The sequence below is a fragment of the Rutidosis leptorrhynchoides genome, chromosome 4 (genome assembly GCF_046630445.1).
Source record: "Rutidosis leptorrhynchoides isolate AG116_Rl617_1_P2 chromosome 4, CSIRO_AGI_Rlap_v1, whole genome shotgun sequence".
In the NCBI taxonomy this organism is placed as follows: domain Eukaryota; kingdom Viridiplantae; phylum Streptophyta; class Magnoliopsida; order Asterales; family Asteraceae; genus Rutidosis; species Rutidosis leptorrhynchoides.
In genome coordinates this window covers 278983950-279056038 of record NC_092336.1, presented here as the reverse complement: position 1 = coordinate 279056038, position 72089 = coordinate 278983950, and positions in this window count along the sequence as shown.

The following is a 72089-nucleotide window of genomic DNA, read 5'->3' as shown; positions in this document are numbered from 1 at the left end:
TGTGTTAAAACATATTCTTGTACTCGAATAAATATATATATTATTATTAGTGATATAATTTTTATATTAATAATTTATATATATTTCATTATTTAATTAAATGTATTCATTTTATATATTTAAAATAAATAAAAGTATTAATATGGTTAAGTTATGTAAATATATATTTATATATATATCATTTGTTTGTTGAAACTAGTAATTGTAATAATTCTAAAATAATATTTGTAATGGTAAAATGATAATATTGATATTACTTAATATTACTAATAAAAATAATAACATTAATAATTTTATTAATGATAAATATAATAATATTAATAATAACGACAGTGATATTAGTAATAAACTTAATAATTCATTTAAATTATAATTTAATCATTTCCGAAATAAAATTTGTATCTATAATCTTTATATTTATAATTCTAGTAATAATAATAATAAAATAATAAAAATGATAATTTTAATCGTTTTCATAATAATATCGGTATTCCTAATCTTTTATATATATATATACTTCTATGCATCGTGTTAATATTTTTATAACCTTTTATATCCATATGGTCATCTTAATATATTTATGGTCATAATCATAACATAGTAAATTTCATTTTTATACAAATATCATTATATTATTATTAAGGTTACGATTTATAATAATATTAACAACAATATTAATAGCAACAATAATAATAATGATGATAATAATGACAATAATGATAATGATAATGATAATAATAATAATAATAATAATAATAATAATAATAATAATAATAATAATAATAATAATAATAATAATAATAATAATAATAATAATAATAATAATAATAATAATAATAATAAGACTACCTTACTAACAAAGGGTTAAAAAAAAATAGCTGCCCTTGCACAGGCTCGAACCCACGACCTCTCGCTTACCCGACAATAGTCCAAACCATCGAACCATTTTAATTTTTCTGAATATATTAGATTTTAATTTCATTTAAAACGTTTTCTGTTTTACCCTTCATCTTCAATTCCATCGACCAGAAACCAAGCATAATAACAATTTAATTGTTTGGATTAGAAAGTGTAAAAGAAACAGAAATGATTGGAATGTGGTTGGCCTGATTTATTTAAACAGAAAATAAGAAAAATAAGCTGTAGTGGTTTCGAAACTCAAGAACACAACTCAAACATCAAACTTGAAATTGAGACTGTTTTAGACAAAGATTTGTAAATGAAATAGGTAGTAAATTCCTCCTATAAACTTTCTCAAACATCAATTTAATCTGAAACATCGATACAGAATCAAATTTCACGAAGAACAAATAGTTTGACATTTTGAAATTATACTTTGACTTCAAAATTTGATCTTGTTAAAAAGAATTGGGATTTGAAACTTGGCAGAGAGTTTTCATATGGGATTTCTAACCGAATTTCATTAGCACATTTTGAAAAATCATTCAAAATCGAGTTTTAAAAAAAATGAAGCACGAACAGGGTAGGCTGTGTTCTTCATCCCTTTTATTTTTAAATTAAACAAAATTAAAGGATGTAAAAAGGTTCTTATAATCTAGTTGATAATGTTGATCGACTGGTATCCCATTAACACTCAATTTAATCTAGTTTTATAGCAATCAAGTAGTTAACAGGTATTAATCAGAGAAGAAAATAAAGAAGAAAAAATTAAAAAGTGGAAAAAGACTTCAAACTGAATTTGGATGGTTTCGTGATATTAAATTCGTGATTTGTACTGTTTTCAGAGACAGAAACAAAATTATAAACAGATTGATTGTAAACTAAAGCAGATTCGTACTAGTTCATGATTTTTATAAAATTTAATTACTATTAGTAATTAATATTAATATATTAATAATAATAATAATAATTATATTTATAATAATAAATAATAATGATACTAAAAATAATAAAAATGATAATAATAATATTATTAATGGTAATAATAATATTTTGTATTATTTTCTAATAATAATAATAATAATAACATTAATATAGCAAAATACATGTATTGATTCTTATAATATAATAATATTAATAATAAATTTTAATATTAATATTAATATTTATTTTGATGAAAGTAATAATAATATTTAATAATATTACTAATATTAATCATATAACTAAAATTATAACTATACTACTAGTTGTAATAATAATGATATTAACAAATCAAATGTAACAATTTCAGTATTATAATTTTAATAATCTTGATATTAATATCAATAACAATAATGAATGTAATTATAATCATATAATAATTATAATTAAACTTGTAATTACATTTAATATATTTATATTACAATTTATATCATATATTATCTGAATACATATATTGAATATTAAATATTTATATATTTTATAAATATTTCAATATAATAGTTATTAATAGAAATCTTTTATATCTATAACCATATAGATTTATAACAATATCATATATATATTTATATCTATTTATTTTAATAACAACTTAATTATTTTGTTTATTATTTTACATTTTTAATTCCAATTGATAAAAGAGTATTTTATTTATTCAAAAATATTACATATACTTATATTTATATTTAAATATATTTACATTTTTATTTACACACAATTGTTCGTGAATCGTCGGGAAAAGTCAAATGTTAAATGATTCTATATAAATAGTTCAAAAATTTTGAGACTCAACATTACAGACTTTGCTTATCGTGTCGAAATCATGTAAAGATTAAGTTTAAATTTGATCGAAAATTTTCGGGTTGTCACAGTACCTACCCGTTAAAGAAATTTCTTCCCGAAATTTGATTGGGAAGGTCATGGCTGACAATAAGTATGTTTTCATGACGCATACGAGCTGAAAATTAGAGTTTTATCATCAGCGAGTAATATGGATAAAACAATTTGCTTAAGTGAAGCGTATGAGTGAAGTTATCACAAAAGAGTGAAATGAGGACATTAAAGATTTGTCTTAACTTTTGACGTATTCAGGGTTGAATTTCCGAAATTCGGGGAATTTAAAGATAATCTTCAAATCTATATAAGATTTGATTCTTCGATAATTCAGGAAATTATGATCTTTCTAATTAAATGCGTAGATCTGCCTTGGTTTCTTTATAAGATTTTTCACTATAAATTAACTTCTTCCGTTCCATTACTTTTACCACTCCTATACTCAATTTCCAAATTCAAAAGATTGTGAAAATGCTTAATCCAATTCTGATCCTTGTCCTTACCTTGACTATCGCAACAATCATTCTCCTTTTCCAACTTCCACCGGAGGAATCTGTTTACTTCTACTTCGCCCTTGGGGTTATAGTATTTTTAATTCTCCCATATCTTTATGTTACGATAGACATTGATATCCATGGTTTGTAATTTATGTGTTGTTATCAGGCTTTATATTCTCCCTTATATTTTGGAGGTCCATGCTTTTATTTTCTCTTCCCGACTTTAAATAGAGTAACTAATGGTCCATAATTCGTAGGTAAGGAGTTTCGAATGAACATGGTTAATGTTCTAAGGAAGAAATTGAAATGGCATGATCTTGATTTATCAAATTACCAGAATATCCTGGAAAAATAGATTTATCAAGAAGATATGTTCTTAATATGTTTGAAGATTAGGTAGAATGTAAGAGTCGTGTAACATGGCACATGATGACGTTATGGTATGTGAATCATCACAATTCATTAGAAACTCAGCATGACTTACTGTAATATAATCACGTTGATCAAGTGTCATTATATTATACTAACTCATGCTTCAGTTCCCAACACTAATTCAATAACATTCATATTTTAAATTCGAATATTTTTTAGAATTTAGAAACTAAAACAGTTTCCTTTCTGATATAACATTGTTATTGCGAAGGGATAAATGATTTCAGATAAGAATAGTTATGAAAATATTTTCAGAAATATCGAGGATATTTATAATGAAAGATTCGATGATATCTTAGAATTTCTAATATCGAAAGAAGATTTGTCCGTAAAGGGTTAGAGTCAGGAGCAAGGTATTTGCTAAAGACTTCAACATATACTGAATCATTTAGATTCTTTGAAGGCAGATTCAGTCTTTATTCACAGCCTCCTTCATGGTTTGCTTAATCCATTTTCCAGTTCCAACTTTTCTGAGCTTTGCCAACACACTTATTCTTTATCTTTATACCTTCGACTGTTAAGGTCGTGTACAGTTTTTGCTGCTTCATTCAGCTTTTTTAGAATTCTGAGTATTGATTCGTAGACTGGGTGCTTTTCAGAATTTCAGAATGGAAGATCATAATTCTAAGAGATAAATGTTATATGTATACATATAACTGTTGATGTAGAAACGTTGCGAGATTCAAAATACTGATTGCTGATTCCCAGTAATTGGTATGGTAATTCTCGTTATAAGATGTGGATGAGTATATGATAAGGTTTCGATAAAGATAATGATTTTTCGAAAAATTAAGGATCAACAAAGTTGTCTGTAAGTTTACTGCTAATGTAGTGGGACATAAACGGTTCTCCGGTAATGATAATGAAGGGGCAAACGTATATATCAAAGTTATAATAAGACTTATTCGAATGAAAAATCAAAATTGATTTGCTGAAGCTGTGACAAAATTAACTACTTTGTAAAGGGATTGCAAAGTTATTTTCGGAAATAACAACGCCAAAGGAGCTAGCACATATACGTGTTTAAATGTTTACTCAGGTTCCGAGTGTTTTCAGGTGCATAACTATATGCATCAATATTTTCTTCCGTAGATGAAGTATGGTTGGTTCATCCTCTCGATTGAGGTGTTATCAAGAATCATGAAAGATTTGAACGCAGATTGGAATCGTCAAGATACAAATGAGGTTTAAGATGAAATCAAGTGGAAAACTTGAAGAAATGTTTAGTTTCATATGTTATAATCAATATTTTAATTCATTTTAATTGTCCAATGTTATTAGTCCACAGTTAGTAGTCCACAATTTGTAGTTCAATAATTCATATAATTTTTAATATATTATATTCGAATTAATTAATACGTGTCGTGACCCATTGTATACATGTCTCAGACTCGATCACAACTCAAGGTATATATATTATTTTAGAATCAACCTCAACCCTGTATAGCTAACTCGAGCATTACCACATATAGAGTGTCTATGGTTATTCCAAATAATATATATAGATGACGTCGATATGATATATCAAAACATTGTATACGTGTCCCGAGGATATTTAAAGTGCATAAAATAAATAACAGAAATTAAATGACGATAAATAAAATTGCGAGAATTAAAATTGCGATAAATAAATTACAATAAATAAATGTAATAAGGAATTAACAGTTAGCTAGGAACAGTTAGCTAGGATTTTGTTAGCGTGAATTCTTAACAGAATTTCTCATAGTTAATTTGTTTGTTTCTAACAAATTTTATTTTGTCCAATATTTTCTTCATTATACCACTTGTTGGATTCTGATAGGTCAAAATCCAAATATGAAATTGAAGGAAAATGGTTATTCTGTGGTGAACGAATACGTATATATGTGGATGTAAGTAGGATAGTAAATGACTATTGAATCAGATTGGAAGAATGTACAGTGTAACTTATTAATGTGAAATTTAAATATTCTTCGGGTATTACCTACGTGTTAAAATATTTTCACCATTAACAGTTTGTACAAAAGAAATTTTAATTACAATCTTTATGAAAATATACTTACATATATATTTTCTTCAGATGTAATCATGGATTTAATGAGTTAATATGATATTAAACTCATTCGTTTTACGGTTAGAACTAGAGTACATAATCTCTAAAATATTAGAGATTACATAATTATCATGTCGAACGAATATCATTGATGTAGAACGTCATGTAGAACGATGATAATCGATGTAGAACAAGATGTAGAACGAAGATCATACTCGAAGTACAGATGATGATATTGAGGCTTGAGATGTTGAGGCTTGTGTTATTGGTGGTACTGGTGCCGATGCTGGTGGTATTGTTGGTGTCGGTGATTTTGCTGAAGCTGGTAAGTTTTGCAGCATAGTCTCCAAAACTGTAACTCGAGCGCGAAGCTCGTTGACTTCTTTTATTACGCCTGAATCATTGGCAGTTGAAACAAGCGGATGAATAAGGTTTTGAATTGTAGATATTATGTAATCGTTGCTAGATATCCTGGCAATGAGGGTGAAAATGGTGTTTCGGACTGGTTCGCCGGTAAGTACTTCAGATTCTTTGCCAAGAGGTGAATTCGGTTGGTGGAAATGATCTCCTTCTTCGCATTTCCATTGATTAAGTCAACTACGAATCCATCCCCAATTCATTTAGAATTGATGATGACTGATCGGTTGATCCATTCCGGTTACACTGCTTTCGGAGCTCGAGTGGAAATCCATATCGGAATAGTTGTCGGAATCCAAGGAACTTAAACTAGTGGTGAGTTCCATTTCGTAAGATTGAATAAAGGATTTTTTGATATAAAATGATTCCCGGCTATCGGATAGTATTCTAATTATATAGAATATCCCTATATATAGAATAGAAGATTTCGTAGATTACGGAGAAATTTACGGAATATGTCAGGAAAAGTTTACAGTAACATATACGCTAAGATATGAATTTTGTCTATATACTACTCATGCAATCAATGCAGTAAGATGTGTCTAGAATAAGAATGATAAGCATGTAATTTCCTAAGGATGATAAGTAGGTAATTTTCGACACAAAATGATAAGCAAAACTTTTGACATGCGGACACGGTCGAAGTTCAGACTCACTAATGCATCTAAGCAACTATCAGTTAGACACACTAATGCAAGACCTGGTTCGCTAAGACCACCGCTCTGATACCATCTTTAACGACCCATCCTAATCCATCTGGACGAACACATTACATTTGGTTACATTGCGAGGTACTTGACCTCTATATGATACATTTTACAAACATTGCATTCGTTTTTAAAAAGACAAACTTTCATTACATCGAAAGTTGACGGCAGGCATACCATTTCATAATATATCCAACTTTAATTGAATTAATAATAATCTTGATAAACTCAACGACTTGAATGCAATGTCTTTTGAAATATGTCATGATTGACACCAAGTAATATCTCTAAAATGAGCAAATGCACAGCGGAAGATTTCTTTCAAACCTGAGAATAAACATCCTTTCAAGTGTCAACCAAAAGGTTGGTGAGTTCATTAGTTTATCAAAAATAATCATTTCCATTAATTTAATAGACCACAAGATTTTCATTTCTCATAAACATCATGCATCTGCATAAAAATCATTCATATGGATTGAACCCCTGGTAACCGACATTAACAAAATGCATCTAAAATATACCCAAAACAGAACCACTCATCTGTAGAGAAAAATTGAAGTACTAAAGTAGTTCAAATTCTATGACTGGGCGTGTCAAAGCCCATAGATCTATCTTTAGGATTCGCGTCAATTAGTGGCAATTATAATAAACATCAATTCTTAGGCTACCAAGTTCAACAAGGGCGATATCCGGTATAAAAATTCAACCATAGAATGTAGTTTCGATTACTTGTGTCTATTTCGTCAAACATTTATAAAAGTACATGTATTCTCAGTCCCAAAAATATATATATCGCAAAAGCATTTAAAAAGGGAGCAAATGAAACTCACAATACAATATTTTGTAGTAAAAATATTCATACGACGATACTGAACAATGCAGGGCTGGCCTCAGATTCACGAACCTATATTATTCATATATGTATTAAAAAATATTCTTGTACTCGAATAAATATATATATATATATTATTAGTGATATAATTTTTATATTAATAATTTATATATATTTCATTATTTAATTCAATGTATTCATTTTATATATTTAAAATAAATAAAAGTATTAATATGGTTAAGTTATGTAAATATATATATATATATATATATATATATATATATATATATATATATATATATATATATATATATATATATATATATATATATATATATATATATATATATATATCATTTGTTTGTTAAAACTAGTAATTGTAATAATACTAAAATAATATTTTTAATGGTAAAATGATAATATTGATATTACTTAATATTACTAATAAAAATAATTACGTTAATAATTCTATTAGTGATAAATATAATAATATTAATAATAACGACAGTGATATTAGTAATAAACTTAATAATTCATTTAAATTATAATTTAATCATTTTCGAAATAAAATTTGTATCTATAATCTTTATATTTATAATTCTAGTAATAATAATAATAAAATAATAAAAATGATAATTTTAATCGTTTTCATAATAATATCGATATTCCTAATCTTTTATATACATATACTTCTATGCATCGTGTTAATATTTTTATAACCTTTTATATCCAAATGGTCATCTTAGTATATTTATGGTCATAATCATAACATAGTAAATTTCATTTTTATACAAATATCATTATATTATTATTAAGGTTACGATTTATAATAATATTAACAAAAATATTAATAGCAACAATAATAATAATGATGATAATAATGATAATGATAATAATAAAAATAATAATAATAATAATAATAATATAATAATAATAATAATAATAATAATAATAATAATAATAATAATAATAATAATAATAATAATAATAATAATAATAATAATAATAATAATAATAATAATAATAATAATAATAATAATAAGACTACCTTACTAAGAAAGGGTTCCAAAAAAATAGCTGCCCTTGCACAGGCTCGAACCCACGACCTCCCGCTTACCCGATAACAGTCCAAACCATCAAACCATTTTAATTTTTCTGAATATATTAGATTTTAATTTCATTTAAAATGTTTTATCTTTTACCCTTCATCTTCAATTCCATCGACCAGAAACCAAGCATAATAACAATTTAATTGTTTGGATTAGAAAGTGTAAAAGAAACAGAAACGATTGAAATGTGGTTGGGCTGAATTATTTAAATAGAAAATAAGAAAAATAAGCTGTAGTGGTTTCGAAACTCAAGAACACAACTCAAACATCAAACTTGAAATTGAGACTGTTTTAGACAAAGATTTGTAAATGAAATAGGTAGTAAATTCCTCCTATAAACTTTCTCAAACATCAGTTTAATCCGAAACATCGATACAGAATCAAATTTCACGAAGAACAAATAGTTTGACTTTTTGAAATTATACTTTGACTTCAAAATTTGATCTTGATAAAAAGAATTGGGATTTGAAACTTGGCAGAGAGTTTTCATATGGGATTTCTAAAAGAATTGCATTAGCACATTTTGAAAAATCATTCAAAATCAAGTTTTAAAAAAAAATGAAGCACGAACAGGGTAGGCTGTGTTCTTCATCCCTTTTGTTTTAAATTAAACAAAATTAAAGGCTGTAAAAAGGTTCTTGTAATCTAGTTGTTAATGTTGATCGACTGGTATCCCATTAACACTCCATTTAATCTAGTTTTATAGCAATCAAGTAGTCGACAGGTATTAATCAGAGAAGAAAATAAAGAAGAAAAAAATTTAAAAGTGGAAAAAGACTTCAAACTGAATTTGGATGGTTTCGTGATATTAAATTCGTGATTTGTACTGTTTTCAGAGACAGAAACAAAATTATAAATAGATTGATTGTAACCTAAAGCAGATTCGTACTAGTTCATGATTTTTATATAATTGAATTACTATTAGTAATTAATATATTAATAATAATAATAATAATAATATTTATAATAATAAATACTAATGATACTAAAAATCATAACAATGATAATAATAATAATAATATTTTGTATTATGTTCTAGAAATAATAATAATAATAATAATAATAATAATAATAATAATAATAATAATAATAATAATAATAATAATAATAATAATAATAATAATAATAATAATAATAACATTAATATAGCAAAATACATGTAATGATTCTTATAATATAATAATATTCATAATAAATTTTAATATTAATATTAATATTTATTTTGATGAAAGTAATAATAATATTTAATAATATTACTAATATTAATCATATAACTAAAATTATAACTTTACTACTAGTTGTAATAATAATGATATTAACAAATCAAATTTAACAATTTCTGTATTATAATTTTTATAATCTTGATATTAATATTAATAAAAATAATGAATGTAATGATAATCATATAATAATTATAATTAAACTTGTAATTACATTTAATATATTTATATTACAATTTATATCATATATTATCTGAATACATCTATTGAATATTGATTATTTATATATTTTATAAATATTTCAATATAATTGTTATTAATAGAAATGATTTATATCTATAACCATATAGATTTATAATAATATCATATATCTATTTATATATATTTATTTTAATAACAACTTAATTATTTTGTTTATTATTTTACATTTTTAATTCCAATTGATAAAAGAGTATTTTATTTATTCAAAAATATTACATATACTTATATTTATATTTAAATATATTTATATTTTTATTTACACACAATTTTTCGTGAATCGTCGGGAAAAGTCAAAGGTTAAATGATTCCATATAAATAGTTCAAAAATTTTGAGACTCAACATTACAGACTTTGCTTATCGTGTCGAAATCATGTAAAGATTAAGTTTAAATTTGATCAAAAATTTCCGGATTGTCACACTTTAGTGGATCCCGTTCACCATCAAAAGTGGGAGGTTGAGCATCCTTGAAATTCTTGTAGTAGAAGTCTCATCTTCCCACATTATCTTCGTGAAGAACAACCTTAACTTGTTCCTTGACTAGATTGACTACTTGCTCGTCAATCGAATCTAGGAACATCTTCCTAACGTCCTCTAGAAAGGCTTTGTGACGCCTTTGCATAATGGCCTCAACCTTGGCCGTGAACTCGGAGTCCTCGCTCGTACCTCCGTTATCGGTATCGTGTCCGTTTCTCATCTTCATTCTATAAAATGAAATAGGTTAAACACGAAACAATCGTCGTACATCTTCACCGCCCTATCTTGCTCAACAATTGTCGTACATTGCTCGTTCGACACGATTTGAACCCGTAAAAATGTTAGCTAGTCATTGTTACGCGAGCACATCACATTAGCTTGCTAGTACAACGTCTATCTCGCTTGATGATTGCAAACACAACACAAAACAATTAGCGCAAGGTTAGTTCATGTAAACCTAGGCACTAACCAATCTCGGTCCGACCAGTCTCCTACAAGTCACGCATAAAATGCATACACCAATCTAGTCTAAGTCTAGGCACCTATCTCAAGTTACCTAAATCCCTTAGACCATGCTCTGAAACCACTTCTAACGACCCAACATAGATTACCGAAACTCAACACATATTTTTTTTAAAATAAACAGTAATCTGGCCTGAGGAAGACGCGCGGTGCGCGCAAGCTTGTGCGGCACGCATTAATGCGTAAAACTAGGTCAGTCAGAAATCCAAGGGCCAAGCATCTGTACTCCCCATTTGCGCTTTAGATTGCGCGGCACGCTCTAGTACATGAATGATGATGTTGGCCGATTTTCACATATAAAACCAAAACTTCAAAAACCAATTTCACACAACATTAATTCGATTACGACCAAATGTAGTTTACATAATTCCAAAGATTAGAGTTTACAAAAGGGCCATGATGACCCGTAATCACCAATATGTTTTCGACCCACGATTTTAATTGCCAAACAAAATACGAGCATGGTGTTTGGGGTTAAACTACCCAAAACCTAGGTCGAAATGCAAAATCCACCACTATCATAACCAAAGTGGGAAATCTCTAATCCAAACGAATACCCTTTCCTTTTTCCACGTCGGAGCCTAAAAAGGTAGACAACGAGAGGGTAAGCAAAACGCTTAGTGAATGCAATAATTATACACATACATATATAACCTACTTACTTTCAATCACATACACAATTACCTCATGCACACTAGCAATTTAATATAGCATACCATCGCAAAGTATAACGCTAAATCTTCAAGGTCACAAGCTAGTACAATTAATAGCATATATAACTCAAAATATAATATGCTACATTACAACACATAACCATGGTTAACCAATAGTACAAGGATGGTACTCGAATTCCCCATCAGTGTTCATAACAACCATTAGAGTACTTAACACGTCGTATACTAAACCCACATGTGGCATCTTAAAACGTCAATACTTCACCTAGGGGGGCTTCTTAAGACGTCGATACTTCACCAGCGATAGTCCTTGGAGTGGCATCTTAACACGTCGATACTTCACTCCGGGTGGCGTCTTAACACATGGACACTTCAGCCTTCATAATTCCCGAAGTGGTGTCTTAGCACGTCGACACTTCACTCTTCATGTGAAGCGTGGTGTCTTAACACATCGACACTTCACATTCCGAGCTACACAAATAAATACATTATATACCTAAGCATATAATTATTCCACTCACCTTAATCCAAAACGAAGGTAAGCATATAAACTCTTCACCCATCAATGAGATCACCTATTACATTAATATAAAATCAACACTTATCCGAATAGGGCTTCCGACCCGCCCAAAAGGGACACCTAGTGCAAATGTTCATCATTTGCACTTACAACTCCAAACATAGGCCCAAATCACCAATTATCACTAAGTTAGTGACCATGGCATTTAATCATCCAACTACACACCACTAAGTTATTTAAAAACTCATTTGACCCATTTTAAAGTCAACACACCCATTTGGGTCACCCTAACCCAAATAACACCCATTTACAAAATCAACAAGGTGTGCTAGTGATTTGCAACCATTAAAGACCCATAAACACCATTTATCACTTGAAACCCTAGTTTAGTCATTCTTGAGTCCTCATGACTCAATCTTACCCCAAAACCCCCAAACCACTAACAAATGTGTTTTATGTTCATTACTAACCCCAAACCCTAACCCTTATCACTATTTAATTAAGGAAAGTGAGATTAGAACTTACCACCACAATCACAACGTAGCTAGTGACTAGACAAACAACTTTAAAACTCGAGCTTAAACCCGAAATGAGCTTCTTCCTCCTTTGATTGAGCTTTCTCACACTAAAACCTCCTCTCTCTCTCTAGGATTAAAGTAGAAGTAAAGATGGTAGATGAAAATGAAGTAATGGCACCCACCAAAATGATCTTGGGGCCTTAAACTTGTCCCCACATGTGAAAATACCAATTTGCCCCTTTAAAATATCTAAAAAAGGCGAGGTGAGCTGTCAGCTTGATCTGCACGCCGCACAGCCAGACGCGCGCCGCGCACTTCATCAGTCCTGAATTTTCAGCCATTTAAAATATATTTACAATATATACAAATCGATTTCGGGTCTTACAACTCTCCCCCACTTAATTCGGATTGCGTCCTCGTAATCCAAGCGCATGACAAGCTGGGAGATACACCAAAACAAACTCTTCGGACTCCCACGTAAACTCGGAACCCTTTCGATGATGGCATTGGACTTTAAAAGTCCTTACCTCCTTGTTACGCAACATTTTAACCTTCTCATCAAGAATGGCAATCGGTTCCTCGACATATTCTAACTCGTTGTTCAAGGAAATCTCATCCAACAGCACCCACGTCGAGTCATCCACAAGACACTTACGGAGATGGGAAACATGAAATGTGTTATGAATTCCCGCAAGCTCTTCGGGTAACTCTATTCTATAAGCAACTTCACCAATACGAGCTAAAATTTTGAAAGTCCCAATAAACCGAGGAGCTAACTTTCCTCGTTTCGGAAACCGAATAATACATTTCCATGGCAAAACCTTAAGCATTCGAGGAGCTAACTTTACCGCTACTTACGGTCATGAGTGGATGATGTCTAGGTTACCATTAATGAAAATAAGGTTTTGGATTAAACGAAAGGTTATTGACTTATAGTCCAATTGAAAGTTCCTGACCCCCGGTTACATCTGGTTATCCCTTGGCTTACTTGATAGCACCGAGGTTTGGGCAAAGTTGTATAACATCTATGTGATGACCTGGGAATTTCCGACTAAATTTAAACTCAATCTTAATATGTTTCCGACACGATAAACAAAGTCTGTTAAGTTGAGTCTTAAAATTTCGAACTACTTTCATATATTAATTTACCATGTGACTATTTCCGACGTTTCACGAACAGCTATTTGTAAATAGATAAATATATATTTGAATATGTATACATATATATAAATATTAAAATTTAAATGTAATTTGATGTAATATACGATTTAATTGATTGAAATAAATATGTAAGATAAAATAAGATATAATAAAATTTTATTATTTAAAATGAATCTATATATACATATATATATATATATATATATATATATATATATATATATATATATATATATATATATATATATATATATATATATATATATAAGTATATATGGAACACAATTATTAAATAATTTTAAAACTCGTCTGTCACCTCGTTTGATATTAAATAAGTTAAAATACGAAATAAATAAGCGAATAATTATATATAAATAATTGTAGATTAATATATATATAAATATATATATAAATATATAAATATATATATATATATATATATATATATATATATATATATATATATATATATATATATATATATATATATATATATATATATATATTGTATTGTGTATTATATTATATATAAGTTCTATACACAGTTATTATATGTATATTGTAATTTATAAATATTGTATGTAAAAATTTATAATTTCTATTTTTTTTATGAAAATATTTATAAACTATTATATAGTTATTATATGGATATTATTATTATTATTATTATTATTATTATTATTATTATTATTATTAATTAATAATTATTATTAATATTAATATTAATATATTATATTATATTATATTATATATAAAAGAAATAGATATTGATTATTGATAATAGATACCAGATAATACATTTGATTTTTTTACATCACTGTCTCCTTTCTTTTTCTTCTTTTTCTGTTATACTCGTGATCCTCCATCCCTGTTTGCTACAATAAATCATTCAATTATTATCATCAATTTTATCTATATATTCCCATTCATTGCCGTGATTGAAGAAGGGGAGAGAAGTCAACATAAAGTTAAATGAAGAACAACAGGTTCATTTTTTTTTATATTTTTATTCTCTCAAACCCATTTAACCTCCAATCTGATTCGGAACAATTTGAAGAAAAGTAAAATTTCAGATACATTGCAATTCATCTTGTGAACGTGTGTGTGAAATCTCAGGTCTCAATTTTCTAAATCGTTATCGAATTATTGAGTCAAAGTTTGTAATATAAAAAGTCAAATATTTTTCTTCGATCGAATTAGAATTATCTGTTGAGATTCAAACCAAATTAATGATCTCAGATGTTTCAGTGTGTGATTTATAAACTTTTTCATGTAGAAATTATGATCTAAAATGGCTTAGAATTAAAAATCAAATATGGAGTTTATTTTTATTTTTCCTTCGTCGCACACAGCAGCACTTAATTTATTTATTTAAATTTTTTTTTGATTTCTATTATCACACAAGTCGCTGTTATTTAAATTCATAAGTCTAAAAATCGAAATGGAATTTGGTTGTGATGTTGGTTTGTATCTCGCTCATTTTTAATTATTATGAGGAAGAAGATGTAGACCTGTCATGTTAATAGGTTAATTATGTATGGATATCGAAGTATAACAGAAAAACATAATTGGTGTAATGGGTAAGGGGTGTTGTGGGTTGATGAGCGAGAGGTCCTAGGATCGAACCTAGTCGGCTACACAAATTTTTTTGAAATATAAATAGAAGCTGTTGGGCTGATGTTGCATTTTTTCTTTCATTGGGCCGAGACTTGTTTAATTTAAGGTTGGGCCGTAGTAATGTAATTGGGCCATAAATGAACCAAACGGAGGGGAATTGCTGTTGGATCAAAAGCAGATTACGGAATTACATAGATTAAGTTAGGAATAAAAGAAGAAAAGCTGAGACAGTTAGGTGGTTTGGTATGTTGTTGGGTGTTTGAGAGGTCTTGGGTTCGAGTCCCGTCCTAGGCACTTCTTTTTAACAAATCCTTTTGAAGGTAGTTTTCTATTTAATTATTAATATTATTATTATTATTATCATTATTATTATTATTATTGTTATTATTATTATGTATTAGTATTGTTGTTACTATTATCAACATTATTATTATTAAGTATTAGGAATATTATTGTTATTATTATTATTATCATTAGTATTAGTATTAGTATTAGTATTAGTATTAGTATTAGTATTAGTATAAGTATATATAATTGTTATTATTTTTAGTATTATTATCATTTTTAGGATTATGATTATCACTATTAATTAATGTTATTACTACAAGTATTATAATTATTAATACTATTATTACCACTAATATAGTATTATGATAAAATTTTCATTTTTTATGATTATAAATACAAATATTATTATTATTATTATTATTATCACTCACAGTTGTATTATTATTATCATGATTAAGATCATTATTATTATCATTATTATGAAATTATACAAGCTATCATTATTTTCATTAATATTAGTATTAGTAACACTTTTGTAACTATTAGTATTATTATTATTAATATTATCATTTTTAATAAGGTTATTATTATGATTATCAGTAAATCATTAATATCAATACTATCATTTTATACTGATAAATATTTTGTACATAAAATATACCTATTACATATACTATAATTGTTAATATTTCACATAACTATATAAATCAAATTTACTAATATTATTTATTTAAATTCGTACATATAACAAACTATTAAATTTTAATATAACATTAAACAAGTATGTATATAAATATAGATATATTAATATAACTATATAAATATTAATCATTTTGAATATATACACAAATTAAATATACATAATATATATAAATTAAGGATATAATAAATAAATTGGCTCAGTTACGATTATATGTTTTAATATATATATATATATATATATATATATATATATATATATATATATATATATATATATATATATATATATATATATATATATATATATATATATATATATATATATATATATATATATATATATAAATGATATAGGTTCGTGAATCCGAGGCCAACCCTGCATTGTTCAGTTGTTCAATATAGCCATATGTATTTTTACTACAAAATACATTAGGTGAGTTTCATTAATCCCTTTTTAAATGCTTTTGCAATATATATTTTTGGGACTGAGAATACATGCGCTGTTTTTATAACTGTTTTATCAAATAGACACAAGTAATCAAAATTACGTTCTATGGTTGGATTATTAAACTGAATATGCCCCTTTATAGTCTGGTAATCTAAGAATTAGGGAACAGAAACCCTAATTGACGCGAATCCTAAAGATAGATCTATCGGGCCCAACAAGCCCCATCCAAAGTACCGGATGCTTTAGTACTTCGAAATTTATATCATGTCCGAAGGAGGATCCCGGAAATGATGCGGATATTCTTATATGTATATTGTGAATATCGGTTACCAGGTGTTCAATCCATATGAATGATATTTTTGTCTCTATGCATGGGACGTATGTTTATGAGAAATGGAAATATGAAATCTTGTGGTCTATTAAAATTATAAAATGATTATTTATGTTAAACTAATGAACTCACCAACCTTTTGGTTGACACTTGAAGCATGTTTATTCTCAGGTACGAAAGAAATCTTTCGCTGTGCATTTGCTCATATTATAGATATTACTTGGAGTCATTCATGGCATATTTCAAAAGACGTTGCATTCTAGTCGTCAAGTTCATCAAGATTATTATTAAGTCAATTATAGTTGGATATATTATGAAATGGTATGCATGTCTATCAACTGTTAATGTAAATGAAAGTTTGTCTTTTAAAAATGAATGCAATGTTTGTAAAATGTATCATATAGAGGTCAAGTACCTCGCGATGTAATCAACTGTTGTGAATCATTTATAATCGATATGGACTTCGTCCGGATGGATTAGGACGGGTCCTTTCAGTTGGTATCCGAGCAGAGGTCTTAGCGAACCAGGTCTGCATTAGTGTGTCTACCTGATTAGTCATTAGGAGGCATTAGTGAGTCTGGACTTCGACCGTGTCTGCATGTCATAAGTTTTGCTTATCATTTCTAGTCGGAAATCATTTGCTTATCATCCTTAGTAAATTACCTGCTCATTATTCTTAGTCTAGACACATCTTATTGCATTGACTGCATGAAAAGTGTATAGACAAAATTCATATCTTAGCGTATCTGCTAATTCATATCTTATCGTATCTGTTATTGTTATCTTTGCCTGACAGCTTCCGTAGATTCCTCCGTAACTTATGAGATTTTAGTATTATATATGTATATGTAAAATTATGTGTTGCAGGATACTAATCTACATCCTATAATCTATTTCTTATCGAAAATCCTTCATCTGATCGTACGAGATGAATCCATCAACTAGATCGAGTCCCTCAGATTCCGACAGCTATTCCGATAGTTATCCCGACAGTTATTCAGAATGGATAGTCATCTAAGCTCCGAAAGCAACGACACCAGAATGAATTAACCAATCATCCATCCCCAATTCAACTGATGGATTCATAGTCGACTTAATCAATGGAGATGCGCAGAAGGCGATCCCATCCACTAACCGAATTCACCTTTTGGCGAAGAACCTGAAGCACTTACCGGCGAACCTGATCGTAACACCATTTCACCCTCATTTCCCGTATATCTCGCCACAACTATATCATAACTCAGATTCTAAACCTTATTCATCCGCTCGTTCTGACCGACAATCATCCCAGGGTAATCGAAGAAGTCAACGAGCTTCGCGCTCGAGTAATCAATTTGGAGAACATGGTGCAAAACTTACCAGCTTCAGTAACATCACCGACATCAACAGAACCATCAGTAACAACACCAGTACCATCAACAATCCATGCCTCGACATCTCATTCTGTACCTCGAATATAATTATTATTCTACGAATCGTTCTACATCATTTATCTTCGTTCTACATGGTGATTATGTAATCTCTAATATGTTAGAGATTATATATTCTTGTTCTAACGATAAATCAAATGAGTTTAATATCTTATTGACTCATTAAATCCATGATTACATCTGAAGAAAATATATATCTATATATGTTTTCAAAAAGATTGTAATTAAAAATTCTTTTGTACAAACTGTTAATGGTGAAAATATTTTAACGGGTAGGTAATACCCGAGAAATATTTAAGATTTCACATTAATAAGTTACATTGTACATTCTTCGAATCTGATTCAACGGTCGATTACCATCCTACCTACATCTATCGATATACGAATCCGTTCACCACAAAATAACCATTTTCATTCAAATTCAACTTCATATTTGGATTTTTACTTACCAGAATCCAACAAGTGGCATAATGAAGAAATAATGGACACAATAAAAATTGATTAGAAATAGACTAATTAACAATATGGAATTTTGTTAAGAAACCACGCTAACTGTTCTAGCTAACTGTTCCTAGCTAACTGATTACATTCTATTTATCGCATTTTATTTATCGCAATTTACATTCCCGCAATTTTATTTATTGTCATCTAATTTCTTTTATTTACTTTACGCACTTTATTTATCGTTATTTAATTCCTGTTATTTATTTTACGCACTTTAAATATCGGGACACGTATACAAGGTTTTAACATATCATATCGACGCATCTATATATATTATTTGGAATCACCATAGACACTCTATATGCAGTAATGATGGAGTTCTCTATACAGAGTTGAGGTTGATTCTATAATAATATATATAATTTGAGTTGTGATCGAGTCTGAGACGTATACGGGTCACGACACGTATTAATTAATTCGAATATTATATATTAAACTATATATGAATTATTGGACTGTCAACTGTGGACTATCAACTGATGACTACCAACCTTGGACAATTAAAATGAATTAAAATATTAATTATAATATATGAAACTAAACAATTCTTCAAGTTTGCCACTTGATCTCATCTTAAACCTCATCTATATCTTGATGATTACAATCTGCGTTCAAACCTTTCATGATTCTTGAAAACACCTCAATCGATAGGATGAATCAACCGCACTTCATCTACATAAGGAAATATTTATGCATATAGTTATGCACCTAAGGAACTCTCGGCAACTGAGTAAAAGTTTAACACGTAGCCGCGTCAGATCCTTTGGCATTTTTTTAGCAAAAATAACTTTGCGATCCCTTTTCAAAGTACCCAATTTTGTCACAGCTCCAGCAAGTCAACTTCGACTCTTCATTCGAAGTAGCCTTACTATAATCCTAATATATACAATTACCCTTTTGATAAAGGAGAATTCTTTTGTATTCTATCTTATTACCAGCAGACATACCAGCAACCTCGTTACTTCTTGGCTTAAATCTCTCTGACAAATTATTATATTTATTCATTGAAACCCTATCATATACTCATCCGCATCTTGTGACGAGAACTGCCATACCAATTACCGGGAATCAGCAATCAGTACTTTGAAAACTCACAGCATATCTACATTAACAGTTATATGTATGACATTTATCTCTTAGAATTATGATCTCTCCTTCTGGAATTCTGAAAAGCACTCAGTCACAAATCAATACTCCGAATGTTGAAAAAGCTGAATGAAACAGCAGAAACCATAGACAACCGTAAACGACCATAATCATCGAAAGTTTGATGATAAAGAATAGTATGTTGGAAAAGCTCAGAAAAGTTAGAACTGGAAAACGGATTGAGCTAACCATAAAGGAAACCAAGGAGAAATACAAGTAACATACCCTAAATTCATAGAACCCAGATAAATCTAGATCCGTTGAAATCTTTAAAGAATATCTTTCTCCGAAGTCATGTTAAAATCTTGCGGAAAATCTTTCTCCATCAACCATCGAACTTAGAAATTACAAAATATCATCATCAATATCTTCGATATTTCTGAGGATATTTTCATAAATATTCTAGTCCGAAATTATATACCTCTTCGTGCTTCCTGTGTATCATTATATTGGAAACATTCAATAGAAAATCTAGTACTGAAAAGCGGATTATGCGAAACTATGAAGGAAGCCGTGGACAAATCACAAAGAATAAGTTTGACTTCAAAGAATCCAAATGATTCTGTTTCTGATGAAATCTTTAGCGAATACCTTGCTTCCGAATCTAAAACCTTACGGATAAATCTTCTTCATCATCCATCGATATTAGAAATTCCAAGATATTATCGTATCTTTCATTATAAATATCCTCCATATTTCTGGAGATATTTTTATAACTATTCTTATCTGAAATCATTAATCTCTTCGTGCTATCAGTATTACATCATATAGAAACTGTTAGTTTCTATATTCTGTAAACTTTCGAGCTTAAAATATGAATGTTATTGAAGTAATGTATGGAACTGATGCATGAGTTAGTATAATATAATAACACTTGATCAACGTGATTATATTACAGTAAGTGATGCTGAGTTTCTAATGAGACGTGATGATTCACAGATCATAACATCATCACGTGCCATGTTACATAACTCTTTCATTTTGCGTAACTTCTGAACATATCAAAAATATATATTCTTGATAGTTCTATACTCAGTGATTCTGATAATTTGACAAATCAAATCGTGCTAATACCTTCTTTCTTATTTAGAACATGATGTTTATTCGAAATTCCATACTTACGAATTCTGGACCATTACTCGCGTTACTAGATGTCGGGAGAATAATAAAAAGGCAAAGAGATCCAAAATATAAGAGAAAATATAAAGCCCAATGACAACACCGAAATTACAAACCGTGGATATCAGTACGTATAGCAACATAAAGACACGGGAGGATTATAAATACAATAATCCCTAGAGCATAATAGAAATAAACAGATTCTTCAGGTGGGAGTTGGAAAAGAAGAACGATCATTGCGATAGTTAGAATAAGAACAAGGATCAGAACAGGGTTAAGCATTTTCATAAATCTTTTGAATTTGAGAATTTAGTATAGAAGTGGTGAAAATAAATGGAACGGAAAAGGTAAATTTATAAAGGTAATATCAGACGTAGTAATCGGGGCAGATCACCGTATTTAATTATAGAGATCTTAATTTCCTTACTTGCCGAAGAATCAAATCTTTTAGATTTCGAATATTTTCTTTAAATCCCTTGAATTCCGGAATTCAACCCTGACTCTGTCAAAAGTTAAGATGAATCTTTACTTTCCTATTTCACTCTTTAGAGATAGCTTCATTCGTGCTCTTCGAATAATCAAATTGTTTTATTCATATTACTCAATAATGATAAAACTCTATTTATCAACTCATATGCATCATGAAAACATTTTTATTGTTAGCCATGACCACCTCACTCAAATTTCGAGACGAAATTTCTTTAACGGGTAGGTACTGTGATGACCTGGGAATTTCTGACTAAATTTAAACTTAATCTTAATATGTTTCCGACACGATAAACAAAGTCTGTTAAGTTGAGTCTCAAAATTTCGAACTACTTTCATATATTAATTTACCCTGTGACTATTTCCGACGTTTCACGAACAGCTATTTGTAAATAGATAAATATATATTTGAATATGTATACATATATATAAATATTAAAATTTAAATGTAATTTGATGTAATATACGATTTAATTGATTGAAATAAATATGTAAGATAAAATAAGATATAATAAAATTTTATTATTTAAAATGAATCTATATATACATATATATATATAAAGTATATATGGAACACAATTATTAAATAATTTTAAAACTCATCTGTCACCTCGTTTGATATTAAATAAGTTAAAATATGAAATTAATAAGCGAATAATTATATATAAATAATTGTAGATTAATATATATATAATATATATATATATATATATATATATATATATATATATATATATATATATATATATATATATATATATATATATATATATTGTATTGTGTATTATATTATATATAAGTTCTATACACAATTATTATATGTATATTGTAATTTATAAATATTGTATGTAAAAATTTATAATTTCTATTTTTTTATGAAAATATTTATAAACTATTATATAGTTATTATATGGATATAATTATTATTATTTTATTATTATTATTATTATTATTATTAATTAATAATTAATATTAATATTAATATTAATATATTATATTATATTATATTATATATAATAGAAATAGATATTGATTATTGATAATAGATACCAGATAATACATTTGATTTTTTTACATCACTGTCTCCTTTCTTTTTCTTCTTTTTCTGTTATACTCGTGATCCTCCAACCCTGCTTGCTACAATAAATCATTCAATTATTATCATCAATTTTATCTATATATTGCCATTCATTGCCGTGATTGAAGAAGGGGAGAGAAGTCAACATAAAGTTAAATGAAGAACAACAGGTTCATTTTTTTTTTTATATTTTTATTCTCTCAAACCCATTTAACCTCCAATCTGATTCGGAACAATTTGAAGAAAAGTAAAATTTCAGATACCTTGCAATTCATCTTGTGAACGTGTGTGTGAAATCTCAGGTCTCAATTTTCTAAATCGTTATCGAATTATTGAGTCAAAGTTTGTAATATAAAAAGTCAAATATTTTTCTTCGATCGAATTAGAATTATCTATTGAGATTCAAACCAAATTAATGATCTCAGATGTTTCAATGTGTGATTTATAAACTTTTTCATGTAGAAATTATTATCTAAAATGGCTTAGAATTAAAAATCAAATATGGAGTTTATTTTTTTTCCTTCGTCGCACACAGCAGCACTTGATTTATTTATTTAATTTTTTTTTTATTTCTATTATCACACAAGTCGCTGTTATTTAAATTCATAAGTCTAAAAATCAAAATGGAATTTGGTTGTGATGTTGGTTTGTATCTCGCTCGTTTTTAATTATTATGAGGAAGAAGATGTAGACCTGTCATGTTAATAGGTTAATTATGTATGGATATCGAAGTATAACAGAAAAACATAATTGGTGTAATGGTTAAGGGGTATTGTGGGTTGATGAGCGAGAGGTCCTGGGATCGAACCTAGTCGGCTACACAATTTTTTTTGAAATATAAATAGAAGCTGTTGGGCTGATGTTGCATTTTTTCTTTCATTGGACCGAGACTTGTTTAATTTAAGGTTGGGCCGTAGTAATGTAATTGGGCCGTAAATGAACCAAACAGAGGGGAATTGCTGTTGGATCAAAAGCAGATTACGAAATTACATAGATTAAGTTAGGAATAAAAGAAGAAAAGCTGAGACAGTTAGGTGGTTTGGTATGTTGTTGGGTGTTCGAGAGGTCTTGGGTTCGAGTCCCGTCCTGGGCACTTCTTTTTAACAAATCCTTTTGAAGGTAGTTTTCTTTTTAATTATTAATATTATTATTATTATCATTATTATTATTATTATTGTTATTATTATTATGTATTAGTATTGTTGTTACTATTATCAACATTATTATTATTAAGTATTAGGAATATTATTGTTATTATTATTATTATCATTAGTATTAGTATTAGTATTAGTATTAGTATTAGTATTAGTATTAGTATTAGTATTAGTATTAGTATTAGTATTAGTATTAGTATTAGTATTAGTATAAGTATATATAATTGTTATTATTTTTAGTATTATTATCATTTTTAGGATTATGATTATCAATCTTAATTAATGTTATTACTACAAGTATTATAATTATTAATACTATTATTACCACTAATATAGTATTAGGATAAAATTTTCATTTTTTATGATTATAAATACAAATATTATTATTATTATCACTCACAGTTGTATTATTATTATCATGATTAAGATCATTATTATTATCATTATTATGAAATTATACAAGATATCATTATTTTCATTAATATTAGTATTAGTAACACTTTTGTAACTATTAGTATTATTATTAATAATATCAATATTATTATTATTATTAATATTATCATTTTTAATAAGGTTATTATTATGATTATCAGTAAATCATTAATATCAATACTATCATTTTAAACTGATAAATATTTTGTACATAAAATATACCTATTACATATACTATAATTGTTAATATTTCACATAACTATATAAATCAAACTTACTAATATTATTTATTTAAATTCGTACATATAACAAACTATTAAATTTTAATATAACATTAAACAAGTATGTATATAAATATAGATATATTAATATAACTATATAAATATTAATCATTTTGAATATATACACAAATTAAATATACATAATATATATAAATTAAGGATATAATAAATAAATTGGCTCAGTTACGATTATATGTTTTAATATATATATATATATATATATATATATATATATATATATATATATATATATATATATATATATATATATATATATATATATATATATATATACAAATGATTAGGTGAGTTTCATTAATCCCTTTTTAAATGCTTTTGTAATATATATTTTTGGGACTGAGAATACATGCGCTGTTTTATAACTGTTTTACGAAATAGACACAAGTAATCGAAATTACGTTCTATGGTTGGATTATTAAACTGAATATGCCCCTTTATAGTCTAGTAATCTAAGAATTAGGGAACAGAAAACCTAATTGACGCGAATCCTAAAGATAGATCTATCGGGCCCATCAAGCCCCATCCAAAGTACCGGATGCTTTAGTACTTCGAAATTTATATCATGTCTGAAGGAGGATCCCGGAAATGATGGGGATATTCTTATATGTATATTGTGAATGTCGGTTACCAGGTGTTCAATCCATATGAATGATATTTTTGTCTCTATGCATGGGACGTATGTTTATGAGAAATGAAAATATGAAATCTTGTGGTCTATTAAAATTATAAAATGATTATTTATGTTAAACTAATTAACTCACCAACCTTTTTGGTTGACACTTGAAGCATGTTTATTCTCAGGTACGAAAGAAATCTTTCGCTGTGCATTTGCTCATATTATAGATATTACTTGGAGTCATTCATGGCATATTTTAAAAGACGTTGCATTCTAGTCGTCAAGTTCATCAAGATTATTATTAAGTCAATTATAGTTGGATATATTATGAAATGGTATGCATGTCTGTCAACTGTCGATGTAAATGAAAGTTTGTCTTTTAAAAATGAATGCAATGTTTGTAAAATGTATCATATAGAGGTCAAGTACCTCGCGATGTAATCAACTGTTGTGAATCGTTTATAATCGATATGGACTTCGTCCGGATGGATTAGGACGGGTCCTTTCAATCTAAGCATGATTATGCTGGACACGCAAACATGTTTAACAACTCATAAGTTTACTTATGAAGTTCTATTTGACGGTTGGAAAAACTAATGACCTAACTTATATCTATAGGTTGAGATCCCGGTCATCTACTTGATTTTATTTCAATTGCGGAATAACTTTTAACATGCTATTTAAGGTGAACTTCATAACCCCACTTTAACTATTCATAAATGTTTTACAACTTTTGGGGTGAGACACATGCTTATTTTTAAACTGCTTTACACTTTAGATACAAGTACTCAAACTTATATGCTATTACATGCTTTGATTCATGCTAAATCCCTACCATGATATCGTCAATTGCTAGGTATAACAACAAGTTTAATTATTGTGAGTAGGCCTATTGAAAGTAACGTCTCTATCCATTTGACCGTTGGTCTTGGATATAACTAATGATTTAATGGCACGAATAAACAAAGTGTCATGGGGTAAACTTGTTAGTTTCGATATCATATAACTCAGCATTTCTTTTTAAATTGATATTTCTATATCAATTTGCATTTAACTAAATCTTGTGGTCTAAAAACTTTGGTTATTACTGATGGGTAATTTTATACTCTAAATATAACTAGTAAAAACTACCCAATAATTATCACACAATACAGGCAGCTAATCCCGATCGTGCAGTAATTTATAAGTAATGTTGACCAGTCCGTCCACAGAAAGCAGTTTTATCAGAAACTTTAACTTGTAATTATTCTAGTGAAAATGGGGGGTTTTTGTTCTGAAAACAATTGAGTAATTAAAATTAACTTAATTCAATAAAGACAAAGGTATCTACTTAGAATCAATTCTCTCGGATCAGGATTGCTGTTAAGTCCACTTTTAAACAATTAAAATGGTGGTAACACTATAATTATCTCTCGATTCTCACGGATTATCAACTAAATCCATACCTCAACTCTCGTTGATCCTAATTCTCTAATCTAGTTTCCAAGATATATATCAATATATTAATCTAGCTTGAATTGCTTTGGTCTCCCTAACAATTCTACAATTATCAAGGTTTCTCACAGATTAATTACTAGTTAATTAACTATACCGGTCTCCCTAATATAATTAACCAAAGGCCTAAGCTATTCATGTTCAATAACCTAGTAAAGATCACAACTTAATTCAACTCTCGTTGAATAGTTAATAATCTCCACAACTTCAATCAATTAATTAACCTAGATAACAGTCATTCTTAGCTAAACAATATATGAACAATAAAATCTAATCGTGATAGGCCAGATCATGGTGAGAATAGAAGAAATGATAAGATTGAGTGAGACTCGGTATGTAAGAACAGATTCAGTATTAGAGAGATGCGGTAAAATTACATTCCACATCTTCTTAAACTAGTTTACAATGCAATGGCTATCTAATTAGGACTACTTAGGTTCCTTATATAGCCCTCTTCTAAGGAACCTTCATTTAGCCTTATTTCACATTAACACTATACTACTTTTGGGATCCTAACAATCTCCCCCTTAGTGTTAAATATGAAAATTGCAATGTAATCCTACTTGAAACATCTAAAGGAACTTTGTTCACTGAAATGAATCTTCGATTTGAATCCTTTGAGTCCCTCATATCTTCTTATGTTTACTCTTGTTTTGAAACGACTCTTCAATCTTGTGAGAAAGTATTTGACTATTTCATTATCCTTTTTTGAATAGCATTTGTTAATCACTCTCCATCTTAAATATTTGAAACCATACATCAAAGTTCCATCCGAATATCTTTTGAAATCTGAATCTCTGATGAAGACCTTTGTGTAGTGAGAGTTGACAAACACAAACCCATATGAATAGTGTAATGACCCGTCAAAATTATCATTAACGGTGCCGTAACTTAGGTCCCGTAACGTGGTCATAGTCCCTAAATGAGACGCGTTTGACCAAAATTATGTCGCATTCATTTGAAACGTATATGACTTACAAAGTTTAGTTTACCAAATGGATCGACAAAAAGTTTAAGTTTACAAAAGTAGTAATGTATAAATGAAATAACTTGCGACATAATTAGTTGAAAATCATGGTTGCTATAAATAGCGTAAGTATGTAAACATTTGTTTGAATCCAAAAGTGCTATCACTAGCGTATGCATGTATGCTTGACTCCAAGCAAGTAATCAAAGTGTATGCATGTATGCTTGACCCCAAGCAAGTATGAGTGTACGCGGAAGCATGTATCAAATAACCATTCATGAACCTGAGAAACATATAGAAAACTGTCAACGAAAAACGTTGGTGAAATCATAGGTGTTTGTAAACGTTGTTTTTGAACCACAAGATTTTGTATAGTTAATTATCCAAATTGTTTGCATTCCAAAAGTATGTTCGGGAGCACCCAATTATCAAGACTTAACTGTTTTGCACCATGTTACATAGTGTTAGAACATACACTAAACCCGAACATATATTTCATCTGCTAACGGTAGCGAACCGTCCGAATGAGGCTCGTCAAGCCCATGTGATCACATAATATAAGTTCTCGCTTACACCCTGCAAGTGTAGCTAATGATAATCGAATTGAGTCTTTTTGTTGTAACTCGCTGTGGAATGTTTGTTTCCGTACTTGCGTTCAAAGTATAAAAGTATGTAGTATAAAACTGTATATGTTTCTCATCCCATGATTTAAAAGTATAAAAGTTGTTGAAAGATTGGACTATGATCTCACCTCGAGTGCACGAGTATAAAAGTACTTCACAAAGTAAACGTGTGCATGAAAGTTGCTTAGCCTTGACCTAAACAAGTAAGTTATATCAATTAACCGGTTACGACACACCGTCGGCCTAAATGTGATCAATTAGTCCTTTGGCTCGTTACGACTCGAATATATAGCATGTGAATCATGTTGTCAAGTTTCATGCAAGAATCAAGTATAAAAGCATGTTAGAACGATTGCATAAACATTTGGTTAAGTTTGACTAAAAGTCAAACTTTGGTCAAAGTCAACGAAAAAGTCAACGTGTTCGAGTCGGGTCTCGAACAATTTTTCTAAGCTTGGAAGTCATATATAAGCATGTTGGCCAAGTTTCATGTCAATCGGAGTTGCATATCATAGTTAGAATTAAACGAAAAATTGCAAATTGGACAGCCCGCTGCTCAGGCTTAATGCGCACCGCGCATAAATATGCGCACCGCGCGTTTGTACACACAAAAAGCTTATTGCTGAAAAGTCAAGTGCACGAACCAAAACTCTTTTAATCACAACTTATGAACCGTAAACATTCAAAATACCTATCTTATATCGTTGGAAAGGTAATTTAACGAGGAATACAACTAAACACATTTCATTAATCAAATTCATCATTAAAAATAACAAAAACCTCGCCGAATGATCATTATTTAACGTTTCAAGCTCAAAAATGCAAATGGTGATCCGGGAATCCAATTTACACATACGATATGCCGTTTCGAAGGTAGTTAAACATACATTGCAACTAAACACTTACTAACAACATTTCATAGCATTCAATGCATCAAAATTCATATTCAAGGTTACTAAACCCTAACCAAAAATCATGAATACAACATTTTTTGTTTATGAAGTTTTTCTAAGTCAACCAACATACCAAAACGAAGCTAATGATGCTAGTAACACATTTAATACATGAATTTAAACATATAATCAACATTTACTCAACCAAAACCAAAGGTTAAGCACACCCATTTCAAGTTCATGCTAGTTTATGCAAAACAACAAGATCGAGAAATTAAATCACAAATTCATGCTAGACTCGAGCCATAAACACTAATTAACACCGTTTCAAGTCTATAAAATGAATTAGAGAAATCTAGAGTTTTAGAAATGTTACCCAAACGAGATGAAATTGGTATCAAGTTGTAGAGGATGAAGAGAGGATTCCAAAAGTACAAATCGTTTTGATGTTTGATTGCTAGATTGAAAATGGATGATGAATCTTTGCTTATGAAGAAATGAGAGAAAAAGTAGAAGTATCAAAAATGGTGGGGAGGTGGAAATGAGTGGTGGGGAGGTGGTGACTAGTTCAACTAGTTGCCACTTTGGCCCAATGGCGAAATTAGTCCCTCGAGTTTAAAAGCGGGTGCGTAAAATAACCGAACGAATTATTTTAAAAACGCAAATTAACGAGAGATGTTATAATTAAATAACGGGAATATTTAGAACGTTAGTTAACGAAAGATACGAATTTAGATAACGAAAAATATTATCTTAAATAAAAAAGACAACGTTAAAATAAATTTAACAGAAAAAGACGGGATGTTACATTACCTACACCTTAAAAGAAATTTCGTCCCAAAATTTATTTGGAAGTAGTAGTCGTTGTTTATTCCTCGAGATCTTGCGTTTCCAATTCTACGAATGAGTGAAGGTACTTCCTTGGGCATTTCAATGAACTTTGACAGTCAGGATTTTACGATGTTTTAGAGTTTGATTTCACGATTCATGATTTCAACCGGTTCTCCTAGGAAATAGATTTTGTCATCAATTTTAAGCTCATCGAAAGGAATAACAAGTTCTTGTTCAACAAGATGCCTCTTTAAGTTTTATACATGGAATGTAGGATGAACGGAATTTGATTGAGTCGAGAGATCGAAACGGTAAACAACGGGTTCAAAACGCCCCAAGATTTTCAAAGGATCAAAATATCGCGGATTTAGCTTTCTACGTTTCCCGAAACGGATTACACCTTTCTAAGGTCTGACTTTTAACATTACATGGTTACCCACCTGGAATTTGAAATGTTTACGTCTAACATCGGTGTAGCTCTTTTGGCGACTACGGGCCGTCTTGAGTCTTTCTTGGATTTGAATGATCTTAACGGTTATTTCATAAATGAGTTCGGGTTCGGTGGTTTGCTTGTCACCTACTTCGACTCAACGATTTAGAAATCGACAATTGCGGCTATATGGGTTTTCGAAAGGTGTGGCGTTAATACTCGAATGAAAATTATTGTAGTAAGAGTATTCGGCTAAAGGCAAATACTTTTCTCAAGTAATTTTGAAGTCGATAACACGAACTCGTATTATGGTTTCCAAGGTTTGAATCGTATGTTTGTTTGGTCCTTCGGGTTGTGGTTGATGTGTTGTACCTGTGATGACCCGGGAATTTCCGACCAAATTTAAACTTAATCTTTACATAAGTTCGATACGATAAGCGAAGTCTGTAATGTTAAAGTCTCAAAACCTTTTAACTATATTCATGTATATACTTGACTTTTGACCATGCCCGACGATTCACGAACAATTGTTTGTAAATAAATAAATAAATAAATAAATATATATATATATATATATAAAAGGTATGTATATATAATAATTGAAGAAAATAAGACATAAATAATTAAGTTGTTATTAAGCTATAAATATAACATATAATTTATGTACATATTTATTATTTGGTGTATGATAAAAAATGTAAAAGTTATACTATTAACCTAATCTTCATTATAAATGTTAATATTAATATTCGTATTATTAAAATATATATAATATATGAAACTTGGGATGTACAAGTATTGTTATTAATATTATTATTATCATTATTAATTCTACTATTATTATTAATATCATTTTTATTAGTTTCATTATTATTAATAAAATTAGTATTAAATATTAATGATTATATTATTATGTTTCTTTACATAATTATTATACAAATATAAATTCGATATACGGATATAGATATATACATAAAAACATATAACTTGATATATCTTAACTATTATTTGTATTATTATCAGATATTAAAATTACCTTTATAAGTAACAATCATTATTAACATCATCAATACTAATATTATTGTTATCATCTTATATTATTGTCATTAGTTATTAGTATTACTACTACTACTAGTAATTGTATTATTATTATTATTATTATTGTTATTAATACTAATGCAACTTATTTGTATTATTATTAAATCTTATTAATACTATTATTATTAATATTAATTGTATATTATTAATATATCTATACTTATTTATTAGTAATTTTAATATTAATGTAAATACATTAAACAGAATCCTATCCAGATTAATGATAAACTCAGGTAATTATATAAATACGTATACATAAATACATATACTGATAAACACATACAGTATTTTTGTACAGATATACATATACATAGATAATACTTAATGCAGTATGCTGTTTCCTTTCACAATCAAGCTTTATTGAATTATATTTTTCTTGTCTGTCGATTTTATATCAGGTTCATTCAATTATATAAGCTGTTAACAATCAATATCAAACTTTATGTATTTTATTTTATTTTCTGTACGATTTTTGGCCAGTGACTATTTCATCTTGCTACAAAACAATTGCTAACGAATCTAATACTGTGTTAGTATCTAGAATATGTTTTATATAACCTACTGCTACTGCAAATCAGAGGATAACAGAAAGAAATTTAATTAAAATTGAAGAAAACAGTATGAGAACTCTGTTCTTGTAACTTTTTGTCAAAATCTCGATTACGAATCGAATTTAAAAATCTAACAATGCAATGTTGTTAGGAAACCCTTATACAAACTATCTACAAATCCTCATATCTTAATTCTTTACAACGAGCACAAATTTTTGAGTCAAAGTTAAATGTCAAAAAGTCAAAATTTATGTTCATCGCAAAATTCGTAATCGTTTCGATGTTTTTAGTTAAATTGACGATTTCTGTAGTTTCTATGAGTGATTTGGAAAATGTTTCATGAAGTAATCATGATCTAAAAACGTTTATAAATCGAGATTAATTTTGAGTTTTTTTTTTTAATACCGACGGCAGCAGCACACTTCTTTCTATTTTTTTATTTTTTTTTATTATTAATCACAAGTAAATTATATCTGTGATTGGATATTACATCCTAAAATTCATTTTGGTAACTAATGACAAGATTGAGTTGTCCTGGGTTCAATTCAATTTTGATGATGGTGAAGAAGAAGAAAGAGAACGAGTTTGGTTAAATAATTATACTGTGATGATATTTCAGAAAAGCAGACTTAGAGTAATGGTTAAGAATACTTGTGTGTGAGCGGGAGGTCACGGGTTCGAGTCTCGTATGAAGCAATCTTTTTAGAAAAGGCTTTTAAAAAAGGGTATACACTCTTAAATTAATTTCTATTATTATTATTATAAATTTAATTATTATTGTTATTATTATGATCATTATTATTATTATTATTGTTAAGTATTAGTATTATTATGCATTATTAGTTATCCTAATTATCATTACTATTATTATTAGAATAAGTGTTATTATTATTATTATGATTAAGATTATTGCTATGTATTTATTGCTACAACTAACATTGTTGTTGTGTATATTAGTATCATTAATAAGTAATATTATTAGGATTTCGAGTATACTAAATAGGTTAATTTATAATAAAATGTATTATGATAAAGATTCGGAGATTGATTTTAATTATATGAATACATGTAGATTATGATTATGAATACAAGTTATTATTAAAAGAAACCATAGTCAGTAGTTTATAAATTAAACATAAACGCTATGACTATTATAACTATAAAAATACAGGCTTAATAATATTGTTAAGATTAAAAATAGAAATTTTAGATATAAATATTATTATGAAAATCATTAAAATCTTAACTAAAGTATGTTTTAAAAGAATTATGATAATTAATATTATCATAGTTATTTTAATACAATCTATTATTATTATCATTAATAATATCATTATTAACATTATTATTATTATTATCACTTTTAGCATTATTATAAAGTATCAATATTATTACTAAAATTAGTATTATCATAATTATTGATTACAAACAAGTAATCCCTATATAAAATATATTTAACTTAACTATATTAACAGTTATATATAAGATAAATATATATATATATATATATATATATATATATATATATATATAAATAATGAAACTTATAAATTATTAAACATATAAATTACATCACTAATAATAATATATATTTATTCGATTACGATTATATGTATTAATGAACATACAAATGATATAGGTTCATGAATCCGAGGCCAACCCTGCATTGTTCAGTTGTTCAACATCGTCATATGTATTTTTACTACAAAATACAGTAGAGTGAGTTTCATTAATTCCTTTTTTAAATGCTTTTGCAATATATATTTTTGGGACTGAGAATACATGCGCTGTTTTTATAACTGTTTTACGAAATAGACACAAGTAATTGAAACTACATTATATGGTTGAATGATCGAAATCGAATATGCCCCTTTTTATTAAGTCTGGTAATCTAAGAATTAGGGAACAGACACCCTAATTGACGCGAACTCTAAAGATAGATCTATCGGGCCCAACAAGCCCAATCCAAAGTACCGGATGCTTTAGTACTTCGAAATTTATATCATGTCCGATGGAGGATCCCGGAATGATGGGGATATTCTTATATGTATCTAGTTAATGTCGATTACCAGGTGTTCACCATATGAATGATATTTTTGTCTCTATGCATGGGACGTATGTTTATGAGAAATGGGAACATGAAATCTTGTGGTCTATTAAAATGATGGAAATTATTATTTATGTTAAACTAATGAACTCACCAACCTTTTGGTTGACACTTGAAAGCATGTTTATTCTCAGGTACGAAAGAAATCTTCCGCTGTGCATTTGCTCATTTTAGAGATATTATTTGGAGTCATTCATGACATATTTCAAAAGACGTTGCATTCAAGTCGTTGAGTTCATCAAGATTATTATTAAGTCAGATATAGATAGATATATTATGAAATGGTATGCATGCCGTCAACTTTCGATGTAATGAAAGATTGTCTTTTCAAAAAAGAATGCAATTTTTGTAAAATGTATCATATAGAGGTCAAGTACCTCGCAATGTAATCAACTATTGTAAATCGTTTATAATCAATAAGGACTTCGTCCGGATGGATTAGGACGGGTCTTCATAGTTGGTATCAGAGCGGTGGTCTTAGTGAACCGGGTCTTGCATTAGTGTGTCTAACTGATAGTCGTTAGGATGCATTAGCGAGTCCGGACTTCGACCGTGTCTGCATGTCAAAAGTTTTTCTTATCATTTTTTTTCGGAAATCATCTGCTTATCATTCTTAGGAAATTACATGTTCATTATTCTTAGTCTAGACACGTTTTACTGCATTGACTGCATGAATAAGTGTATAGACAAAATTCATATCTTAGCGTATCTGACAATTCATATCTTAGCGTATCTGATAATTCATATCTTAGCGTATCTGTTACTGTAGACCTTGCCTGATATCTCTCGTAAATTTCTCCTTAATTTAAGGGATCCTGGTACTATATGTACCTATGTAAATTATGCATTGAGAATACCATCCAACTATCAATTACTGTCACTAAACTTTTCATATCAAAAATCTTTCCGGAGATCGCGTAAGATGGCCTCTACGAATCGACCAAGTTCCTCTGACTCCGAAGACAGCGTGACAGGAGCACATCAATCAATCAACTATCGTGATTACTGGAGAAAATGGGGGTGGGTTCGCGACATACTCACCCTGTGGAGAAGGGAAGAAGGTACTCCATATCATGAACCGAATCTACCACCTAACCTTGGAGTACTCGACCCGCTCACCGGCGAACCTGTTCGCAACACCGTTTATACCCTTTTTCCAGAATTTTTCGTCTTGAGACTACCATTAACGAAACTAGAGAAGATATCCAATCTCTACCTCACACTGATAACCAACTAGGGTTAGTAGAAGAAGTTAAAGAACTCCGAGCTCGAGTGTTAACTTTAGAGAGCACGGTACACAGTTTGCAAGCACCATCAGTATCACCAACACCAGTCACATCACTGACCTTAGCACCAACAGGGCTGGTACCACCAACAACAACATCCGCATCACCAGCTTCGACACCTCATTCTGTACCTCGAGTATAATCATCGTTCTACATAAACTATCTTCGTTCTTCATGGCAATTATGTAATCTCTAATGTTTTAGAGATTATGTACTCTAGTTCTAGCCGTAAATCTGATGAGTTTAATGTCACATTGACTCATTAAATCCATGATTACGTCTGAAAAAAATATATATGTATATATGTTTTCATAAAGATTGTAATTAAAATTTTTATTGTACAAACTGTTAATGGTGAAAATATTTTAACGGGTAGGTAATACCCGAGGAATATTTAGATTTCGCATTAATAAGTTACACTGTACATTCTACAAATCTGATTCAACTATTATTTACTATCCTACTTACAACCACAGCTATACGAATCCGTTCACCACAAAATAACCATTTTTCATTCAATTTTATATTTGGATTTTGACCTATCAGAATCCAACAAATGGCATAATGAAGAAATAATGGACACAATAAAAAGACTAATTGACAATATGAAATTTTGTTAAGAAACCATGCTAACAAGATCCTAGCTAACTGTTCCTAACTAACTGTTAATTCTATATTACATTTTAGTTATCGCAATTTATTTATCGCAATTTACATTCTCGTAATTTTATTTATCGTCATTTAATTTCTGTTATTTACTTTACGCACTTTATTTATCGTTATTTAAATTCTGTTATTTATTTTACGCACTTTAAATATCGGGACACGTATACAAGGTTTTGACATATCATATCGACGCATCTATATATATTATTTAGAATCACCATAGACACTCTATATGCAGTAATGATCGAGTTCTCTATACAGGGTTGAGGTTGATTCTACAATAATATATATACTTTGAGTTGTGATCGAGTCTGAGACATGTACACGGGTCACGACACATATTAATTAATTCGAATATTATATATTGTTAACTGTAGACTATCGACTATGGACTAATAATATTGGACAATTAAAATGAATTAAAATATTGATTATAACATATAAAACTAAACATTTTTTCAAGTTTGCCACTTGATTTCATCTTAAACTTCATTTGTATCTTGACGATTACAAATCTGCATTCAAAATCTTTCATGATTCTTGAAAATACCTCAATCGAAAGGATGAACCAACTGCACATTACCTATGGAAGAAAAGATCGATGCATATAGTTATGCACCTGAAAACTCTCGAAAATTGAGTAAACGTTTAACGCGTAGCTGTGCTAATTCCTTTAGTGTTATTATTACCCAAAATAACTTGGTAATTCCTTTCAAAGTAGCAAATTTTATCACAGCTCCAACAAATCAATTTCGACTTTTCGTTCGAAACAACCTTATTATCACCTTGATTTATATGTATGTTCTTTTATTGTTACCGGGGAACCTTTTATATTCCACCATATTACCGTCAGCGTTTAATCATCTAAAAACACAATTCTCTTGAGATCACCTCAGATCGATAACCAATGATTCAGATATGGTAGCAGTAAATGTAGGGGAATCGGCAATCAGTACTTTGAAAACTCATAGCATATCTACATCAACAGTTATATGTATAACATTTATCACTTAGAATAATGATCTTCCATTCTGAAATTCTGACAAGCACCCAGTCTGCAAACTAATACTCTGAATTTTGAAAAGTTGAATGAAGCAACAAAAACTGTAAACGACCTTAATCATCGGAAGTTTGGTGATAAAGAATAGAATGTTGGAAAAAGCTCAGAAAAGTTGGAACTGGAAAACGGATTGAGCTAACCACGAAGGAGACCAAGGACAAATACAAGGACCATACCATATATTCAAAGAACTCAGGTAATTCTGGATCTGATGAAACCTTCAACGAATATCTTGCTCCGTACTCATGTTAAAATCTTGCGGAAAACCTTTCTTCATCAACCATCGAACTTAGAAATTCCAAAATATCATCATCAATATCTTCGATATTTCTGAGGATATTTTCATAAATATTCTCGTCCGAAATTATATACCTCTTCGTGCTTCCTGTGTATCATTATATTGGAAACATTCAAGAGAAAATTTAGTACCGAAAAGCAGATTATGCGAAACTATGAAGAAAGCCGTGGACAAATCACAAAGAATAAGTTTGACTTCAAAGAATCCAAATGATTCAATGTCTGCTAAAGTCTTTAGTGAATATCTTACTCCTTACTCTAAACCCTTGCAGATAATAGTTCCTATCATCCTCTGATCTTAGATATCCCGAGATATTATGGAATCTTTCATTATAAATATCCTCCATATTTCTGGAGATATTTTTATAACTATTCTTATCTGAAATCATTAATCTCTTCGTGCTATCAGTATTACATCATATAGAAACTATTAGTGTCTATATTCTGTAAACTTTCGAGCTTAAAATATAAATGTTATTGAAGTAATGTTGGGAACTGATGCATGAATTAGTATAATATAATGACACTTGATCAACGCGATTATATTACAGTAAGTCATGCCGAGTTTCTGAATGGAACGTGATGATTCACAGATCATAACATCATCATGTGCCATGTTACATAACTCTTTCATCCTACTTAACTTCGGAACAAATCAAGAAAATGTATTCTTGATGGTCCTATCTTCCGTGATGTTGATAAATTTGAAAATCAAATCGTGCTATCACGTTCCTTCCTGCTTGGAACATTATAATCATTCGAGACTCTATATCTACAAATTCCGGACCATTAATCGCTTGACTTGAAGTCGGGAAGAGAAAATAAAAGCATAGAGCTTTAAAATATAAGGGAGAATATAAAGCCCGATAACAACACATAAATTACAAACCGTGTATATCAATGTTTATCGCAACATAAAGACACGGGAGAATTAAAAACATTATAATCCCGAGGGCGAAGTAGAAGAAAGCAGATTCCTCTGGTGGAAGTTGGAAAAGGAGAATGATTGTTGCGATAATAAGGATGAGGACAAGGATCAGAACTGAATTAAGCATTTTTAGAATCTATTGGATGTATGAAACAAGAAGGAAAGTATAGGAATGGTGAGAATAATGGAACGGAAGAGTTTAATTTATAATGGAAATATCAGACAGAGTAATCAAAGCAGATCACCGCATTTAATTCAAGAGATCTTAATTTCCTTATTCGCCGAAGAATCAAATCTTTTTGATTTCGAAGATTTTCTTTAAATTCCTTGAATTTCGGAAATCAACCGTGACTACGTCACCAGTTAAGATGAACTTGCAATTACTCATTTCACTCTTTTGTGATAGCTTCACTCCTACTCTTCACAAAATCAAATTGTTTTATCTATATTACCCAATGATGATAAAACTCTAATTTTCAGCTCATATTCGTCATAAAAACATTTTTAATGTTAGCCATGACCACCTCACTCAAATTTCGGGACGAAATTTCTTTAACGGGTAGGTACTGTGATGACCCGGGAATTTCTGACCAAATTTAAACTTAATCTTTATATAAGTTCGATACGATAAGCGAAGTCTGTAATGTTAAAGTCTCAAAACCTTTGAACTATATTCATGTATATACTTGACTTTTGACCATGCCCGACGATTCACGAATAATTGTTTGTAAATAAATAAATAAATAAATAAATAAATAAATAAATATTTATATATATATATATATATATATATATATATATATATATATATATATATATATAAGGTATGTATATATAATAATTGAAGAAAATAAGACATAAATAATTAAGTTGTTATTAAGCTATAAATATAACATATAATTTATGTACATATTTATTATTTGGTGTATGATAAAAAAATGTAAAAGTTATACTATTAACCTAATCTTCATTATAAATGTTAATATTAATATTCGTATTATTAAAATATATATAATATATGAAACTTGGGATGTACAAGTATTGTTATTAATATTATTATTATCATTATTAATTCTACTATTATTATTAATATCATTTTTATTAGTTTCATTATTATTAATAAAATTAGTATTAAATATTAATGATTATATTATTATGTTTCTTTACATAATTATTATACAAATATAAATTCGATATACGGATATAGATATATACATAAAAACATATAACTTGATATATCTTAACTATTATTTGTATTATTATCAGATATTAAAATTACCTTTATAAGTAACAATCATTATTAACATCATCAATACTAATATTATTGTTATCATCTTATATTATTGTCATTAGTTATTAGTATTACTACTACTAGTAATTGTATTATTATTATTATTGTTATTATTACTAATGCAACTTATTTGTATTATTATTAAATCTTATTAATACTATTATTATTAATATTAATTGTATATTATTAATATATCTATACTTATTTATTAGTAATTTTAATATTAATGTAAATACATTAAACAGAATCCTATCCAGATTAATGATAAACTCAGGTAATTATATAAATACGTATACATAAATACATATACTGATAAACACATACAGTATTTTTGTACAGATATACATATACATAGATAATACTTAATGCAGTATTCTGTTTCCTTTCACAATCAAGCTTTATTGAAATATATTTTTCTTGTCTGTCGATTTTATATCAGGTTCATTCAATTATATAAGCTGTTAACAATCAATATCAAACTTTATGTATTTTATTTTATTTTCTGTACGATTTTTGGCCAGTGACTATTTCATCTTGCTACAAAACAATTGCTAACGAATCTAATACTGTGTTAGTATCTAGAATATGTTTTATATAACCTACTGCTACTGCAAATCAGAGGATAACAGAAAGAAATTTAATTGAAATTGAAGAAAATAGTATGAGAACTCTGTTCTTGTAACTTTTTGTCAAAATCTGGATTACGAATCGAATTTAAAAATCTAACAATGCAATGTTGTTAGGAAACCCTTATACAAACTATCTGCAAATCCTCATATCTTAATTCTTTACAACGAGCACAAATTTTTGAGTCAAAGTTAAATGTCAAAAAGTCAAAGTTTATGTTCATCGCAAAATTCGTAATCATTTCGATGTTTTTTGTTAAATTGATGATTTCTATAGTTTCTATGAGTGATTTGGAAAATGTTTCATGAAGTAATCGTGATCTAAAAACGTTTATAAATCGAGATTAATTTTGAGTTTTTTTTAATACCGACGGCAGCAGCACACTTCTTTCTATTTTTTTTATTTTTTTTTAGTATTAATCACAAGTAAATTATCTCTTTGATTGGATATTACATCCTAAAATTCATTTTGGTAACTAATGACAAGATTGAGTTGTCCTGGGTTCAATTCAATTTTGATGATGGTGAAGAAGAAGAAAGAGAACGAGTTTGGTTAAATAATTATACTGTGATGATATTTCAGAAAAGCAGACTTAGAGTAATGGTTAAGAATACTTGTGTGTGAGCGGGAGGTCACGGGTTCGAGTCTCGTATGAAGCAATCTTTTTAGAAAAGGCTTTTAAAAAAGGGTATACACTCTTAAATTAATTTCTATTATTATTATTATAAATTTAATTATTATTGTTATTATTATGATCATTATTATTATTATTATTATTGTTAAGTATTAGTATTATTATGCATTATTAGTTATCCTAATTATCATTACTATTATTATTAGAATAAGTGTTATTATTATTATTATGATTAAGATTATTGCTATGTATTTATTGCTACAACTAACATTGTTGTTGTGTATATTAGTATCATTAATAAGTAATATTATTAGGATTTCGAGTACACTAAACAGGTTAATTTATAATAAAAAGTATTATGATAAAGATTCGGAGATTGATTTTAATTATATGAATACATGTAGATTATGATTATGAATACAAGTTATTATTAAAAGAAACCATAGTCAGTAGTTTATAAATTAAACATAAACGCTATGACTATTATAACTATGAAAATACAGGCTTAGTAATATTGTTAAGATTAAAAATATAAATTTTAGATATAAATATTATTATGAAAATCATTAAAATCTTAACTAAAGTATGTTTTAAAAGAATTATGATAATTAATATTATCATAGTTATTTTAATACAATCTATTATTATTATCATTAATAATATCATTATTAACATTATTATTATTATTATTATCACTTTTGGCATTATTATAAAGTATCAATATTATTACTAAAATTAGTATTATCATAATTATTAATTACAAACAAGTAATCCCTATATAAAATATATTTAACTTAATTATATTAACAGTTATATATAAGATAAAAAAAATATATATATATATATATATATAAATAATGAAACTTATAAATTATTAAACATATAAATTACATCACTAATAATAATATATATTTATTCGATTACGATTATATGTATTAATGAACATACAAATGATATAGGTTCGTGAATCCGAGGCCAACCCTGCATTGTTCAGTTGTTCAATATCATCATATGTATTTTTACTACAAAATACAGTAGAGTGAGTTTCATTAATTCCTTTTTTAAATGCTTTTGCAATATATATTTTTGGGACTGAGAATACATGCGCTGTTTTTATAACTGTTTTACGAAATAGACACAACTAATTGAAACTACATTATATGGTTGAATGATCGAAATCGAATATGCCCCTTTTTATTAAGTCTGGTAATCTAAGAATTAGGGAACAGACACCCTAATTGACGCGAACTCTAAAGATAGATCTATCGGGCCCAACAAGCCCCATCCAAAGTACCGGATGCTTTAGTACTTCGAAATTTATATCATGTCCGATGGAGGATCCCGGAATGATGGGGATATTCTTATATGTATATAGTTAATGTCGATTACCAGGTGTTCACCATATGAATGATATTTTTGTCTCTATGCATGGGACGTATGTTTATGAGAAATGGGAACATGAAATCTTGTGGTCTATTAAAATGATGGAAATGATTATTTATGTTAAACTAATGAACTCACCAACCTTTTGGTTGACACTTGAAAGCATGTTTATTCTCAGGTACGAAAGAAATCTTCCGCTGTGCATTTGCTCATTTTAGAGATATTATTTGGAGTCATTCATGACATATTTCAAAAGACGTTGCATTCAAGTCATTGAGTTCATCAAGATTATTATTAAGTCAGATATAGATAGATATATTATGAAATGGTATGCATGCCGTCAACTTTCGATGTAATGAAAGATTGTCTTTTCAAAAACGAATGCAATGTTTGTAAAATGTATCATATAGAGGTCAAGTACCTCGCAATTTAATCAACTGTTGTGAATCGTTTATAATTAATAAGGACTTTGTCCGGATGGATTAGGACGGGTCTTCACAGTACCCAAGTCTAAACGTGGTCCCGAGGCTTTTTATAAGGCACCCCGAAATTTAGAAGTGAAACGAGGATCTCGATCCAAAACGAGGTACACTTCTTTTAAGATACATTTGAACAAGCTTGTTAGGACCTGAAAACGTTTGTTGGAACAAGTTTCTGTTTCTCAAGAAATTCGCGCCGCAGAACATTTATCGGTTTCTAAAAACGTTTGTTAGATCAAGTTTCTTATCGGGTTCTAAAAAACGTTCATTAGGACTATTCACCCTCGTGGTGAATACTAGTATAATGTGAAGAGTCTATCCCTCCATGGAGAATTTAGATAAAAGATTTCCTTATACGGAAGTACGAGTGTAATGCGAGAGAAGTCCCTGCCTCGATGTGAGAATAACAAGCATATTGTAGTTCGTCGATAAAACAGCGTGAAAACGATATAGTATACACGTGTAACATATGGTTTGTAACGACCCTGGTTTTTCCAACTTTTAATTAATAATTTTTATTATTAATTCTTGCGTGTTAATGAATGTATTTTATTACATTTACTTGTTACCGTACATGACTTTTAATTGCCCGACACGTCTTTGTGACACATGAACTTTTCATGAATAATATTCTGGATATTATTTACATACATGGTTAATTATTATTAATCATTTTTAATTAACTAAGGTTACTAGTTAATTACTTGGGCTTTATTGGATTAATTTGTTAACTACTTGAACTTGGGCTTTTATTAATGCTAATGGACTTAGAAGCCCACCCTACATCTTTAATGGACTAGTTAGCCCATATTTATGTAAGTATTACATTAAGTTGCAACTAGATAAATTTGCTTAGTAAAGAATCTAATTACAAGTTTACTTACACCATTTTCCAACACCATGCAACCTTATTACCATCTTTTTGAGCCAAATACATGAAGAGACTAGTGGACACTTCCCTTCCCCCTTTGATGGTGTAAACCGTCGGTTTTGATGGAGTAAAAGGGAGAGTTTGTTTCATTTTTGTATTACTTCTCACTTGCACTCTCTCATTCCAAACACACACTCTTACTTGCAACTTCATTTTTCTCTCATTTTGCTCTCTACTTTGTAAGTAACTTGAGCTTTTCTTCTCTTCTTTTCCTTGTTTAAAACCGTAGCAAACACACTCATCATCATCATTCTTTGTTGTTGTTTTGTTACTTGTTCTTAGTTGTTGTTACTTACTAGTTAATAAGAATCAAACTCTTTAGTTTGTTCTTCATTTCATCTTGTACATACAAGAACATACAAGAGCCTAAACTTTCTAGTTTATGTTCTACACTTAATGTTTTAAAGACTTAAAGTTCATGAGTTGTAATAACCATACTTGAAATTCATGTTGTAAACTTAAAAGTTTACTTCCTTAAAGATCAAGACCTTGGCTTGAATCTTTAAAAGTTTGAACAACCATGAACTTATTTACTTGTAGATTTCATTTTGTTCATGTTTGAATTCATGATTTATGTTAAATGGTCAAGTATTACAAGTTAATCTTGATCTCATACTTCTTGAAACTAAAAGCTAACTTTATAAGTTCAAGAACATGGAAGTATAACTTTCTAGTTATAACTTCATATAATTTTGATGGATCTAAGTTCTATAGCTTATGGTCTACTTATTTTGTCATAAACAAAAGCTTGAAAGCTTACATACACTTTACAAGATGCAAATCTAAGTTTATAACTTATGGATTCATTAAAGTAAAGATTCAAGTGTTAGTACTTAGGATTTAACTTAATAACTTTAGATCTAGACTTTTGGGTCTAGGATCTTCAAGATCTAACTAAGAACTATGTTCTACAACTTAAGATCTTGATTAGTTAGTTTACTTTCAAGTTTGTAGTTCAATATTACTTTTATAGTTCATGTAAGTGTCGGATCTAAGATCTTGATGTAACTTTGGTTCATCAAACTACTTGCAACACTTAATTGAGTTGTGCTACTTATCTTAGACTTACACTTGTGTTATTATGGTCAAAACTTGGTAAATATGATGTAAAAACATCAACGAGTTGTACACTTGAAGCTGTATGCAACAAAGATGAGAACCGTGATGAACATCAAGCACCAAGAACCCACCGGAACACACTATTTACTGTTTTATAAAACTGAGAAAAATACTTGGTGTGATGACCCGGAAATTTCTGACCAAATTTAAACTTAATCTTTGTATGATTAACATTTTCGACACGATAAGCAAAGTCTGTAAAACTGAATCTCAAAATTTTTGAACTACTTTTATATATTTAAATACCCTTCGGTTATTTTCGACGATTCGAGAACAATTATATGTAAATAGATACATATATACTATAACATGAAAAGGTAACAATGTATTAATTGTTTGATACCGTACATTAAACTTATTGGTTTAAATATCTATTTGAATGTATATGATAAGTTGAAATATTTATTATTAAAATTTATTTATAAATAACTTCCAATGTGTATTTAAAAACTGATTTATGTATATTAAAAAGATATATACATATATATAATAAACGATAGTAACATTCGTTTATTGATTCAATTGATATTTAGATAAGTTAACTAAAGCGTTTAAGATGAACCAGTTAAACACTAATTTGTTACAGTGTTTTCAAATTGCCACATTACTCAAAATGCTACAGTGTTTTCGAAAATCACTATTTGCTACAGTGAATTTCTACAGTAAAATTTGACTTTGCTACAGTAACTTTGCTACAGTAAAACGCTATTATAAAAATGTATTTTAACAAATAGCGAGACGATGATTTATATAAGTAAATGACCAAAACACTCGAAAGTTTAAGATACACTTTGAGTGATATAATTAAGGGATAATTTAAGGCTATTGATAAGGCTAAAAAGGAACATATATTTCATAGCATTATCCCCCAAGAAAGACAGGATTTTAGTTATAATTGTTCCATATTCAAGTAATATTCGTTTATATTTAATAAGTGCGAAGACAAAAGGCGAAAACGAAGAATTGAAGACGGAAAGGTCCAAAATGCTCAAATGTACAAGATACAATTAAAAAGGTACAAATTATTGATGAAGAACGTCTAAAAATGACAAGAGTACAAGTTGCGGAACGCAAAGTACACGATATAAAATAGTACGCAAGGACGTCTGAAAATCCGGAACCGGGACCCGAGTCAAGAAGAAACGCCCGACGCAACGGACCAAAAATATCTAGTCTACTATGCACAAGAATAAAATATAATATATAAATAATTATATTAATTATTTAAATATTTATATTTATTTTATATTATGTCGACAAGCTAGGAGCCAAAACAATGTGAGCTGTCCCTGGTCCTCATGCGAGTCGCATGGCCAGAAGGCCATTTCCATGCGAGTCGCATGACTCCAGATTTCAGGCCACATCTATAAATTTCAGTGTTTTCGCTCGATTTAAATCACACACATACACAAATATATATATACTCCGTAATATTATTTATTATTTATTATTATTATTATTATTATTATTATTATTATTAATAAGATTATTATTAATCTTATTATTTTTTTATTATTATTAGTGTTATTATTTTTGCGATACAAAAATAATAATGTAAAAAAAAATATTACGACGGAGTGCTGTTCAAGTAATTTTCAAAACGAGTTTCCGAGCGAGCTAGAGCTAAGGAAAATATGGGTTATTGCCAAGGAAATTATGGGTAATGTTCGGGGGTATTTTTGTGAATCAAACCTCGTGTTTATCATCTCCGATGCGTCTACGTGCTTTCCTGCAATATTGTATATCAATATTAAACTGTGAGTTTCATAAGATCCCTTTTACTCTCTACATTTTTGGGCTGAGAATACATGCGACTGTTTATAAATACTAAAAATACTAGATTTATATGCGTGAGTTTCATTTGCTTCTTTTTTTTAATTGCTTTTGCAATCTATATTTTTGGGCTGAGAATACATGCACTTTATTTTAAACGCAATGGATACAAGTACATACTAAATTCTACACCGAGTTTGAACCGAAAATCCCTTAGCTTTGGTAACTAGTAACTGCCGGTTATAAGAACTGGTGGGCGCGAGTAGTTATATATGGATCCATAGGGCTTGACATCCCCGTCCGAGCTAGAGCGCTAGCCTTTTAACGGACGTATGCTATTTGAGAAGCGTACACGTTGGTTTGCGTGTATTATTAAGATGATTATACAAAGGGTACAAATTATATATACGTTAAAGTTTAGTTACCAGGGTGCTCAATTTCGTAGAATATTTTGATAAACGTTTCTAGATGAAACAACTGAAATCTTGTGATCCACTTTTATATAATTTTGATAAACGTTTCTAGATGAAACAACTGAAATCTTGTGATCCACTTTTATATAATTTTGATAAACGTTTCTGGATGAAACAACTGAAATCTTGTGATCCACCTTTATATACAGATTATACGAAACATTAAAACTATGAACTCACCAACCTTTGTGTTGACACTTGTTAGCATGTTTATTCTCAGGTTCCCTAGAAGTCTTCCGCTGTTTGCTTATATGTTAGACAAGCTATGTGCATGGAGTCTTACATGACATGTTTATCAAGGAAACGTTGCATTCACCAAATCATCACCGTGTATCTTATTTTGACTGCATTGTCAATGGAAGTACTATTGTAAACTATTATTTACGGTGATTGTCTATATGTAGAAATCATCAAATGTCGAAAACCTTTGATTTAAATATTCATTTATGGTGTGCCTTTTCAAAAGAATGCAATGTTTACAAAACATCTCATATAGAGGTCAAATACCTCGCAATGAAATCGATGAATGACGTGTTCGTCCATATGGATTTGGAGCGATCGTCACAGTTGGTATCAGAGCGTTGGTCTTAGCGAACCAGAATTTGCATTAGTGTGTCTAACCGGTTATTGTTAGGATACATTAGTGAGTCTGGACTTCGACCATGTCTGCATGATAAAAGTTGTTGCTTATAATTTTTTTTGTTAGAAATTACCTGCTTATCATTCCTTGTGTGGAAAATTACCTGCTTATCATTTATAGTCTAGACACACCTTATTGCATGGATTGCATGACTAGTGTATAGACAAAATGAATATCTTAGCGTATCTGTTACTGTTACCTTTACTTGACAGTTTCCGAAAGTTTCTCCATAATTTACGGATCCTTTGTACTATATAAAGGTATTCTATGTAATCAAAATATCATCCGATATCCGAAAATCATTTCACATCGAAAATTATTTATCTAACCGTGTAAGATGAATTCTGCAAGTAATTCGAGTTCTTCGGATTTCGATATGAATTTCCACCTGAGTTCCGAAAGCAGTGTAACCGGAATGAATCAACCAATCAGTCATCACCAATTCTGGATGAATTGGGGATGGGTTCGTAATCAACTTAATCAATGGAGACAAGAGGAAGGCGATCCTTTCCACCAACCGAATTCACCTCTTGGTGAGGAACCTGAGGCACTTACCGGCGAACCCGTTCGAAACACTATCTTTACCCTAATTTCCAGGATATTTCGCAACGATTATATGATAACTAGAATTTTAAACTTTATTCATCCTCTCGTACCAACCGCCAATCATCCCGGAATAATAGAAGAAGTTAACGAGCTTCGCGCTCGAGTTGTGGCTTTGGAGAATATGATGCACAATTTGCAGGCATCACAGGCAGCACCGGTAGCACCACCAGAACCAGCAGCACAACCAATAACAGTACCAGCACCACCAACAACAACATCCGCACCGGAAACCTCAACCTCACAATCTGTTCCACGAGTATCAACCTCATATGCACCGTAGGCACCGAAGAATACTAATAACCATAAACGATGAAGTATTGATTCATAACTTCATTGGAGAAATATCCTGCGACGATTATGTAATCTTTAATATAGAAGAGATTATTCGTTTCTAGTTCCAACCGAAAATCAAATGAGTTTAATAACTCATTAAATTTATATTACATCTGAAGGAAATATACATACATATATTTTCAGAAAGATTGTAATTGAAAATCCTTTTGTACAAACTGTTAATGATGAGAATATTTTAACGGGTAGGTAATACCCTAGAAATATATAAATTCCACATTAATATGTTACACTATACATTCTTCAATTTTGATTCAACAATCATTAACTATACTGCTCAAACCTATAGATATACGTATCTGTTCATCGCAGAATAACCATTTTCATTCAATTTCATATTCTGATTTCGATAGATCAGAATCCAAGTCAAGATTAAACGAAAAACATCACTCTTAGATTCCTACATCTTTCAAAACCATGCTTCGAAAACCATGCTTTGAATTCAGAACAGTACTAGAACATCATATGATTACATTTTGCGTTCAAACCCATCAAAATTCTTGGAAACACTTCAACTAATGAACAAACGAGAAGACAAACCAACTACACGATATCTACGAGAAGAAAGATTTGTAATTATAATCATATATCTGGAAAGCTCTCGAAACCTAAGTAAAACTTTAACACGTATCTGTGATAAATCCTTCGGCATTATCATTACTGAAAATAACCTTGCAATTCCTTTTTAAAAGTATCCAGTATTATCACCCATTCAACTAGTCAACGACGACCTTTCAGACTTATAACTTTGGCATATACGTTTTTTGTTACTGGGGAACCTTTTATGTTCCACCATATTAGCAGTAAATGTACCAGCGACTCCGTCACTCTGCTATTTGAAACTCTCCGGAAATCACTATATATACATTGAAACCCTATCATGTACTCATCCACATCTTGTAACAATAGTTGCCATTCCAACTATCGGGAATTTGCAATCAGTATTTTGAAATCTTGCAGCACGTCTACGCCAACAGTTATATGTGTACATATAACGTCTACCTCCTCGAATTACTGGTGTCAAAGCAGAGGGGTATAAAATACTATTAAATTTTAGCAGGAAATACTATTAAATACGATACAATTTTACACAAGATATTTATTTATTTATAGAATGGATATACTTAAACCTTGCTACAACACTTATAGGCAGTGTACCTAATCGTACAGTAGTGTAGTTTTTAGTAAGTCCGGTTCGTTCCACAGGGAAATCTTTAAACAAAGCTCAACGCTATATTAGTTTACTTTTATAAAAATACAAATATATATATAAGTAATATTATTATTATAAAGGGGGGTTTTTACCGTTTAATGACCGGTTTGTCGATTTTAAAACTTTAGTCGCAGTTAAAACCTAATGTAAAATATAAAATAAATACAAGACTTAAATTAAAGCGTAAAGTAAATAACGATAATGAAATTGCGAATAATAAAAGTGCGATAAAATAAACTTGCGATAATTAAAAAGTACGATAATTAAAAGTGCGATAAAATAAATTAACAATTAATAAAATGCGATAATTAGAAGTGCAATTAAATATAAAATAAAGGAAATAAAATATGAAATAAAAGAATTATGCTTATTTAAACTTCCGTAATCATGATGTTTGACGTGTTGATTTTAGTTTTATGCCCATGGGTTAATTGTCCTTTGTCCTGGATTATTCAATATGTCCGTCTGGTTTTTGTCCATAACAGTCCATCAGTCATAAATATAAATTGCAAGTGTCCTTGTCAAATTATTATTATACCCGAAGATAAATATTCCAACTAATTGGGGATTCGAATTGTAACAAGGTTTTAATACTTTGTTTAATGAATACACCAGGTTATCGACTGCGTGTAAACCAAGGTTTTACTACTTTGTTAACAATTACACCAATTACCCTTGAATGTAATTTCACCCCTGTTTTAATTATTCTAGTGGCTATTAATCCATTCCCGTGTCCGGTTAAATGAACGATTATTCGTACATATAAATACCCCGCCCATCGTGTCCGATCGAGTGTATATGGTAATTTATAGGGACGCCCAATTGTAAATCTTTATATTAACATTAACAAACTTTCATTTAGTTAAACAAATATAAAGCCCATTAATAGCCCATAGTCTAGTTTCCACAAGTGTCGTTCTTTTGTCCAAACCCCAATTATGGTACAAAGCTCAATTACCCAATTTTAGTAATTAACCCAACATCATGATTACTTCGTTTTAAACAAGCATAATAATAACTTAGCTACGAGACATTAATATAAAAAGGTTGAACATAACTTACAATGATTAAAAATAGCGTAGCGTTACACGGACAGAATTTTGACTTACACCCTTACAACATTCGCTAACATACCCTTATTATTAGAATTATATTTAAAATTAAAATATAAATTATAAATATAAATATATTACGTATATATTGAGAGAGAGATTGAGAAAAAATAGATGATAAATTCGATCAGAATTCGGTTGGCTTTATAGCCAGAAGTGAAATTTGGGGCTCCGCGACTCGCGGCAAAAAGCCCTTCAAACTCCGCGAGTCGCGGAGAGGTATTTTCAATTCACACCCTTGGAGTTTCTGGCTGCCGACAGTTTTTAATATATATATATAATATATATATAATTAATATAATTAATTATATATTATATTATATTTATATACATAGTTAACTTGTAATTTTTAGTCCGTTGCGTCGAGCGTTAAGAGTTGACTCTAGTCCCGGTTCCGGATTTTCGAACGTCCTCGCGTACAATTTAATATCTTGTACTTTGCGTTTTGAATCTTGTACTCTTGTGATTTCGAGACGTTTCTTATCAATAATTGGAACCTTTTTGATTGTCTTTTGTTCTTTTGAGCTTTTTGGTCGTTTGCGTCTTCAAATCGTCGAATCTGTCTTTTGTCTTCACCTTTTATTATTTAAACGAATATCACTTGTAAATAGAACAATTGCAACTAAAAGCTTGTCTTTCTTGAGGAATAATGCTATGAAATATATGTTCGTTTTTAGCATTATCAAATATTCCCACACTTGAGCGTTGCTTGTCCTCAAGCAATATCGTCTTGAAATACTAGAATCACTTTTTTATTCTTCACACTTTGTACATCAGTGATTTCTATACGGCGGTATAAACAATGGTAGTAACGATATGGTTTACAGTCCCACATGACTATAAAAATTTAGATCCATTAAGGAAATTGGATCTTTATGAAAACATTTGATCTTTTGAAAATTAAATCTAGTTTTTACCCTAGATAAATTTTCCGGAATAACCCTTTACCGGTGTTTGCAAAATATTTTTGTGGGTTTGGTGGGTTTCAGATTTGAAAATTTTAGCTCAAAACTTGCGGTTTTGTGTCACCCACTTGCTAACCTTGTATTTGGAAAGCAACACGTCCAGTTTACTTGTTCCGTATATTACCTTTCGGCAAACTACCGTCCGGTTGTAAAGGAAAGCGTTGAACAAGCAACTGTTTAAGGCAATGTCCCGTGACATGCTTTTGATTATGGTCTATAACGTGTCGGACGCAATTACTATCCTTGGTAGGAGCAATAGTAAAGCTCACCCTTATAATTTGTCGGTCTGGCACAAGGTCCTGTCTTTGACCATGCTATGCAACCACCGTTCTTACGGTTGACACCCGATTTGATTCAGGTGACCTAATGAATTCCAGGTGAATTCCTAGGATTTTACGTTCAATGGTAATGAACGCATTGAAAATAGGGTTTTCAGAAAACAAATCGGTTTATAATTTTGATCAAAATATTTTTTCGTTTAAGCTCGAGTTTAGATATCATTGAATTCCATGAGTTTGAATTCTCAATCTTTAAGGTCAATCTCTAGGATTGAGTAATATCAGTCTTAAAAGCTGATTTTTAATCTTTAAGGAGATTATCCTTTCTGGGGATCTGATTCATTAGTCTTATCCAGCTAATTTGCACGGTGCCTCCCCATTGTACGAGATAAATCCTTCTCATGGTTAGGATAAATCTGACCACTTGACGACCCTGTTTAATGCTGAGGTCCGTGGATTTCCTGCTGATTTTAGTGATGATTTTTCTAGATTTTTCGTCAACCTACAGCTGGTCTGAACGACAACTTCATGACCTAAATCAAGAAGCGCGTGTCTTTTTCGGAAGACTTTACTTCCTTTTAATGATGGAATTGATTCATCGTGTAGATCCATCTCTTCTTTTCTTTCATTGGGTAAAACAGTTTAGTTTAGTTCAAAGCAAAAGTATTTTCAGTTATTTGTTACAAATATATGTGGCATATGTTTAAAATAACTTGGTAAATTTTCCCACACTTGGCTTTTTATTTTTCTTTTTATCGTCCTCTATTCCATTTTAAATGAATTTTAACATTTTAGTTTGTTTCTCAATTTATGTCCTTTCCTAGGTAACAATAATTTCGGTGTTAAAACCTAGTTTTATCGTTCATAAATATGTATAAACATGATTTGAATTCATTTAATTGAAAATTTTGAAAAATTTTACTAGAATTGGGTAGTCAGTATATAAGACTAGGGCTGTTCTTTTTTTATCAGAGAGCACTAGATTCTAATACAACTACTGCTTTACTAGTATTTTTAATGGTAACCAAGTGTTTAATATAAAAATTTTAAAATCCGAAAGAATTTAATCCCTTCCCCCACTTAAGATCTTGCAATGCCCTCATTTGCAAGAAATCAGTAACAATTTAAATTATTGAGGGTGATTTGTGTGAAAATGATTAAATTTTTACCAAAGTTTGCAAATATATTGGCGTTTGTTTGCTGAATGATAAATGGTGCACGTCATTTGTTCATTCCGTCTTGTTGTTATTTCACATACATGTTGCATCATTGTCGTCAAAATTACTTGCTTTTGCTGAACTTAATGCCAGTCTTTGAAAACGCGTTGTTTTACCCTGTTGTTTACATAAGATAAACTGCAAACATATATACATATTTTTGAAGTTTGGTTTATTACCCCACATTCAAAAATTATTAAAATCTAAGAATAAAAGTTAGATAATTATAAAAATGATTACAATATTAACAAAAATATTAAATGTATCAATAATTACAAATTACAAAATAAAAAAAATAAGTAAACTAAGGATGATATTGGTACCAATAGGGGTTCCACGCATAACCATAAGTGCTATAGAATGCTTCGGCAGGGTCATACGTAGGATATGGTGGCTGCATCTCTATCGACCAAGGAGGGAAGACGGGTTTCGGAGTAGGAATATAGTTTCTACCTATATGTTGGCAATGCGCTATGATCTGGTTCTGATGAACTTGCCAATCTTCAAATGCTCTCTGTCTAGCATTTTCGTATTCCTGAGAAGCTATAAACCTATGAATTTCTTGCCCCCCTCCTACATTACCTTGTTCCTGGTTTCTCTCTACCTGTGGATGTCTACCATTGTATCGTACTGCGGCGTTATTTCGCCGCTTCAACACTTTCGCACCATGGTATACATTTAAACCTATAGTGTCGCGGGGTTCCGGCTCTTCTACTAATAATCCCCCCCGACTTATATCCACACCGAGATATTCACCAATCAAAGTAATAAAAATACCACCTCCTATTATGCTATGTGGACGCATCCCTCGAACCATAGCTGATAAATAATAACCCACACAATATGGTATACTTACAGCGCTGTGTGGGTCTCGAATACACATATGGTAAAACAAATCTTGTTCATTTACCTTTTCTTTGTTTTTACCCCTTTGTGTAATCGAATTAGCTAAAAACCTATGTATTACTCTTAATTCGGCTCTATCTATATCCAAATAAGAGTAGTTTCCCCCTTTGAAACGGTGATGGCTTGTCATTTGACTCCACACACCGTGTGTATCAAAATTCTCATCTATCTTTCTACCGTTTAGTATCAATCCTCTACAATCGGCAGACGCTAACTCCTCAGGCGTATATATACGTAAAGCCTGAGCCATGTCTAGTAAAGACATGTGGCGCATCGAACCGCCTAACAAAAATCTAATAAAAGAACGATCGGTTAAACTAGCTACCCGATCATTCAACTCTATACTACATAACAACTCTTCACACCATACTTTATATACAGGTCTGCGTATGGTGAATAAACATATCCAGTCATTAAAAGAAGAATTACCATACCTCTGTACCAGTAATTCCCTAATTGGCCCGGCCAATTCTACAGCTTCCAAGGGTCCCCATTCTATGACCCTTGGTACCTCAACAACCTTGGAATGAAGAGTATGCAAACCCCGTTGATATTTTGGATAATCTATCCAAAGTCTGTCAAATCGCAGGTTCGGGTGCAACTGTTCCAAGTGCATATCTGAAAAGGTCATGACTGGATGAGGTACATCCTGCTTGTAGTAGTTATCTACCTCCTGTTGTTCCAAGTTCTCAGCAGGAGCATGACGGGCTTGGGATGAAGATTCACCCCTTTCATTCTGCAAAACACATCAAACACAAATTTTGTGCATCCAAATATGCATTAGTGTCAGCAAAATCATCAATCAAAATAATTACAATGACATTATCAATTTATATCAAACTTAAGCTTATTTCCACATTTTTATCAAATCTACACTTTTTCAAATAAGCATATACGAAAATTTTCGCCAAGTTCATAAGCATTCAACTCAAATAACATGTCAAAATAATCATTACTAGCAAATAAACAAGTCTCAAATGGCATTATCTTTCAAAAATCAAGTTCATGAATTTTGGACTTGAAAAAGTCCACTTTAATTCTCAAAATCATGTTTAGGCTCAAAGTTTGGATCTTTTAACTACCTAGACATGTTACACTACTCAATTTAGCAATAATTCATGACAAAAATCGGCCATAACCTGTTTATATCAAAAAGCCCCAAATTTGCTCAAGAACACAAACCCTAGATTCTAAAGATTTTGAAGTTTTTGGCTTCAAATCATGTTAACAAGCATCAATCTAGGTTATACATGCATAATATACTAACAATTTAACACTAATTACACTAAAAATTAACAAAATTCAAATTATGAAAATATGCTCAAGAACACACTAAAATTCGGATTTAAAGGTGATTTGGGGTGTAATTGTACCTGTTTTCTTGAGTAATTCTTAGATAAGATCCTCCTCAACATGATTGTAGTGAAAAATTTGAAGATTAACGGTGAAAAATCGAGTTTTTGGGATGATTTTCGTGGGTTTTCTCGGGTTTTTTCAATGTTTTTGGCATACTTTAAATCAATAAGATTAAAAATAATGATAATAAAAGTTCTCGTCCCTCCCTCGGGTAAAGCAATTTCGGTTCAAAGACCTAGTCTTCAACTTACGACGAATTTTAAAAATCATATTTTTAACTTAATGAGATAAAGTAAATTTTTGTTTTTTAAATTCACACAACATAAATATAAAATTCATAATTAATATTAAAAATTAAAAATTCATACCAAACTTAAAATTTGAAATGCATAAAATTAAAATTTCATATTTTAAAAATTAAAAATTCACACCAAACTTAATTTAAAAATTCATATTATAAATTCATACCAAACTTATATTAATTTTTTAAATATTTACAATTTTAAATATATTGTTTTTATAAAGTTTACAATATTAAATTAAGGTTTAAATATTAATTTTAAAAACATGGTAAAAATAAAATTAAAAATCTTTTTGTCTTTTTATCCCACTTTTATCAATCAAATATTATCAAAAATATGCGCCCCTCTTTTCGGTAAAGTAATTTCGGTTTCAAGACCTAATTTAACTCATGACGAATTTTTGAAATATTATGGGTTGATTGATTAAAGATATTTATACCTTAAGAATAAACGTTAAATTTCGCAGTGATGTAATAAATTTTTGAATGATATCAATAATTTCGGTCGCCAAACCTAATTTTATTTAATACCAATTTAATACTTTTTAGCGAACAAATTAGCGTTTATTATCAAAAGGTTAAAAATAAAAATAAAAATAAAAACTATACAGACATACCTGTGAAATAGATTTCTTAGTTATATGATCTATTATATTCATAAGATAGTCGGTTTAATTGGTCTTCCATGGCTGCATAGGCGTAACCTCGAGCATTCATTGTCTTTTCTTCTAAACATATGAACGGTCCGTCTCTGCATAAAGTAACAAATTCGGTATTTGAATAGGTTTGATTATTTGAACATTTACCTCCATGTGACCATTTTCCGCATTTGTGACATTTTTCTAGGTGTCGTGCTCTTCTTTTCGCTGCGGATTTTGATTTTCCTTTACCAAATTGTAACTTATTATCTTCGCATCTGGATCCTTTTCTAACTCCGTCCATTCTTTCTCTGATTACTGATACTAATTCACTCGGTAGTATGTCATTATTTCTTTTAGTGATCAAAGCGTGTAGCATTAGACCATGGTTTAGTTCACAGGCAGTCTTCATTTTGTAAAAACCTAAAAAAATAAAAATTCAGAATGGGGGGAGAAGACTAGTTCTTTAGGGTCTGCTAGGGAAAGACCATACGTGTTCCATTTTCGAGAACTACACGAAAACAGACAATCTAACTCTAACAGAAATACATATTATCTTTTAAAGACTTGATTCTCCCCACACTTAGTTAGCTGTGGTGTCGAAATTGTGATTAACTTCGTTGTCGACTTCCATCGGACCCTGTATGTAATGTTTAACTCTGTGACCATTAACTTTAAATTCAATCCCATTTGAATTTATTAATTCTATCGTTCCGTATGGGAAAACTCTTTTGACTATGAATGGTCCAGACCATCTTGATTTCAATTTTCCAGGAAATAGCTTGAATCGTGAATTGAAAAGAAGAACTCTGTCTCCTTCTTTAAATTCTTTTGAACTTCTGATTCTTTTATCATGCCATTTCTTCGTTCTTTCTTTATAGATTAACGAATTATCGTATGCTTCATGTCTTAATTCTTCTAATTCGTTTAGTTGACTTAATCGTAGACGTCCGGCTTCATGTAAATCAAGATTACATGTTTTCAAAGCCCAAAATGCTTTGTGTTCAATTTCTACTGGAAGATGACATGCTTTTCCATAAACAAGTCTAAAAGGTGTGGTTCCAATTGGAGTTTTGTAGGCTGTTCTAAAAGCCCAGAGTGCATCCTCCAATTTAATGGACCATTCCTTTGGATTTGATCCTACGGTTTTCTCTAGAATACGTTTTAAAGCTCGGTTGGTATTTTCAACTTGTCCACTTGTTTGTGGATGATATGCGGTGGAGATTTTATGAGTTACTCCATATCTTTTAAGAACTTTCTCAAGTTGATTATTACAGAAATGAGTACCCCGATCACTTATTAAAGCTTTCGGTGTTCCAAACCTTGCAAAAAGACGTTTTAAAAAGTTTACTACAACTCGTGCATCGTTAGTTGGGAGAGCTTGTGCTTCCGCCCATTTAGATACATAATCAATGGCTACGAGTATATATAGATTATTATGAGATTTTGGAAATGGACCCATAAAGTCAATACCCCAAATGTCAAATACTTCACATACTTGGATGACATTTTGTGGCATTTCATCACGTTGACTTATTTTTCCGGCCCTTTGACATGCATCACAGGATTTGCAAAGAAGGTGTGCGTCTTTGTAAATTGTAGGCCAATAGAATCCAGCTTCATAAACTTTTCTTGCTGTTAGTTGAGGCCCATAATGCCCTCCTGTTGGTCCTGTGTGACAATGGTTTAAAATTTTACTAGCTTCATCTCCAAATACACATCGGCGTATTATTCCATCGGGACAACTTTTAAACAGATGTGGATCTTCCCAGAAATAGTGTTTTATATCACTGAAGAATTTCTTTCGTCTTTGGTACGATAATCCTTTTTCAAGGAATCCACAAACTAAGTAGTTTGCATAGTCTGCAAACCATGGGATTTCTTTATAATCTATCTTCAATAGATATTCATCAGGAAAGTTGTCTTGTATGGCCGATTCATTCAGAACTTCTAATTCGGGATTTTCAAGACGAGAAAGATGATCAGCGGCGAGATTTTCTGCTCCTTTTTTATCTCGGATTTCAATATCAAACTCTTGTAAGAGTAAGATCCAACGGATTAATCTTGGTTTAGCATCTTGTTTTGAAAATAGGTATCTAAGAGCAGAATGGTCGGTATAGACCACCGTTTTTGCTAGAACGAGATATGATCGAAATTTGTCAAAAGCAAAGACAATAGCAAGGAGTTCTTTTTCAGTAGTTGTATAGTTCGTTTGTGCTCCTTGTAACGTCTTACTAGCATAATATATAGGTTGAAATCGTTTTTCAATCCTTTGTCCTAAAACGGCTCCCATTGCAAAATCACTTGCATCGCACATTAGTTCAAATGGTAGATTCCAATTTGGTGTTATCATGATCGGCGCATTAGTGAGTTTTTCTTTAAGAATATTAAAAGATTTGATACATTCATCTGAAAAGATGAATGGCGCATCCTTTTCTAGGAGTTTATTCATAGGAGTGGCAATTTTAGAAAAATCTTTTATGAAACGTCGGTAAAAACCGGCATGCCCTAGAAAACTCCTAACTCCTCTAACATTTGTGGGATGTGGAAGTTTAGCAATTACATCTACTTTAGCTCTATCCACTTCAATTCCTTCTTTTGAAATTTTATGTCCAAGAACGATGCCTTCTTTAACCATGAAATGGCATTTCTCCCAATTAAGTACTAGATTTGATTTTTCGCATCTAATTAGCATTCGTTCCAGATTAACTAGACATGATTTAAATGTATCACCGAAGACTGAAAAGTCATCCATGAATACTTCCATGCATTCTTCTATCATGTCATGAAAAATCGCCATCATACACCTTTGAAAGGTTGCAGGGGCGTTACAAAGTCCAAATGGCATGCGTTTGTAAGCAAAAGTACCATAAGGGCACGTGAATGTGGTTTTCTCTTGATCTTCGGGTGCTATTGGAATTTGAAAATATCCGGAAAATCCATCTAGAAAACAATAGTAACTATTTCCGGCTAATCTTTCCAACATTTGATCTATGAAAGGTAAGGGAAAGTGATCTTTTCTGGTGGCGTCATTTAATTTTCTATAATCAATACATACACGCCATCCTGTTACAGTCCTAGTAGGAATAAGCTCATTTTTCTCATTTGTGATAACAGTCATGCCACCCTTCTTAGGCACGCATTGAACTGGGCTTACCCATGGACTATCAGAAATTGGATATATCAAACCTGCATCTAGCAGTTTAATAATCTCTTTTTTAACTACATCTTGCATATTAGGATTTAGTCTTCGTTGGCGTTGCACATACGTTTTATGACCTTCTTCCATAAGGATTTTATGTGTGCAATACGAAGGACTTATTCCTTTAATATCATGAATCTTCCATGCAATGGCTGGTTTATGAGCTTTCAACACAGAAATGAGCTGTGATTTCTCATTTTCAGTAAGAGAAGACGATATTATTACAGGTAATTCAGATTCACCATGTAAATAAGCGTATTCCAAATGGTTTGGAAGTGGCTTTAACTCTAATTTCGGAGGTTCTTCTATCGATGATTTATATCGATATCTGTCTTCTTCTTTTAGCATTTGAATTTCTTCTGTTGTTGGTTCATATCCATTAGCTATAAGTGTAGCTATCATTTCAGCTTCATCAATTGGTTCATTACTTTCTCCTAAAGAACATTCTCCTGTTCCTTGTAATTCTGGAAATTCTTCTAATAATTCTGCATGTGCATCTATAGTTTGAATATAATAACATGTATCATCTGCAGATTGTGGTTGTTGCATTGCTCTATCAACTGAAAAGGTAACACTCTCATCCTCTATACTTAGGGTCAGTTTCTTACCGAACACGTCTATCATTGCTTTAGCCGTGTTTAAGAATGGTCTTCCTAATATGAGAGGAACTTGAGAATCTTCTTCCATGTCCAAAACAACAAAATCTACTGGGAATACTAAAGTACCAACTTTAACTAGCATGTTCTCCATTATCCCTCTAGGATATTTTATTGATCTATCGGCTAGTTGTATGCTTATTCTGGTTGGTTTCAATTCTCCAAGGTCTAGTTTAGCGTATAGTGAATACGGCATTAGATTTATACTAGCACCTAAATCAGCCAATGCTTCTATTGAACTAAGACTACCCAGAAAACATGGAATTGTGAAACTTCCTGGATCAGATAGTTTTTCTGGTATCTTATTCAACAGCACTGCTGAACAATTAGCATTCATAGTAACAGCCGAGAGTTCTTCCATTTTCTTTCTATTCGTGATTAGATCTTTCAAGAATTTAGCATATCTTGGCATTCCTGAAATCACATCAATGAAAGGAAGATTTACATTTATCTGTTTAAACATATCCAAAAATTTGGATTGCTCGGCTTCAAGTTTCTCTTTCTTCATTTTACTCGGATAAGGAAGTGGTGGTTGGTATGGTTTAACATAAGGTTTATCCTTAGCTGTGTTATCTTCATTAACCTTTTCAACTACCGGTTCTTTTTCCTTATCTTGATCAGGTTGTGGTTCTTGTGGAGTAGGAATAGTTTCATCAGAAGTTACAGGTATTTCAGGTGGTTTAAGTGTTGTACCACTTCTTGTGGTAATAGCTTTAGCTGTTTCATTCCGGGGGTTAGCATTTGTATCACTAGGTAAACTTCCCGGTTTTCTTTCACCTATTAACCTTGCTAGGTTACTTACTTCTTGTTCCAGATTTTGAATAGAAGCTTGTTGATTTCTAAATGCTTGGGCATTTTGTTCATTTGTTTGTTTTTGAGATGTGAAAAACTGCGTTTGAGTTTCAACTAGCTTCGTCATCATATCTTCTAAATTCGGCTTTTTATCATCGGTTTGTTGTGGTGGTTTGTTCTGAAAATTCGGTCTTTGCTGATTATAAGTATTATTGGATACTTGTTGATTGCTAGGACCTTGTTGGTTGTTGTATGGAATATTTCGGTTATAATTCTGGTTTTGATTGTAAATTGGTCTTGGCGGTTGATAATTATTCTGATAATTATTTCCAGGCCTTTGGTTTATGTATGAAATATTCTCTCTTTGTTCCATTGTTAATTCAATACTGAGACAATCTTTTGTCAAATGTGGTCCTCCACACTGCTCACAACTAATTCGTATAGCATGAATATCTTTAGTCATCTTTTCCATTCGTCTCTCGAAAGCATCTATCTTTGCGGAAATGGAATCTAAGTCATGGCTAGAATTGGCTCTAGCTGCTTTAGATGATCTAATGATATCTTTTTCTTGGTGCCACTCATGTGAGTGGGAAGCAGTGTTATCAATAATTTTGTAAGCATCAGTTTCGGTTTTCTTCATAATCGAACCACCAGCTGCTATATCTATGTCTTTCCTTGTAGTGATGTCGCATCCTTGGTAGAATATTTGTACTATTTGACAGGTGTCTAAACCATGTTGCGGACATCCTCTTAATAACTTCCCATATCTTGTCCACGCCTCATATAGAGTTTCATTTGGCTTTTGTGTGAACGTAACAATTTCTGCTTGAAGTCTTACGGCTTTAGATGCAGGAAAGAATTGTTTAAGAAATTTATCAATTAAAACGTCCCATGTATCGATCGCCCCTTCAGGTAACGATTCCAACCAATCTTTGGCTTCTCCCTTTAAAGTCCAGGGAAATAACATGAGATATATCTGTTCATCCTCCACTTCTCGTATTTTAAATAGTGTGCAGATCCTATTAAAGGTACGTAGATGTTCATTTGGATCTTCCTTCGGCGCACCACTAAATTGGCATTGATTAGTCACCATGTGTAGAATTTGTCCTTTGATTTCATAATCTGGCGCATTAATGTCTGGATGAGTAATTGCGTGACCTTGGCCAGTGCGTTTAGCTCTCATTCGGTCTTCCATACTTAAAGGTTCCAGATTCTCCATAATTGAATTTGTTGACTCGGTATCACTAGATGCTTCAGATTTAATAGTTCGTTCCTCAACAATCTCTGTTTGAATGATTGGTGGTTCCGGAGGAAAGTTTAATGGTTCAGGATCTATGAACCGTTCCTGAATATTTTTCGGATTCTCAATTGTGAGGTTTGTTTCATAAACTGGATTATCGGAAATTTGAACTGAAGTACTTGGTCGACTGGATGACGATTCTAAAGAAAAATCAACGGCGGTTATATTTGTTAAACGATGTCTTGATCGAGTTAAAGGTGGTGAACGTACAAAAGGTGGTGAACGTCTTGCTCGGTGCATTCACAGAATATCCTATTAGTTTTTAAAAGGAAAGAAAAATTATAATAAGTTATCCAATCAATAGACTTTTCTGATTTTGCCCACGTTTCGAATAGCCAAAAGATGCAGCAGAGGGGCAGGATTCGTTTGGTCTCAATATAATTGAGGACTGTTTGGCTCCAATAACCCGGTCCACGTACAAATCCAACTATTACTACGAACCAGAAAATTTTGATGTCTATTAATTTAACCACTCAAAATAAATTTTCGTAATTTTAAGAAATTTAGATAAGAAGTAGAAAAAAAAATTCTATGTCCTAAAACTAGAATAGCGAGAAATAAGAAAGAAAAAGATTTCGTCGCAAAAGGTCGAAAAAGAAAAAATGGTTGAAAAATAAAAGGTGACGGAAAAATAAAAGAAACTTATAAAAACTTAAAAAAACTTAACTAATTTAACCTTATTACTACAACTAACTTAAAATTATAATCGCAAATTGAAATTACTAATTGGAATGATAATTGATACATAGTAAAAGGTCTAAAAATATTAAAGCTTACAGGAAAAACTAAATCCCAAATGGAAATAACTTAAAAAGAAACTAAAACTTAAAAAGGCGTCGCAAAATTCTAAAGCACCTAAATCTTAGTCTAAAGAAAAAGCACTTAAGGAATTCTACGGCAAAGCCTAAAAATATAGGAGTAAAAATAACTATAGCAAATACTAAATTTAAAATTAAATATGAGCTAAAAATATAAATATTACGCTACAACGATTAAAAAGGTACAAAATATAAAAATATATAAAAAGTTGTAAAAAGTACAATTTTTATAAAAATATTATTTTTATATTATTTTAATAAAACTACTAATTTTACAATTTAATAAAAACTTATTTATACTAAATATAACAAATTAAATAAAAAGTAAAAGTAAAATTAAAATTAATAATAATAATAATAATAATTAGGTTTTAATAATAATAATAATTAAAAATAACCCGTGATTAGGGTTTTTGTCCGTGTGTCAGAAGGCCTCCGCGAGTCGCGGCAAATAAAGAGGAAAACCCCGCGAGTCGCGGGGTTCAGGAATTCAGTTGACAGCTTTTACTTTTTACGCGTTTTTCTTTAATTTTTTTTTTTTTTTTTATTTTGTTTTCTGTTTTTAATTTAAATAAACGATTTTTAATAAAATTTATATTTTTATAAATTAAAATAAAGATAAAGAAACTTATAAAACTTAAATATTTAACAAAATCCTAAAAATACTAATATTTTTGTTTTTCTTTTTATATTTTTCGAATTTTTAAAACGTAATTTTACAAAAATGACTTTTAATAAAAGTAGATAAAAAATCTTTTTTTTATTATTAGCGTTGCGCTTCCGGCTTTTAAGAGTAATTCCCCGGCAGCGGCGCCAAAAATACTTGGTGTCAAAGCAGAGGGGTATAAAATACTATTAAATTTTAGCAGGAAATACTATTAAATACGATACAATTTTACACAAGATATTTATTTATTTATAGAATGGATATACTTAAACCTTGCTACAACACTTATAGGCAGTGTACCTAATCGTACAGTAGTGTAGTTTTTAGTAAGTCCGGTTCGTTCCACAGGGAAATCTTTAAACAAAGCTCAACGCTATATTAGTTTACTTTTATAAAAATACAAATATATATATAAGTAATATTATTATTATAAAGGGGGGTTTTTACCGTTTAATGACCGGTTTGTCGATTTTAAAACTTTAGTCGCAGTTAAAACCTAATGTAAAATATAAAATAAATACAAGACTTAAATTAAAGCGTAAAGTAAATAACGATAATGAAATTGCGAATAATAAAAGTGCGATAAAATAAACTTGCGATAATTAAAAAGTACGATAATTAAAAGTGCGATAAAATAAATTAACAATTAATAAAATGCGATAATTAGAAGTGCAATTAAATATAAAATAAAGGAAATAAAATATGAAATAAAAGAATTATGCTTATTTAAACTTCCGTAATCATGATGTTTGACGTGTTGATTTTAGTTTTATGCCCATGGGTTAATTGTCCTTTGTCCTGGATTATTCAATATGTCCGTCTGGTTTTTGTCCATAACAGTCCATCAGTCATAAATATAAATTGCAAGTGTCCTTGTCAAATTATTATTATACCCGAAGATAAATATTCCAACTAATTGGGGATTCGAATTGTAACAAGGTTTTAATACTTTGTTTAATGAATACACCAGGTTATCGACTGCGTGTAAACCAAGGTTTTACTATTTTGTTAACAATTACACCAATTACCCTTGAATGTAATTTCACCCCTGTTTTAATTATTCTAGTGGCTATTAATCCATTCCCGTGTCCGGTTAAATGAACGATTATTCGTACATATAAATACCCCGCCCATCGTGTCCGATCGAGTGTATATGGTAATTTATAGGGACGCCCAATTGTAAATCTTTATATTAACATTAACAAACTTTCATTTAGTTAAACAAATATAAAGCCCATTAATAGCCCATAGTCTAGTTTCCACAAGTGTCGTTCTTTTGTCCAAACCCCAATTATGGTACAAAGCCCAATTACCCAATTTTAGTAATTAGCCCAACATCATGATTACTTCGTTTTAAACAAGCATAATAATAACTTAGCTACGAGACATTAATGTAAAAAGGTTGAACATAACTTACAATGATTAAAAATAGCGTAGCGTTACACGGACAGAATTTCGACTTACACCCTTACAACATTCGCTAACATACCCTTATTATTAGAATTATATTTAAAATTAAAATATAAATTATAAATATAAATATATTACGTATATATTGAGAGAGAGATTGAGAAAAAATAGATGATAAATTCGATCAGAATTTGGTTGGCTTTATAGCCAGAAGTGAAATTTGGGGCTCCGCGACTCGCGGCAAAAAGCCCTTCAAACTCCGCGAGTCGCGGAGAGGTATTTTCAATTCACACCCTTGGAGTTTCTGGCTGCCGACAGTTTTTAATATATATATATAATATATATATAATTAATATAATTAATTATATATTATATTATATTTATATACATAGTTAACTTGTAATTTTTAGTCCGTTGCGTCGAGCGTTAAGAGTTGACTCTAGTCCCGGTTCCGGATTTTCGAACGTCCTCGCGTACAATTTAATATCTTGTACTTTGCGTTTTGAATCTTGTACTCTTGTGATTTCGAGACGTTTCTTATCAATAATTGGAACCTTTTTGATTGTCTTTTGTTCTTTTGAGCTTTTTGGTCGTTTGCGTCTTCAAATCGTCGAATCTGTCTTTTGTCTTCACCTTTTATTATTTAAACGAATATCACTTGTAAATAGAACAATTGCAACTAAAAGCTTGTCTTTCTTGAGGAATAATGCTATGAAATATATGTTCGTTTTTAGCATTATCAATTACATACTTCGAATGTGAAGTTTTTGAAAAACACCCCAAACTATGAAACTAGTTCTCTGAAATTAGAACAATGCTGATGAAGCAGCAAAAACTGTAAACGACCTTAACAGTCAAAAGTTTGATGATAAAGAATAATATGATGGTAAAGCTGAGAAAAAAAAGAAGGTTTGAAACTGGAAAACGGATTGAGCAAAGTATGAAGGAGGGCTGTGGATAAATCACAAAGACTAAACCTGCCTTCAAAGAATACAAATGATTCAGTATCTGCTGAAGTCATTAACGAATACCTTGCTACTAACTCAAAATCCGTTACGAACAAATATTCTTCATCATTCTTCGATATTAGAAATTCTAAGATATCATCGTATCTTTTAAATATCCTCGATATTTCTGAAGATATTTTCATAAGCATTCTTATCTGAAATCATTCATCTCTTCGCGCTATCTGTATTACATCATAAAAGAAACTATTTTAGTTTCTAAATTCTGAAACCTTCAAGTTTAAAATTTGAATGTTTTGAAGTAGTGTTGGGAACTGAAGCATGAATTAGTATAATATAATGACACTTGATCAACGTGATTATATTACAGTAAGTCATGCTGAGTTTCTAATGGAACGTGATAAAGGTTCACAGATCATACCCTCATCATGAACCATGTTACATAACTCTTTCATTCTATTTAACCTCTAAACATATCAAGAAAATATTTTTCTTGATGATTAAGGTCTTTTTCGAGGTATTCTGGTAATTTGACAAGTCAGATTGTGCCATTACCGTTTCTTTCTTAGAATATTAATTATGTTCATTTCAAAATCCATACCTACGAATTTTGGACCATTATTCGCTTGACTTAAAGTCGGGAAAAGAAAACGAAAACATGAAGCTCCGAAATATAATGGAAAATATAAAGCCCGAAAATAACCCTGAAATTACAAACCGTGTATATCAATGCGTATAGCAATATAAAGACACGGGAGAATGAAAAACACTATAACCCCAAGGTAATAGTAGAAGAAAATAACTTCCTCTGGTGGCAGATGAAAAAGAAGAATGAAGGATACGATAGCCAGAAAAATATCAAGAATCAGAACTGGATTAAGCATTTTCACAATCTATTGGGATGTATGAAATAATAAAGAAAATTATAGGAGTGTTGAAAATAAATGAAACGGAAGAGGTCAATTTATAGCAAAATATCGGACGCAGTAATAGAGTCAGATTACGCATTTAATCAAAGAAAATCCTAATTTCCGCAAATTCCGAAAAATCAAATCTTATTTAAATTATGAAGATTTTCTATTCCTTAAAATCCGGAAATCAATCGTTACTACATCAAGAGATAAGACGCATCTCTATTCTCCATTTCACTTGATTACGATAACTTCTCTCATACGCTTCGAGTAACTGGATTATTTTATCCATATTATTCAAACATAGATAAAACTCTATTATCAACTCATATTCGTCATTAAAACATTTTTATTGTTAGCCATGACGACCTCACTCAAATTTCGGGACGAAATTTCTTTAACGGGTAGGTACTGTGATGACCCGGAAATTTCTGACCAAATTTAAACTTAATCTTTGTATGATTAACATTTTCGACACGATAAGCAAAGTCTGTAAAACTGAATCTCAAAATTTTTGAACTACTTTTATATATTTAAATACCCTTCGGTTATTTTCGACGATTCGAGAACAATTATATGTAAATAGATACATATATACTATAACATGAAAAGGTAACAATGTATTAATTGTTTGATACCGTACATTAAACTTATTGGTTTAAATATCTATTTGAATGTATATGATAAGTTGAAATATTTATTATTAAAATTTATTTATAAATAACTTCCAATGTGTATTTAAAAACTGATTTATGTATATTAAAAAGATATATACATATATATAATAAACGATAGTAACATTCGTTTATTGATTCAATTGATATTTAGATAAGTTAACTAAAGCGTTTAAGATGAACCAGTTAAACACTAATTTGTTACAGTGTTTTCAAATTGCCACATTACTCAAAATGCTACAGTGTTTTCGAAAATCACTATTTGCTACAGTGAATTTCTACAGTAAAATTTGACTTTGCTACAGTAAAACGCTATTATAAAAATGTATTTTAACAAATAGCGAGACGATGATTTATATAAGTAAATGACCAAAACACTCGAAAGTTTAAGATACACTTTGAGTGATATAATTAAGGGATAATTTAAGGCTATTGATAAGGCTAAAAAGGAACATATATTTCATAGCATTATCCCCCAAGAAAGACAGGATTTTAGTTGTAATTGTTCCATATTCAAGTAATATTCGTTTATATTTAATAAGTGCGAAGACAAAAGGCGAAAACGAAGAATTGAAGACGGAAAGGTCCAAAATGCTCAAATGTACAAGATACAATTAAAAAGGTTCAAATTATTGATGAAGAACGTCTAAAAATGACAAGAGTACAAGTTGCGGAACGCAAAGTACACGATATAAAATAGTACGCAAGGACGTCTTAAAATCCGGAATCGGGACCCGAGTCAAGAAGAAACGCCCGACGCAACGGACCAAAAATATCTAGTCTACTATGCACAAGAATAAAATATAATATATAAATAATTATATTAATTATTTATATATTTATATTTATTTTATATTATGTCGACAAGCTAGGAGCCAAAACAATGTGAGCTGTCCCTGGTCCTCATGCGAGTCGCATGGCCAGAAGGCCATTTCCATGCGAGTCGCATGACTCCAGATTTCAGGCCACATCTATAAATTTCAGTGTTTTCGCTCGATTTAAATCACACACATACACAAATATATATATACTCCGTAATATTATTTATTTATTATTATTATTATTATTATTATTATTATTATTATTATTATTATTATTATTATTATTATTAATAAGATTATTATTAATCTTATTATTTTTTTATTATTATTAGTGTTATTATTTTTGCGATACAAAAATAATAATGTAAAAAAAAATATTACGACGGAGTGCTGTCCAAGTAATTTTCAAAACGAGTTTCCGAGCGAGCTAGAGCTAAGGAAAATATGGGTTATTGCCAAGGAAATTATCGGTAATGTTCGGGGGTATTTTTGTGAATCAAACCTCGTGTTTATCATCTCCGATGCGTCTACGTGCTTTCCTGCAATATTGTATATCAATATTAAACTGTGAGTTTCATAAGATCCCTTTTACTCTCTACATTTTTGGGCTGAGAATACATGCGACTGTTTATAAATACTAAAAATACTAGATTTATATGCGTGAGTTTCATTTGCTTCTTTTTTTTAATTGCTTTTGCAATCTATATTTTTGGGCTGAGAATACATGCACTTTATTTTAAACGCAATGGATACAAGTACATACTAAATTCTACACCGAGTTTGAACCGAAAATCCCTTAGCTTTGGTAACTAGTAACTGCCGGTTATAAGAACTGGTGGGCGCGAGTAGTTATATATGGATCCATAGGGCTTGACATCCCCGTCCGAGCTAGAGCGCTAGCCTTTTAACGGACGTATGCTATTTGAGAAGCGTACACGTTGGTTTGCGTGTATTATTAAGATGATTATACAAAGGGTACAAATTATATATACGTTAAAGTTTAGTTACCAGGGTGCTCAATTTCGTAGAATATTTTGATAAACGTTTCTAGATGAAACAACTGAAATCTTGTGATCCACTTTTATATAATTTTGATAAACGTTTCTAGATGAAACAACTGAAATCTTGTGATCCACTTTTATATAATTTTGATAAACGTTTCTGGATGAAACAACTGAAATCTTGTGATCCACCTTTATATACAGATTATACGAAACATTAAAACTATGAACTCACCAACCTTTGTGTTGACACTTGTTAGCATGTTTATTCTCAGGTTCCCTAGAAGTCTTCCGCTGTTTGCTTATATGTTAGACAAGCTATGTGCATGGAGTCTTACATGACATGTTTATCAAGGAAACGTTGCATTCACCAAATCATCACCGTGTATCTTATTTTGACTGCATTGTCAATGGAAGTACTATTGTAAACTATTATTTACGGTGATTGTCTATATGTAGAAATCATCAAATGTCGAAAACCTTTGATTTAAATATTCATTTATGGTGTGCCTTTTCAAAAGAATGCAATGTTTACAAAACATCTCATATAGAGGTCAAATACCTCGCAATGAAATCGATGAATGACGTGTTCGTCCATATGGATTTGGAGCGATCGTCACACTTGGGCTACTTTAAAGTTGATTTTCAGTTAGCTCTGTTCGATTAGATAATTTTTCATTTAAGACTCGTCTTAATCCGAGTTACGGTTTAGGATCTATGGCCCTCCGAACGTCACTATGTCCTTTTAACGTTGTGCTGAAAATTCTGACCTACTCGCACCTAAACAGTCGCCACGGTCAAACAAAGATGAGTTTGCTTTTGGAATTTTTACAGCACCTAAAGGACTCATATATGGAGCCATGGCCACTGGTCTCACCTTATTTCAGTAGGTATAGAGGCCGTGGTGACTGACCAAAGTCAGCCTTTATTTTAAACTTTTTCTAGAATGAAACATACTTTATACTTTTGTTTGATGATGAATGATGATGACCCTTAAGACCTAATTTACATACTTTTAAAGATATCGGGAACTATTTACTGACTTAGTAACTTTTGACTTAGGTTGAGGACTTTCCGAACCAACGTACTTGCTTACTTTTCCCGAGTCAACTTTACTACTACTTTTCCACTGTGAGTTATAGCATCCCTTTTTACTTTAACTATTTTGGGAACTGAGAATTCATGCACATTTTACATTTTACATACTAGGCATGAGTACTTAAACTTTATATATGTGTGGGTTATACAACGGCATAAACATTCCCTTTAGCTCGGTAACGTTTAGTCATTGGTTTTTGAACCGGTGAACGCGAATCTTAGATATGGATCCATAGGGTTTGACATTCCCACTCAGGCTAGTAGCGCTAGCATTTAATGGGTGTTTAATACTTCGTAAACACATGCACTCGCCAAGTATACTTTTAGGGGGTTATAAACGTTAAGTTAGTTACCAAGTGCCCACGGTTAAACATATACTTTAGATACTGTTTTGAAACGCTCTTTGTAGCACTGAAATCTAGTGGCCTACCTTACATATTGTTATACTTAAACTATAGCTCATCAACCTTTGTGTTGACATTTTTAAGGATGTTTTTATCAGGTGCTT